The following is a 60948-nucleotide window of genomic DNA, read 5'->3' as shown; positions in this document are numbered from 1 at the left end:
ATTAAGGCAGTTCTGAAGGAAAAAGGGGGTCCAACACCGTATTAGTATGGTGTTCCTAATAATTCTTTAGGTGAGTGTATATGAAGAGAAAATATATATTTTTTTTTTTTGAGTATTCAATTCATACTCGGAGAAGATACATTTATGCCTCATTCACACAGTCAGTGTTCAGTCAGTGATTTCCATCAGTTATTATGAGCCCAAACCAGGAGAGGCTCTAAACAAAGAACAGGTGCAGATCTTTCCCTTATTCCTTATGTCTGTGGAGGCTCCAATCCAGGTTTTGTCTCACAATCACTGATGGAAATCACTGACCGGACACTGACATGTGAATGAGGCTTTAAGGGAAGGAATATATGGGCCGTCATGGTGGATTCCAGGTAACAGAATTACTGGTAAGTCTAATTACGGTTTTCCATTTCATTCACCATGACGACCACAGCTGAGAACTAACAGATTATACATTATGTGGGGCTACTGCTTGCAAAACCTTCTGGCTAAAGGCCAGAGCAGTTGAAGCAGAGACATTAGGAATAATGTTTTATGAATGTATTGATACTGGACCATGTAGTAGCTTTGCATATTTGATCTGAAGATACACCAGCTTTCTCCACCCATGAAGAGGCCATAGCTCTGGTGGAGTGGGCTTCAACTCTGATAGGACCTGAGAGACCCATTGAGGAATAACAACATGAAATAGTGGATCTAATCCAATGCCCAATGAAGGCTCTGGAAAGCTTCTTCCCTTTATTACAACCTGCAAACTGAATCAATAAATTGGCATCTTTCCTAAACGACCTAGTGGCCTCCAAGTACTGAACAATAGTATTTCTCGCATCCAGAAGGTGAAACTGTTCTTCTGTGGGATTTTTGGGATTACAACAAAACAATGGTAAGATAAGGTCTTGGTCCCTATGGAATTTTGATACCACCTTAGGGAGAAAACCCGGGTCCAATTTTAGAACTATTCTGTCGGGAAGGATGGAAAGATAAGGCTCTATACACAAGGTTTTACCTCAAAAGTCTAGCTGATGTTATTGCTATTAGAAAAGCTGTTTTAAAGGAGAGGTGCAAACAAAGGTGCTTTTGTCAACCCATTGAGGACTAAGTTTAAATCCCACTGTGAAACCCTGGGATTTAAGGATGGTCTAAGCCTCGATTACTGCCCTTATAAATCTTTTAACCCACCTATGATCTGCAAGACTCATATTATAGAAGGCACTCAAGGCAGAGATCTGGACTTTAAGAGTATTTGGTCTGAGACCTAAGTCTAGTCATTTCTGAAGGAAGTCAATAATTTTTGGATCACATGAGCGACATTTCTGGAGAATTTTCCCCCAACCAACTACAGTACTTCTTCCAGATTTTTAGGTAAATAGCTGCAGTAACTTTTTTCCTACTTGTTTTTAATGTACATATAACTTTGTCCGAGAGCCCCTTCTTCCTTAAGACCTCGCTCTCAGGATCCAGGCTGATAGGTTGAAAACCCCCGGATTTTGATGAAGTATTGGGCCCTGTGAGAGAATGTCATTTTTAGTTGGGTATTAACCAGAGATCCTTCAGAGCTATTTCTTTCAGAATGGAAAACCAGCTTCTTTTGGGCCAGTAGGGGGGTTATTAATATCATAGTTACTGGGTCTATCAGAATTTTTTGTAAAACTCGAGGGATTAGAGCAAAAGGAGGAAAGGCGTACGATAGATACCATGTTCATTTTATAGAGAATGCATCTACTGCCCATGGTTTGTCTCTGGGATCTAAGGAGCAGAACCTCTGAATTTTTCTTTGAAGTGAAAAGGTCTATTTGTGGTAGGCCCCACCTATTTCCTGAAAGATTTTCGAATTCAGAGACCACTCTCCTGGGTCTAAGGTTTTGCTCCTCAGAAAGTCTGCCTCTAGATTTTCTGATCCTCTGAGATAAACCGCTATTATGGATAGAACATTTTCCTCCGCCCAGCAAAAATGAAGATTACTCTTACTGGTAATTGGATTTTCCTGAACCCACGACAGCACCACGAGAGAGAGGCTCCGCCCCCATAGACAGGAAACCTGAAGAACAAAAAGGCAGTCTCTCCTCCCACTTCAGTGTGTCTTTCCAAGGATGAGAGAAACTCCGCCCACATAAATTAGCATTATATCTTCAATTTTGCCATACCAGTGAAACATGTACCAACACAAACACAACAGGGAAGGGAAAGAATGGTGCTGTCGTGGGTTCAGAAAAATCCAATTACCGGTAAGTGTAATCTTCATTTTCCCCCCTCACCTATGACCAGACCGCTGCCTTACAGATATCCTCAATAGAAACAGCTGCCCTTTCAGCCCAAGAAGTAGAAATAACCCTTGTTGAATGGGCCCTAAGGCCTTCCTGAGGAGACTTCCCTGAAGCAGATACTGCTGACATAATCTATCTGGCCAGAGTATTCTTAGATGCAGTATAGACTTTAGTCTTCCTCTGAAAGACAAACATGGAGGAGGGTTTCATCCAGTCTTGAGTTTTGGACAAATATTGCAGTAAACATCTTCTAACATCCAGGCAATGAAAATGGAGTCCCATAAAAAGTAGGAAGAACAATCTCCTGGGACCTGTGAAACCTAGAAGCTACCTTAGGAAGGAATGCTGGGTCAGGACAATTGATAACCCTATCTTCCAAAATGCTAGTATAGGGAGGATTAATAGAAATACAGTGAAGCTCACTAATCCTTCGGGCTAACGTAAGAGCTACTAGGAGGCATAGTTTGAATGATAAATGCCTAACAGAAATTTCTTCAATGGGTTCAAAGGGTGGCTTCGTTAAAGCTTTCAGAACCAAACTCAGATCCCAAAGAGCTACCCTGTGAGAAAGATGCAGAGAAGATATGGAAATTGATCTAAAAAATCTAGAAACCCATGAAGCAATTGGGGAATGGCATATTTATGGCTGATCTTATAGTCTCCATTCTGAACTTTAAGAGCAAGAATTTATTTAGCCTTTTTAAATTTATTATTGTTCTGAATGAACAATCTGGTTTTTTTTCACCAGAAAGAGAGGAGAGTAAAAACCTTCCCCCTCCTTTCCTTCTGGAACCGGTATCAGAACATTTTTGTTTAACAATTCCAGAACCTCTGGTTCCATAGAGTCGCTTCTTCCTCCAATAGATTTTGTGACCACAAGTCTCCCTGGGGGAGGAGAACGAAACTCTAGTTTTATTCCCGCACCTATTGTATGTAGACTCCAAGAACTGTTTGAAATCTGTTTCCATGCAGGTAGAAAATTTGCTAATCTTCCTCCTACATGGCATCTGGCGTCATGGTTGATCTGGCTTATTTTCTCCCAAGGACTAACTGAAGAAAAAACCTCTTCCGCCCATCTTTTGAGATCTAAACTTACTCTTTTTTTTCTAGTCTTTTTTATCCCCTTCTCTACCTCGAAAGCAACGGTCAGATCTCACCCTAGCAGGAACAAATGATTGAGCAGGACATTTTTTCTGCTTATCAGCAACCTTCTCTAAAAGCTTGTCTAGTGCAGGACCGAAAAGATATTATCCCTCGCATGGAAGAGCACAAAATCGCTACTTAGAAAGCAGATATCCACTCCAGCTCTTTAGCCATGAGGCCCTACGCGCAGAGCTAGACAATGCACAAGATCTAGCTGCCAGCCTGATAGTCTGCAGAAGCATGCGCTAAGAAGTCTGCTGCTTTTTTAATAGTGGGAAGCCCCGCTAAAATCTCCTCCCTAGGACATTTGTTTTTAATCTGATCCTCTAACTCAGAAAGCCAGACGATTAAAGAACGGGCCGTACAGGTGGACGCAATTGAGGGTCTAAAGGAAGAAGTAGAGGCTTCCCAGGCACCCTTCAAAAAAGCTATCAGTTTTTTTGCCTCCGAATAAGGATTCTCAAGGGAAAGAAGATCCTGTTCTGAGTCAGAAGAACATAAACTATCTAACGGTTGAGCCCTTTTAGAACTGTTCTTTTTGCTGCCATGGAAAAAACTAACTTCAGATCTCACCAAGGACTGTAGATTTTTATAGCACACTCCTTATTTTTCCTCTTGGCCAATGCCTTTAGGCTTTCCCTGTATCCAGGCTTCCCTCCAAAGACAGGAAACCACACTGAACTGGGAGGAGAGCCTCCACCTTTTTGTACTTCAGGTTTCCTTTCTATGGGGGCAGAGCCTCTCTCTCATAGTGCTGTCGTGGGTGAGGAGAAAATATATTTTCTGCTAGAGTTTTCAAACCTTGGGATCTTGTGCTGCCTTGATGTTTTAAATAGGCCACCGCTGTGGTATTGTCTGAGAATATTTTTATATGTATTTTCCTTAGAAGATCATGTGCTTTTATTAGTCTCCCAGACCGCTTGTAATTCTCTGTAATTTGAGGATCTGTCCCTTATTTTTCTGACCATCTTCCCTGCCAAGTTGAAGAAGCTTCTTTTGCTCCCCAACCTACTCCGCTTGCGTATGTTATCTGAATCTCCAGATTTTTCTGTCAGACAACCCCCCTTGAGAGATCTGTCTTTTTATTCCACTAGTTTAGGTCAAACTTTACTGAGTGTGGAATGACCATCTTCCTAAGGAAACTTCCTGCTGGATGAGGTGATTAAATGAGACTTTGTTAGTTTTACTAACCAACCCGTCTGACAGTTTTCCCGTAAAATACTCTGCATTTCTGATTGTTACGGTTTTTGTAACAGTTTTCCACGTTGTCTAAGGCCCAGGAATTGGATGCTATGGATCTCCCCCTACTCTGGTGTCATTGTTTTTTGCCCGGCTTATTCTGGGGAATAAGGAGGAATCCTCTACCTTTACCTCCTTTCTGATAGCTCCAGCTCCCCGTTTTTCTTTTACCCCTATAGGGTTTAGGCTGCGAGTTAAATGAACGAAAGGGTCTTTTTACACTCCCTTTCATCTGGAAACCCCTTCTTTTTATCGGCTGCTTTCTCTAGTACAGGGCCGAACACATATTCACCTGAAAAGGCAATGGTGCACAACTTTGCTTTGGAGGGCCTGTCACCCCCCAAGACTTCATCCATATGGCCCCTCTAGCTGAATTAGAAAGAGCCACATCTATGGCTGCTAATCTGATTCAGCGAAGGCAGCTTCTAGGCACGCAGTGGCCGATTTTAGAAGGGGAATGGATTGTAGAATCTCCTCCCTGCGCGTCTTGTTTTTATGTGATTTTCTATCTCATTGAGCATGAAATACATGGCCCTAACCACTAAAGTTGCGGCAATGTTGGTTTTTACACCAAACACGGAGGCTTCCAGACTTTCCTCAGGAGGGCATATGTTTCCGTTCCACTGGATCATGTAATTGCAATGAATCCTCAAACGGCAAAGAAGTTTTTGTTTTTTTCACAACTTTTGCCACCTGGATATACATTTTTGGGATATCATTAAAAAGCTTAGCTTCCAAAGAGTAATCTATTTCTAAATTCCTTGGAAACTCCCAACCTCTTTTCTGATTCTATCCATTCATCACGGATCATGTCTTTGATATTTTCGCTAATGGGGATTTTTATTGCACGTAGTCCCCTAAACATTTCGTCCTGTGGCAATCGTGGTTTCTGGATGTCTGCAATACCCATGGTTGCCCTTACTGTCTTTGGTAGATCCTTCATTTCCTCTGAGGAAAAATTGCATTTATCGTCTTCAACTATTTTGCATAACTGATCTTCATCAATACCGTGTCTTGAGGCAAAAGCCTCTTCATCCATGTCCTCTGCATCAGGGGAGGATGGAGCAGATAATTTTTTTTTTTTTTTTTTTAGAGGGGGCATAGGAGGAACTGGCATAAAAGAGGCCAGGGAAGACCTAATTTCATCCTGAATCATGGACTTTACTTCCATAAGGATAGATGGTTGCTCTTCCTTTAATAATTAATTGATGAAGGTTTTGCATAATTTCTTTTTGTAACTTTCTGGGAGTTTTTTTTGCACAAGTGGCACATTTTGTGCATTTAGATTTTGGTTTAGATTCCTTCACTCCCTATAGACAAAATAAAAAGAGCAGCGACCAGGTATCAGGGACCCCGAATAATTTCTGATGTATGATAAAAGACAAAAGGACTTGTAGACTCCCCACAGGAGAACTCACGGAAGGAGTAGCCGAAGGTGGGTCTGAGCTGTCCATACGGGTTCCCTGGAGCTGACATGCTGTCTGAATCCCTGAGGACAGCATAGTTAGGATCGCCTGCTTCTTTTCACATAGAGCGGCATCTGACATCAGTCGGTGCCACAGGTGCGCACGTCCTGAAGCCCTGCCCCCTCGCTGGGAACTCTAAGAGTTGTATACTGGCTCCGCCCCTCCCGACATGCAGCATCCTGCTCCCTCTATCAGAGGGAAGGGAGACCATGTGGCATGGGGTGCAAACAGGCCCCCGACTTCAGGGACGAGAATCACCCTAATTTCCTCTGCCCAGCTTTAGCTACGGGGGGGGGGGCAGAGGAGAAGATTGGTAAGCCCATCATCTTTATAAAATAAAAGGCTTCTTTGTGTAATTCCCCCTTAGGGACAGAAAACACTGAAGGGACAGAGTGGGTGGGGGCTTTTAAACTGTTTATTCCTGCCCCTACAGAGGTCAAGGGGTCAATCTCAGCAGTGGCCATCATGGTGGACAAAATGGAAAAATCATGATGAATCTTAGTAGAAAAGGTTTGAATCCGACCACAGACATCTTAAAGCAAGTATTCCTGTTTTCTTCTGCACTCCAAAAGAGCTCTCAAAATTGGCTCTGCAGTTTGAAATAAGATGGTCCCTGTCCATTGGGGAGAGGGACAGGTGTGTATGGTGACAACCTTAGTACGGCACTGGAGAATATGTCAGTGCTATGCAAACAACAATTAAGCGGTTAGAAATTTTGAGACTTTAGGCAGGAAGGTCAGGTCAGGATGAAAGAGGACTTTCTTCAAGAGTAATGGTAATGGGAGGATTTATAGAAATAGCGTGAAGCCCGCTAATCCTCCTAGCTGTTGTGTTGTGAGTGCTACCAGTAGAATCATTTTATACGTAAAATGTTTAATCATAACTGACTCAATGGGTTCAAATGAAGGCGGAGTTAAGGAAATAAGGACAAGGTTTAGATCCCATGGGAGAACTCTTGATGATATTGGAGTTATCCTATCCATTGCTTAAAAAAATAAAATAGTACCGACAAAGCCGAGACCTGCACTTCTAAAGTGCTCTTTGCCATCCCCATGGTCAGACCTTTCTGCAGAAATTCTAGAACATAAGAAATAGGGACTGAGGTAATTTTTCAGGGTTAAGTTTACAAAAATTTCATGTTCTGGCATAAATAGAGACTGTTACTGGCTTCTTACTTTTAAGCAGTGTGGAAATAAGCTCTTGAGAAACCCCTTTCCTGTCTAAAAGGCTCCTATCAAATTCCAAGCTTAAGAGTAGACCACTTACTGCTGGATGGAAGATTGGACCCTGGGACAGTAGATCGGGAATCTCCGGAAGGCATCAATGAGGATTACCCTCGCTCTGTCGTTCCTGATCTTCAGAACTAGTGGCAGTAATTGGAAGGTGGGGGGGATTCCCTTGGATTCAGCTAACAAAACAGATCTACCTTCTTGTTTTTGGGTGAGGTGAACAGGTCTGTTACTGGCATGCCCCACAACCTTTAAAAATATTAAAACTGTTCAAGGACCATTCTCCCTGTCTTAGGGGGACATCTTCTTAGGTAGTCTGCCTGCACATTCTCTTTTCCCTTTATATGGAGAGCTGAAACATGACCGACCTGCTTTTCGAACCTTGACAATAATTGGTTCGCTTCCCAGCTCAGGGCTACCGATTTTGTTCTCCCTTGGTGGTTCAAATACGCTACCGTCACCTGATTGATAATATCCTTACATGACCTGAGCCTAGAAAGGAACGGGATGCTTCCAGTGCCAATTTTACTGCCTCCAACTCCTTCCGGTTGGAGGAAAAAAAGTATTTGACTAGGTGACCATTGACCCTGAAAGCTGTGCCCCTGAACATGGGCTCCCATCTGTAGTTAGGACAATTGTATCTGGATATGCCCACGGATAATACCCAATTCAGATTTTCTCTGTCCAACCACCAAGAGACCCCTTAAGGTCATCTGATACCTTTAGCCTGACATCTAGGGCTCCTTTGTGCTTCTTGAATGCTATCAAAATGTCCAACTGCAACTGACAGGAACGCAGCTGTGCCCATTCTACTGCCGGGATATATTATACCAGGGACCCTAGGATAGACATGGCCTTCCAAATCGTCAGAGATGTAGAATAAAAGGGATCCGATTTGGACTGAGATCTTTGAATTTTTTTTCTTCTGGGAGATATAACCTGTGTCACTGAGTCCAGAATTACACCAAGGAATCTCTTCCACCTTACCAGTTTTAGCCTGGATTTTTTTTGTTGTTCACCATCCAGCCCAACTCCTGAAAAGTTTTCATTACTAATTGAACTGCCTCCCTGCAACTGTTGTGGGATTTTGCAATGATTAAGTCATCTAGGTACAGTATTATCAACACATCCTTTAGTCTTATGAACGATATCATTTCCACTTTGGTAAAGATTCTTGGGGCCATAGAGAGACCAAAGGGTAACACCTGAAATTGATCCTGCTGGGGATGACCATCCATAGAGATTGCAACCCTGAGATACCTCTGTAATTCCTGGTGCATGGTTATGTGAAAATAGGCATCTTTTAGATCCATTACCACCATGAAACAGAAGCTGTATCATGTTACTCATCGTTTGTATCTTGAATGTTTTGAACACCAGGAATTTGCTCAAATCCTTCAGATTGATAATAGTTCTGTGAGAACCATCTGGCTTGGGTACCAGAAACAGTGGGGAAAAAGAACCCTTGTACAGCTCTTTGTGGAACAGAAACGAGGACATTTTTCTATCAGATCTTGCACTTTTATTATGGGAAAAGCACCTTTTACAGAAAAGGTTTTTGTAATGACGAACCTTTGAAGCGGAAAGGAGCGAGACTCTGGTTTTAGGCCTGTTTGAGTGATGTCTAAAACCCATGGTCCTGCAATTTTTTCCCAGGCAGGAAGGAAGAATTTTAGTCTTCCTTCCAGTTTAAGCATGGCATCATTGCTGCAACTGTTTCCTATTTGACGAGGAAGAGTTTCCAAACAAGAACCCTTTCCCTGCCAAATTTCTGGACTTTTGTCTTTGATCTGTGCCTAAACAGTCCATTTGATTTACCTCTAGTAACAAAAAGGACTGCCTGTACTTAGAAGAAAAAAAAAATCCAGAAGGGTTAGGAGTAGGAAGCCTTTTCTAACAGCTTCCTTCTCCAACAAATTATCTAAGTTAAAACTAAATAAAAACTCTCCCTGGCAGGGAATACCACATCATTTTTGCTTTGAGGTCACATCCCCTCCACTCCAATTCTTAAGCCAAAGCACCCTACAAGCAGAGTTAGTAAGGGATGCGGACTGAGCACCAAGTTTTACTGCATCAATAGAGTGTCTGTCAAAAAGTCAGCCGCTTTCTGTAATGTGGGCAGAGAAGATAAAATTTGCTCTCTAGGGCAGCTATCCTTTAACCGGACTTCTAACTGTGGCAACCCAAGAGCTAAGGTTCTGGCAGTCACTGTAGCAGCTATGCTAGGACGGAATGAGGAAGTGGACACTTCCCATGCCCCGCTCAGCATTTTTTATCCAGGTTGTCCCCCAAGAACACCAGTATCCTCAAAAGGGAGAGGATTTTTTTTTGAAACCTTTAAAATGGCAACATCTGCAGTGCTTTTCCCCACACAGATTATGCCTCCTCTTCAAAGGGGTTGCAATTAAAGGATCTAGTGATAAAAAACCTTTACATGGCTTTTTCCATTCCCTCTGAATTGAATACTACAGGGTGGGCCATTTATATAGATACACCTTAATAAAATTGGAATGGTTGGTGATATTAACTTCCTATTTGTGGCACATTAGTATATGTGAGGGGGAAACTTGTCAAGATGGGTTGTGACCATGGCAGCCATTTTGAATACAACTTTTGTTTGAGCTGCAGCAAGGGACAACCCTAATACAAAACCCTAGTATAATTACTTACCCAGAAGTAACAAATATTCCTAGTACCGGAGCCACCGTCTTTTCTTTCTCCATTATAGCTGGACCGCAAGGAAGCTTAAAAAACATTTCCATTAATTCCCTTTACAGGGGTTGTCTGGGTTCAGTGTTGAACCTGGACATACCTCCATTTTTCACGATGGCAGCCCCCGACTTCAGCATCAGAGCGGTTCATGCGCTGATGCACTCCTTTGCCCTCTGCCAAATTGTGCACGTACCGGTGCTCTCCATGGGGCTGCCAGAAAGCCCGGTGATGTCACCAGCACTGATGGGCAGGATTTAGCGCTGCCCTAGCCAGTAAAACAGCTAGAGCAGCGCTAAAGCCCACCCATCAGAGCTGGTGACGTCAAACGCACTGCCGGGTGGAAGTTTCTGTGCAGAAGTGTGTTCTGAAAAAAAAAAAAAAAAAAAACAGACCTTGCCTTGCACGATCTAGTGCAGGTCAAGGGAGCACGAGGTGCTTCAATGCTAGCCTCAGGGGGGGCTGCCTGGGTGAAAATAAGGGTATGTCTTGGTTCAGCTCTGAATCCAGACAACCCCTTTAACCAAACAGGGAGGGAGGTGCAGAGCTTTCTTTAAAACTATTTGCGTGAAGAAGCACTTTGTCGGAATCTACTCTATACTGCAGGGAGTCTATGCTTCACCGTCCCTGCCGCTCCAGTCTTAAAATTTTACGGGACTGGAAGCACGATTACCATGTGCTTCCGGAAGTACATCACACTGCGCACCGACCCAGAAATAGCCGAGCTCCGTTCCCATAGAAAGGCTGTGTCAGAGCCTTCATTCAAGGATGACCACGTGCCATCTGCTCCACCAGTGTCCGTCCAGAGTGCAGAGATGGAGCTTCCCCTGAAAAGAACTGCTGCAAGATACAGAGGGCCCCTGGAGCACCTCCACATCCTAGGGTCCTGCCAGCACACCATTGCAGTACAATGGATCCCAGCAGTGTACCGCCAAGCCCTCTAGGACCTCCCTAGGAATACCAGACCGACGGTAATAACCTGCAAAAGAAACTGTAGGTCTCCAACTCCAGGAAACCACTGATGGGGTAGAGACTCCACCTTTTTATTCTGTAGGTTTCCTGTCCCTGGGGGTGGATCCTTTGTGGTGCTGTCGTGGGAGAGGGGAAAATATTCAGTGTATGAAGTAAGAGTATGGCAACACATGGACCCAGGGTATACCAAAAGAACACTTTCCATATATTAGGTGCATATGATCACTAGGTCCCCATTCACCATAGAAAGCTTCCCTAGAGCTCAAGCCAAAAGATAAAGTATGAACAGAGTATCTAAACAAAAATGAGCAACATGTCTAAAGGGTGAAAGCTACAGAGGACAGTACACTTGAAGTTACAAGCAAGGAATTTATTAAGTGCCTAATGTAGTAAATAGCTGTGGTATTAGATCTTGTTGAAAGCTGCAACATCCATGGACTGTACAAAGTCCTCAAATGCTGTGATCTTCTCCTCTAGGACATCTGTTCCAACCTTGTCGTCTTCCACAACACACTGTATTTGCAACTTCTTGATGCCGTACCCAACTGGAACAAGCTTGGCTGGGGGGGTGGCAGAGACGGAAAAAATGAAAATAAGTAATCAACTATGAGACACCATTCCCATAACTACCCTGCAAAAACACTAACATTGCCCAGCTATCGGCAAATACTCTAATTGTTAGAAACAGTGCACCCGAATACTTAACCCCATGTCATGAACTCAACTCAGTGAAATGTTCTGTCCAAGAGTATTGAGATTTTACAGTTTCTCCACTTGACCTTAAAGGGGTATTCTGGCTATGTAGTCATCCTTTATCCACAGGATAGAGGATAACTTGGATTAGTGGGAATCCTACACAGCTTGGACCCCCCCACTGATCCAAAAACAGGACCTCTGAAGCCCCAGGGCTCATGTTCTGATGAATAGTGGGGGTCCTTATGGTTATCCTGTGGATAATAAACTGGAATACTGTTTTTATTTAAAGAGGCTGACCATTCTTCTATAAAAGCTTTGTTATATACTGTAGTTAAGAAACTTTAATGCACATGTAATTCAGTAGTAAAGAACTGAGACAAACTAGCCCAATGGATAGGAGGAAAAGCCCTGACTAGCACGTGAGCAGCTAAATAGTCAAGTCATTAGCAAGTCCAACATTTTAAAGATTAAAGCGGTTGTCTCACTTCAGTAATTGGCATCATGTAGATGAAGTTCATACAAGGCACTTACTGATTTATTGTGATTGTCCATATTGCTTCCTTTGCTGTCTGGATTCATTTTTTATTACATTATCCATTGCTTGTTTCTATGGTTGTAGACCACCCTGTAGTCCATCGGTGGAGGTTGTGCTGGCACAATATAGGAAAACACTAGCCTATGTGCGCTCCCACAGTCCTGGCCACCAGAGAGGCTGATGCTTTTTCCTATAGCGTGTACTGTGCAAGCAAGACTACCACTGATTGCAGGGTAGTCTAACCATGGAAACAAGCAGTGTATGGTAAAGTGACTCCAGCCAGGAAAGGAATCCCTATGGACAGTCACAATACATTAACTTTCTCTACATGATAAATGTAACCTACTAAAGTGAGACATTAACAGGTCTACAATACCCATAGAGTATTGTTAGAGAGGTTCTACTCTGCTCCTACATTAGAGGGGTCGTGCAGTTTTTTTTTTTATATTGATTTATCCTCAGAATAGGTCCTGAATATCAGATCAGCAGGGGTCTGACTCCCAGCATCCCCACTGATCAGTTATTTGAAGAGGTAGCAGTGCCTGTGCGAGCACCGTTTCATTTTCAAAGTTACCTGTGTGAAGGCTCCGTTGCAGCAGCGGTGCAGCGTAATTTTACACTGTCACCTCTATGAAGGAGAGCGCACACAGGTATTCTTAAAGCGGAAGCAGCACTCAAGCACAACTAAACAGCTGATCAGTTGGGGGGGCAGAAGTTGGACCCTCACCAATATGATATGATGACCCATTAAGGATAGAGCATTGATATTAAACCATGACATAAGGCAATATGTGGCATGTCAGAAAATAAAGGCTTCATCATTACTGTCAGCCGAAAGATGGTGATTTATTTCATCATGTATGCCACAAAGTCTGCCCAGAACTTCAGATGTACATGATGGTACTTACATGCTCCCCACAGCAAGCCATCCATCTGGATGCTTCTGACACATTCTTCTAGCTTTGCCATATCAGTTTCATCATCCCAGGGCTTCACGTCAAGCAGGATAGAAGACTTAGCAATGAGTGCTGGTTCTGTAGGAAGAAAAGGCTATATCTGAACATCTTCCCAACTGACAGACATGTCAATGAGCAGAGGCTTGAAGGCTGTACTTCAGGCACCTCTCCAACTGGCCCCAAACTAAAGCCCTCAATCCACATAGTAATTGTTGGTTCCATAGACTGCTCCCTTAACAGAGGCTGAAAGGAAAAGTCCATAAAACACATTTCTGTGCCACAGGAGGAATGCTGGAACTGCCACATTGCCACACAATTCCAGACCAGTATCTGTGGATAATGCATTCACAACACAAAGACCAGTCATCTTGGACACAGGCAGCGGGGGTACGCACATACAGGCCTCAGTAGCTTTTACTTTAGTTTGTTAGCCAAGCACATGCTACTTACTTTTGGATTTCTTGGATTCATACTGTGCCAATCGCTCCTCTTTGAGTTTCTTTGCTGCTTCGCTTTCCTGTAATGAAATAAACAGTTACCAGTAGAACCCAGACTCAGTTTGGATTCCAAAAGCCTAGACTGGTAGCTCAGAAAGAACATGTGCATCACGTATCAGCCGAAAGATGGTGATTAGTTCATTCATCACGTTACCAGTCAGCACTAGAGGAACACAAGCTACACATCTGACATTCTGAACAGTCTAGTTGGATTTTGAACAAACTAATGCTGCTCTTCCAGTTATACAAGGTGCCAAAATGGTTTAAAAAGTCAGTGGTTACCGCTGCTAAACCACCGCATGGACTGCTCAGAACCGTGCAATAGAAGCGCTCTGTCCAGTACTGAAGGATCACACAACGTCCACGGATCAAGACAGAACTATGCCAATAGCAGGAACCACAAGGGATTAGACCTCCACCTACAACTAAAACGAGTGCGCTGCAGGACTCCTGACCAGCATGCCTTCATTTATGTCAGAATTTTCCAACTGCCATCATTAGGACAGTAATATCTGCACAGACATACAGCAGCAGATTGTGCCAATCCACAGTCTGAGGCCCAGGACCCTCCGATATCTGACATGTCAGATCTCTAGGAGAACCTATCCACTCTCCTGACATTCTTATATGCATTCAACGTGAATTACATTATAACTGCACTGTTATTCCTTGAAATGTATGGATACATGCCAAACCAGGTGTTCCATTCCCACTGTCAGAGGGGTGTGCCCCTATATAATTTGCACTGGAGAACCAGTCAGCTTACTTGCTTCCATGAAACATCTTGGAACAGCACAATGCAGAAATACAAGGCAATTCCTGATTTACCAAGACCCCTCAGGAGAGCTGTCAAGTCTAACATGGAAGGTGATACGTGGCTTTTATTAAATATACAAGACTAGGTAATACTTTTACTACACAGGCCATTAAAATACTGAAGAGGGGGAACCAGACAACGAGCACTTACCTCCTCCTCATCTGATCCGAATAAGTCAATGTCGTCATCGTCATCTTCTTTGGCATTCTTCGAGTCAGTTGTGTCTTCAATGTTCACTGGGCCGTATTTTCCTAAGGGCTTCTTCACTCCGGGTAGGCTACAATGAAAGATTCAGCCTTTGAGCTTTATAGTGCAGAAGAAAAAACCCAATGTTAATTTACTATTATGCAACAGAGCAGTTCCCTGGTGTAGATAAAGTATATTCCAGCCTGCCTTCAAATATTTACAGGACCGTCACCATCCAGGGTCCAGAGCTTTCCATCCAGTATAGTATATAAATCCTGCACCCAGGAGGTGGCAGCTAACCAAGGCTGGTCAAGTCAGAAAGAACATGTGCATCACGTATCAGCCGAAAGATGGTGATTTAGTTCATTCATCATATTGCCAGCAGCTCTCCTAAACCTTAGAATGAGTGCACTTCTAGAGGAGCACGCAGTGCCCATACTGTATTAATGGCTAACTGGATTGTCCTTATATTTGCAGACCAAAATCAAGACAAGCACTTACCTGGACTTCTGCTTTTCATAAGATTTGATGTGGTTGTACCAGCGAAGTGCATGAAATAGGTCAGCAGGGGGAGCACCAGACAGGGCTTCAAAGACCGCTATGTCAGCCTGGGAGGGCACATACCTGAGGAGAAGAAGACAGCATTATTACACATCAGTCATTAGACAACCTAGTGCCAGCCTCATGCCCCTGCTAGCCTGGTACACCAATACAAGCAGCCCAAACAGATGGTGACCTACAGATTATACAGCTTCTAATCATCCAAGTACAGATGGCTGGCCACTTCCAGCACTGTGCATCTATATAAATGGACCCCTGTGGCCCATGTGTGAATGACAAGACCTTCGCCCTGACCAGTCGTCCATGAGCAGCTGGTAAACGGCACACTGCTGTAGGCTTGGTTTAACTTGCTGTGTGCCAAGGCTCCAGCCACACAATATCCCCAGCGATTACAGGGGTCGCAGAACCTGGGGCTGGCTACTACTTCTAGACCACTGGTCTTCATGAGAGATGAACACGAGCATCTAATCATCATGGAGTCTCCTCCACTGCCTCATATGAAGGCAGAAATCACAACTGCATAAAAGCTTCTGTTACATCTTACCAGGAGGAGGACATAGCGCAGACCCCGAACAAGTCCTAAGGTGCCCACAAACAAATGGTCCACAGTCCTGCAACCTAATGCATGAGTTGGGAGAGCAATTTTGGGCCATCTACCACTACTGATCAAGCTGGCTGGACTTCACCCCTTTGTTCCTGGGACATAAGCCTCTCAGATTGTGCCCCTGTATTACTGACAAGCATGCATGTCTGGGACTGGTGGGGTGGTAATAGTCTATGGCAATATCTGCCAATCACAGATGCATGCCCATTAGCAGCGCCATTCATTTCCATTGTCTATACAGAATATTGCCAGTGCCATAGATAGAGGTCATCGATCTCCATCAGCCTGGGGGCCGGGAGGATACACTGGGCCTCACACCGGAGCTGCGACACGTGTCAGTGCGGACAATGGCCCTGCTCAGTCACGTACACCGCGCTGTCTGGAGACATTTACTTCGGTCACTGACCCCTCGATGTAGCTCTTGTCGGCCAGAAACTCGTTGAGGACCTTCAGGCCAGCGGCGGACTTGAGATCTCCGAAACCCATTGCTGCTGCTGCCGACAGTGAAGAAGCGTGCGAAAGAGAGACACGGGCCCGGCGCTGAGGCTTTTATAGTCTGACGTCAGTACGCGCTGCACGTCATCCAGGGGGAGGACCTCAGCCGAGCCAGCTGACAGGACCCTAAATCCGCCATTTTTAATAAGGGAGTGCACCCGTGTAATGTAAAACCCGTGCGTGGTAACATGAAATAAAGTAATACAATCCGGTCAGCCGTTCACAGAATGTTTACTTCCGAACCCAACCTGTAAATGTTGTGGCGCTGCTTTATTCCGGAAGTTGTCGTAGCAGGTTCCGGACATCGCCGAACGTCCGCTACGATTTCCGAGCGGTTCCGAAATTGCAGAGTCGGCCATATTGACAGAGGGCAAGTTGGCGCTGCTGTGGTCTGTAAGGCCAAATAGCTGCAGAAGCCGAAGGGAAGCCAGCGGGGTGAGTGAGGCCGGGATGGCGAGGTGGTGGGCGCCGGTGTGTGTGTGGGGCCGGTGCGCGGCTGGAGGAGGGGGTCGCACGCAGGGTGACTCGCGTGCCCTTGACAGCTGACTGCGCTGCTAGTAGCACGGTTATATAGGTGACCCCAGCCAGTGCCATGACGGCTGCTGTCTGACTGCTCTCCTCCTGTATACACACCTGTGACCGAAAGGTAACAACTCCCTGGAGGAGATTTACCAAAAGTGACATGGACTCAGTTTTTTATTTTTTTGCAGCCCCATTGGAGTGAATGGTTCCACGTATGGGCACAGAAAAAAATACGTTTGTGTGCAACACACTCACACCACCGTACGTGTCCGCAAACTGCAGAACGCACACCGCCAGCCCTATTCTTGCCTATTGCGGACACGCTCTATCTCTTTTGTGGGCCTGCGGAATGGAAGTGCGCATGGTGTGGTGTCCATATCTTTTGCAGCCCCTTTGAAATGCATTGGGTCCACATCCGATCGGTAAAATTGCTGAACGCATGCGAACCGATAAATATGGTTGTGTGAATGTGCCCTAGGCTAAGGGCTCATGCACATTGCCGTTGTGTCCGCAACTAGGAAGGTGCGAAACAGAGGTACAGAACCCCCGGAAGCACTAAAGAGTGCTTCCGTGCCGCAAAAAAAATAGAACATGTTCTATTTTTTTGTGGTGCGGACGAATCAGGGGGTCTGGATCTGTCTGTGGAATGCGCACGGATGCTGCCCATGCATTGGGGACCGCAAATTGCCAACTAAATACATTAATACATTTTCCCTTATGTCTTACCTCAACTCCGGTCCTCGGGACCACCTACCGGTCGTGTTTTCAGGATTACCTTAGTATTGAGCAGGTGATATAATTAGTGTCAGTGCATCAGGACTTACCACAGGTATTCATCCTGACCGGTAGGTGAGCCCTGAGGCCTGTCGTTGGGGAACACTGGGGCACATATACTAAAATCTCTGCGCCTGTTTTCATGAGTAAAAAGCCCGTGTCCGGCTGTCTTATTTACCGTATTTTATTTTGAGTTTTAAGACAAATTCAGTTTTCTAACTTGTGTGCCTGATTTCTGCCCTATTTATGTAAGTGTGCCTAATTTTGCACCAGATTTTGTCGAAAAACTGTCTAATTTCTACGCCACCCCAGGGCTGGTGTACTTTCCTGTCTCTGAGGTGTGAGTTGCACCACAATTTGCCTACTTTCATAGAGATATGCGCCAAAGTTCTGCTCACTTGCGCCGCATTTTCATGCGCATACTTTTTAGTGAATCTGAATCTGTCTTACAATAAAATGACCACTAGAGGTCAGGCCAAAAAAGACAAACCTGATTTATCAAAGGATAACAAATGAAGCGTAAGGCTACTTTCACACTAGCGTTCGGGGCTCTGCTTGCGAGTTCCATTTGAAGGCTCTCGCAAGCGGCCCCGAACGGATCCGTCCAGCCTTAATGCATTCTGAGTGGATGCGGATCCGCTCAGAATGCATCAGTCTGGCACCGTTTGGCCTCCGCTCAGCAGGCAGACACCTGAACGCTGCTTGCAGTGTTCGGGTGTCCGCCTGGCCGTGCGGAGGCAGATGGATCCGTCCAGAGTTACAATGGAAGTCAATGGGGGCGGATCTGTTCGAAGGTGACACAATATGGTGCATTTTTCAAACTGATTCGTCCCCCGTTGACTTTCAATGTAAAGTCTGGACGGATCCGTCTGAATACAAATTGTACTTAGACTTTTTTAGTAAAATATAATGCAGACGGTTCCATCTGAACGGATACCATCGTTTGCATTATAGGAGCGGATCCGTCTGTACAAATACCAGACGGATCCGCTCCAAACGCAAGTGTGAAAGTAGCCTTAACTGAAGCCCGACTTTACCAATGCGCCTTTTTTTTCTTACTGCAAAACAAGGCAAGCTTTAGTCAATGTGCCACTGTCTGAGCGGATCTCATCGGAGGAGGATGAGAGCCTGTCACAGGAGAGTAGGAGAACCTAAGTTGTCATCTCTGGTGATGAATACACAGATTTAGGCCCCATTCACGCAACCATATTTTTGATCCACATCTGATCTGCATTTTTTTGTGGAAAGAATGTGGACCCATTCATTTCAATGGGTCCGCAAAAAATGCAGACAGCACACCGTGTGCTGTCCACATCCGTATGTCTGTTCCTTAGTCCCGCAAAAAAAATAGAACATGTCCTATTCTTGTCCGTTTTTTTGCAGAAAAGAATAGGCATTGTTACAATGGATCTGCAAAAAAAATTGGATGCGACACGGACGTCGTCTGTATTTTTTGCAGATCCACGTTTTGTGAGTGACTGTGAATGTGGCAGTGTGACTGCTGTCCTATCGCCTGAAATCCCAAATGCTTCAGTTTCATCTGTCACCTTGTCTTTGTTTCCAGCACCATGCTGCTTTTCCCGGCTGTTCGCAGGGCTCTGACGAGTGCCACTATAAGTAATGGTGAGTACGCGCCTGTGTGGTTTGGCCAGATATTAAGTGACTCCGCCGTGGAGGAGATTTACCTAAACTAGCGCGAGAGAAGAAGTGAGGGCCGTAGCAACCAGTTTCCAGGAAAAGGAAAGCACTAACCTTACGGATTGCTATGGGCGACTCCTCCAATGCAGTAGCCTTTATAAGGACTACACAGTCCTCATTTTACACACTTGACCATGTTTCTGGGTCAATGTTGTTAAGCAGTGGGGGTTTTGGGACCTTTCCTCACCTTTTTGGTTTCATTCACATTTGTGTTCATTTCTGCTGTTCTGCTCAGTCATAGAATGATGGCAGTGCCAGATCCTCCACATGGCGGATGGACCCCATGGACTACTGTAGGGTCCACTGGGCTTCTGTCAGGGTGTCTGTCATTTTGCCAGGCTGCGTGCAGAATTTTTGACAGACTCCGTGTTGGAGCTTTATTATATGCCGTTTTTTTTCCATACAAAATAACATCTAGATTTCGCCAGGAATATTTTGGACACTAATTTATGTAATTATTATTTTTTCTATTATTAATAGTCCGGACATCGAGCACAGCGGCGAGCAATCTGTTGGAGGTCTTTGTGGATGGCAAACCAGTAATGGTTGAGCCTGGCACCACAGTGCTGCAGGTACAGTACAGCGGTTTATTCCTCATCACTCAGGATTGTACATGGTTTGTGTTTCATATCGAACACTTTTTACCATGTTACTCAGTGGTCATCTCTCATTTACCAGAACAGTGTGCAAGGATGTTCACGTTCTTCTGGGTTTCTGTGATGCATATGAAGTAACCTGTCTTGGAGGGGCTGTTACATTTGTGGGACTTTTGTGCTGCCATTTGCCATATATCGTCACCCGCTGGCAGCAGCACATAAGACTTGTTTCATGTGCAAAATATAGTTCCCTTCAAGTCGGTGGGAGGTCAGTCTCCTTTCCTTCTTGGTCTCTGACTGCTGGTTATATTATGGATTCAGCATCTCCATTCCAAAAGAGCCCCAGTTACAGGGGAAATCAGCCTGCTGTGGGGGGCTGAGCAGGGTCTCCTGACCCTGCAGCTCTGCGCGCCGCACACCTATCTAAGGAGAAGGCAGAAGCGCTGATGCACTGCTTCTGCCTTCTCCTCTGCTGTCACTTACAGCCGGGAGCAGGAGCTGTAATGCTTTGTCGTGAGGCGCTCATGGCAGAAACACAGCTGATCACACGATCATCTGTGTTTCTGTCCAGTAGGACGGCGGCTGCAAACCTTGGCTCTGGGGGCCGCAGGTTGTGCACCCCTGCTGTACACGTTACATTGTTGTCCAGTCCCGCCGAGCCTTCAGGTTCGTCCAACATTAGTACATAGAGACCTTAACGTCCTTGATCTTGATCCAAACACACACCTAAGACTGCAGTGGAGACCAAAACCATCTTTAACTTATCCCCTCTTTTATGACACCAATCCTTTTTTGTACGAAGGATATTCCTAATTTTATGAGGCAGTATTGGAATTATTTTTGTCTCTTGTAATTTGTATGAAGTAGAGTATTTGGAATCTAAAGATCTGTCTTGATCTTCCTCCTTTCACAGGCATGTGAGAAAGTGGGCATACAGATACCTCGCTTCTGTTACCATGAACGGCTGTCGGTAGCTGGAAATTGTCGCATGTGTCTTGTGGAAATAGAGAAAGCCCCCAAGGTCTGTGAAACAATATCTACATCATTGATGAGCCCTAGATGGTGATATCTTAGCGTTTTATTGCCTTTTTTTATTTTATTTTTATAATTTTGTGTCTGGAGAGAAGCAGTGAATTTAAAAAAATGTATAGGATTTAATTTATTAATGTATAGAGATAAACAGGCACTCTTTCATCCAAGGAAAATGTCAAAAAAATGAAGGAAAATTTGATTTCTCGCCCAATTTCCTTGGGGGACACAGAAGACCTTGGGTATAGCTCATCTCCCTAGGAGGCGTGACACTAAGTGAAAACTGTTAAGCCCCTCCTCCATCAGCTATACCCCCAGCCTGGAGAGAGAGACTGCCAGTTTTTTGCTTAGTGTCCAAGGAGGCAAGACACTCCCTGCTACTGCAGGGCTGTTTCTCCTTTGTTTAAATTTTGATTTTTACTTTTTTCTTTTCTTTTTGTTCCAGATCATCAGGGACAACAGAGACGCACTAGACCTCTCTGTTTCTCCCGGGGTTGAGCTGCGCCAGTGCCGGTCACCCGCACTGCTGCCTCCCCCACAGAAGACAAGGTGGATCAGGGCAGCCCAGCTCCCCTACATCCCGCCAGCGCAAGGGTCGCCCGCACGCCAAGTCCCTCTCCCAGCGTCCTGCCACTACGGTGCCAGTAGCTGAAGGGGCGACCCTGCTGGAATGGACCGAGGGTGAAGACGACTATGGTGAGAGTGGCTTCTCCAGCCCTACGTCCCCCACCCCCCACCCTGGTCTCCTGCGTGCCTGACCCCCCATACTGGGCCTCTGGACCCTTCGGTCACTGCTGGACCTAGGCTGGCCCCTGGGGTGCTGCGGGGTGACATTCTACTCCTGCTCCCTCTCCTCCCTTCTGGCCCTCATGTGACTTTTTAGCAGCAGAATGCTGCGAATAGGCTGCACATCGCCTCCCTTCACTTATCAGCGTCCCTCCTGGGAACGCTGTGCTCGCATCCCCACGGGCACCCGGTCTCAGGGTCCCCCCATCCCTCACCAATGCGCTGCTCTGGAGCGGGGGCCTTTTTCCTAACGGCAGTGCTGCTGGGGTTTTTACTTCCCGGCCTGCTCGGCCGCACCTCCGGCGCTTCTTCCCGGTCTGCTGGGCCGCACCTCCGAGCTGGCCGCACTCCGGCGCTCCTTCCCGGCCCCCGACTGTTCTGGCCTGCGGGGTGGACTCCCGCGGCCGGCATTTGGCTTGAGCACGATGCTCCATCGATGCCGGCCGTCGGCGACTTCCGGTCGGCCGGGCGCCGCAAATTTTGGCCCAGGCTTCGGGCCTACTGGGCCGCATTCCGGCGCTCCACCCGGGCCCCTGACTTCCGGTCCGCGGGGTGGGCTTCCGCGGCCGGTTTGTCTAGGCAGTCAGCTCCGGTGTCCTGTGCGGCCCCGGTCAGCCGGGTGCCGCAGAAAATTTAGGCCCCGGCTTCACGGCCTGCTAGGCCGCAAACTTCCGGCCTCTGTTGGAGGGGGCGGGAACTTCTCCGGGCGCGAATTCTTCCCGCCTGGAGGTTCACTCTCACTGACTGTGTTTCCCGCCCCCAGGGGATCGCGGCGCCGCCTCCTCCTCCCTTCCAGGTTGGTTGGCTTAACCCTTCGGGTACCGGCGGCTCCCGATGGGCCTATATGGCTGGCGCCCCCCCCCCCCCCCTCTACTTCTATGCTGGGCACCTGTATGGTGGCACTTCTTTCTGCCTCAGTGAGGCTATTTTTTATTTAGAAATGCATAACATGGTTAACCAATGGATTTCTTGTGCGCTGCGCAGGACGCTGCAGCCTTATCTCGGTAGCGCCGCCTGTATGCGTGCTCCTTCCACGAGCGGCATGGTGTCGCACTCCCCGGCTGGTGCATGTTTCCCTTCTAAGTGGTTCTTGCCCTCTCCGGGATACAGCGCTGGCCAAGTGCATGCGCTCTCTTTTTTTCTGTAGGCAGAGTTCGTCACCCTCCAGCTATGGTAACTGCCATGTGCAGACAACCCCTTCCTAGGCGGGATACTGCACTCCTCGGGCTGCAGGCTTGCCTGGTGCATGACCCCCCGCTTAGGTGGAATACTGCACTCTCACCGAATACGGTGTTGGCCATGTGCACGAGAACGCTGCACTCATTGGATTCGCTGCAGGCCATGTGCACAACCCCCTTCCATAGGCGGAATGCTGCACTCATTGGATTCGTTGCCGGTCTTGTGCATGTCCTCCTTCCATAGGTGGAATCTGCACTCTCACCAGATACGGTGTTAGTCTGGTGCACGACCCCCTCCCATAGGGGAACGCTGCACTTTCACTGGATTCACTGCCGGCCATGTGCGTGATTCCTTTCCATAGGCGTTACGCTGCACTCACTGGATTTGATACCGGCCATGTGCATGACCCCCTTCCATAGGCGGAATGCTGCACTCTCTGGATTCGCTGCCGGTTTTGTGCATGACCCCCTTCCATAGGCGGAATGCTGCACTCACTGGATTCGCTGCCGGTCTTGTGCATGACCCCCTTCCATAGGCGGAATGCTGCACTCACTGGATTCGCTGCCGGTCTTGTGCATGGCCCCCTTCCATAGGCGGAATGCTGCACTCACTGGATTCGCTGCCGGTCTTGTGCATGACCCCCTTCCTTTAGGCGGAATACTGCACTTCATTGGTTATGGTGCTGGGCAGCCGGCCATGTGCATAACCCCCTTCCATAGGCGGTATGCTGCATTCTCATTGGATTCGCTGCCGGCCTTGGGCATGCCTTCTTCCCTCAAGCGCCATGCATACACCCTCACTGACTGGGGTCGTTTTCTCGCTGGTAAGTTGCTGGCCGCGTGCATGACCCCCTTCCATGGTGGGATGCTTGCAACTCACTAAATCCACTGCCGGCCATATACATGTTCCCCCTTCCGTGGGCGGTGTACGGCACTTTTACTGGATTCGCTGCCGGCCGTGGGCATGTCTCCTTTCCTCAGGCAACATACACACACTCTCACTGACTGTGTTTGTTCTCTCGCCAGTGTGCTGCTGGCCAGGTGCCTGACCCCCATCCATGGCGGGGTGCTCGCATTCTCCCTGGTTGCAATACTGGCCATGGGCATGGCTCCCCCTTCTGGGCAGCATACTGCACTCTCACCAGATACGTTGCTGACCTCTAAGATGGGTGGAATGCTTGCACTCCCATTGGATACGGTGCTGGCCTTGTGCGTTACCACCCCTCATTCCAGGGTGGACTTTTTGTACGCTCACAGGGCTCACAACTGTCCTTGTATATGCTGTGCTGGACTAATGTACTTGTCCCCATTCATTGGCGGAGTAGTTGTACTCTCACAAAATTCGGTGTTTGGTGGATTATTGCACACTCACTTAATGCTAGGGTTACCCTGTGCATGTCCCCTTTTCACTGGGTGGACGTCCTGCTGGATGCGGTGTGGCCATGTGCATGGCCCTCTTCTGGGCGGAATATGGTATGTCTTACTTCTCTGAAGTAGGTGCTGGTCTTGGGCATCACCCCCTTGTGGGGCGGGCTTTGCACGCTTGCTGCCCGCAATGTTTGCCAAGTGCATTGCCCTCTCTTCTGGGCGGACTGCTTGCGTTCCGTCGCATGCCATACTAGTCTTGTGTATGTCCCCCCTTCCGGTTGCACTTTGCCCTTCCGTGGATTCTGTGGGACTCTGTGGCTGGCCCTCCTTGCTGTATGACTATTTCGCAGTGGGCGGACGCTCTTCTGCACTCTGTGCGTTGTTGGGCCGTGTATGCCTTCTCCTTCCGTAGGTGGGTTGGCTTTCTCACTGCTTATGGGGCTGCTTGTACGTATGCCTCCATTCTTCCTGCGACTTGACGTTTTTCTCTTGGGATACGGTGATTGCCGCCGGCCTGGAACTCTTCTCTGAAGAGATCTTTCTGTTCACCTGGCCTGGACGGGCTCTATTGCTCTCTACTGCAGCGAGCTGGGTGGTATCCATTCTCTGTTCGGAGGGTATATTGGTGTTTCCGTTGTGACGGTATCCACCATATTCGTTGGCCCTTCCGCCTGGGGAGTGTTTGTGGTTCCTAGATGCGTACCCATTAGTTACCCTGTGGCATTGCTTCCCAGCGCAAGCGGTCACATGGTCGAGAGTGCTGTCTCCAGCGTCCCTCGCAGTCTACGTTGGCTCTGGCGGGATTACGGTTCCCTCGCCTGTTGCCATTCCTCCTCTTGGATGCGTTTTGGTTTGAGTCCTTCCTGTTGGCACCCTCCGTGCTTCAGTTTGTTTTGCTACCAGGTTCTAGCCGCTCTTTTCGAGCAGGTCGCCCAACTTCTCTTGGTTGCTCGATTACCCAGGTCTCAGGGACCTCCACTTTCGATTCGTTAGGGTATTCGCCTTCTGCGAATTGGTGAGCCGGACATCTCGGAGTAGCGGAGTTCTGCCTTTGAGCGGTCCTGTGGCTTCCCTGTTGCCCACTCCTCCTCCTTGCGGTTGGGGGGTGTCATCCGTCTTCTCGGCTATTTTTTCTCTCGACGGCTCTGTTTTGGCTTCTCCTGGGTCAGTTTTACTCCGATGTGGCTTCTGCCCCGGCCAGGCTTCAGGGGCTGTTCCTTCACTGCCCTCCCCCCTGGGGAGACTATGGTTGTTCATATGGATGGTCCCGGTGTTCCTTATGACCTCGTACTGTCTCCATTGTTCACACTGGCTGTACTAGCTGTGTGCCTATTACCGGGTTTGCCGCATTCTGTCCTCCCGCTGGGTGCAGATTACTTTTACCATTCTGGGTGATGGTCCTGCTTGGACTTTACCTTCTCGGTAACCTGGCGGGCCTACTTTCTTCTGTCAAGATTGCCCTTCAAGCCCCCACACCGGGACTGTAGAACACCTTCCTGTGGTGGCTGCAACGACAAGGGCTTTAGCCTGACTTGTCCTGGAGTCTGTTGGAAACTGGCCGGGTCCCTTTCGGTTCCTTCCGTTTGTCCATCTGCTCCCCCACTCCGCGTGGATTCGGGACGGCGTTGCTCGGGGGCCGACGGGACCAGTTTTCCCAACCTTTTTGCCCGTGTCACTGATTTGCGCTTACTCGCATTGGATTTCCTCCCGTCTGCCCTGACGAGTCCAGCGAGCACACTAGTGTTCGCTCCCGGCCGTGCTTCGTCCAGGTTCTGTTGTCTGACTTAGGGTCTTCCCTGGGGTTCTTTAGGAAGCTGGGCATTCACCCAATTCTGCCTTTCTCTTCCCGTGATTCGGTCTTCTCCAGTCTGGCCTGGACCTGCGACTGGGACTCTGTTACTTGAAGTGTCTGCAGTTTTTTTGCTTGGACATCTGACTCTTGTCGACGCTCGGTCTCTTGTTTCCAGGAGGTCCGCGCCAAGGTTAACGGCTCCTGGGTGCTTTCCTCCGCTTTAACCAAATGGCTATTACTGTGGTTACTGCTCAAGGGCAGGGTTCTGTTTTTTTGGTGTCACCGTTCATTTCACCAGAGCGGTTGGTGCCTCCGGGGCCAGAGGCATTGGACTTCAGCCATGTCATTGTGCAGGGTGGCCACGGTCTTCCTTGCACTCTCTTACCAGGTTCTCCTGAGTGCGTACTCTGGCTTCGGCGGCGGCTGCTGCCTTGGGCCGCCTGGTTTTTGCAGGTGGCGTTTCCTTGCTGCCTTCGGGTGCTTCGCCTTGGTGCTGTGGTCCCTCCCCTCTTGGACTGCTTTTGAACGTCCCAAGGTCTTCTGTGTCCCCCAAGGAAATTGGGCGAGAAAACGAGATTTTTGTATAACTTACCAGTAAAATCTCTTTCTCGCTCTTTCCTTGGGGGACACAGCACCCACCCATTCATTGGTTTTTTTCTACACGGTTTCCGAGTTTTGTTTACCCGTTGGGTAGTTGGCTTGTTGTTTCCACTTGTTGGACTTTGCCTTTTCTCACTACTTGGACACGCAACTGGCAGTCTCTCTCTCCAGGCTGGGGGTATAGCTGATGGAGGAGGGGCTTAACAGTTTTCACTTAGTGTCACGCCTCCTAGGGAGATGAGCTATACCCAAGGTCTTCTGTGTCCCCCAAGGAAAGAGCGAGAAAGAGATTTTACTGGTAAGTTATACAAAAATCTCGTTTTCATCCAAATATATAGACAAATTGCATGAAATCTTTATTAAACATAAAAAGAATAAAAATTGGGGATCACGGATGTGACGGTGCGCCGTGTAATCTGAGGCAGACGAAGAAGCACACCACCAGCTGCGTGCCACCAATATGTCCCAAAGGATCCTAGCTGAGTACATATAACCTAAAATGCGCCCCTAAAATAAATGAAAACCCCAACTGTGAAGATGGACCGTATAGATTGATATTAATATGGCTAAAAATTAGTTCCTGAATCAGTATAATCGGCATGCATGATTAGGTGGATAATTTGAGCACATGATTGTTGATAAGAATGTTCGAATTCATGAAATAATCTCATTGGTGTCCAATGTATGAATTCAAAGCTAGCTGTAGGATATTTATAGTTACTTACGCATATTGGAATAAGGGACCATTCACACATCCAGGGTGTTTTGTGGATCCACAATACATCCGGCCGACACCCCCCCCATAGAACTGCCTATTCTTTTCCTCAATTGCGGACAAGAATATGACATGTTCTAATTTGTTTGGGGCCACGCTCCGGAAATGTGGATGTTGAGAGCACATAGTGTGCTCTCCGCGTCTCTTCCGGCCCCATAGAGAATGAATAGGTTCGGATGCAGACTCATTTGCAGACGTGTGAATGGACCCTAAAAGCAATGTAGCCTAAACCTATCCTTATAGAGTTCTCTGTTACAAAGTAAATCGTTACCGTGAATAAAAATAAATAAATAATATAGCTTTATAGTTGGCCTAATACAGTAATCATTAGGGAAACTAGTCTTTTGCTTTCCCTTTTGAATATTGACATGTTTGGTATATAGAGAACCTATTTATCAACTTTGTAGAATATATAAAATGGTGGAGGTTTTCCGGATTTTAAAGGATGATGCAGCTTTCCCCTTCTTCTCAGCCTGTAGCTGCTTGTGCTATGCCCGTCATGAAAGGTTGGAACATACTGACAAATTCCGAAAAAAGCAGGAAAGCAAGGTATGTAAAATAGACTCTACAGTCCTGTATATCGGCTGTTATAGCAGCTAATGTATTTAGTCAGGAGAAAATACATTGAAGGAAAAGCTAAAACTGTGAACTGCAAGCCCGTCCGTGTATGGATCACGACCTCCCCATTTCTACTTCAATTAGGGAGGGAGTAATGGAGTTCTTGCTGGCAAACCACCCACTGGACTGTCCCATCTGTGATCAAGGAGGTGAATGTGATTTGCAGGTAAAGTTGCTTAGCGTAAGTTATATTTTTTCCAGTCCTGGACCTCTTGTGGTCTGTGCTACCTTCTGATACTGCAGGAATGGCGCAGACGTGCATGTACGCAGTTACTGCACAGCTCTTATGTGTTTATGCTGTTTCTAATGGAAGTAAAGCTGGGGAGGGTTAGTGATGCAGTTTAACGTTTATCATTTCGCTGTTGCAGGATCAGTCAATGATGTTTGGTAATGACAGAAGCAGGTTTACAGAGGGGAAACGTGCGGTGGAGGACAAGAACATTGGACCCTTAGTTAAGACCATCATGACACGCTGCATTCAGTGTACCAGATGTATTCGGTAATTGATTTTGCACGGTTATTGCAGCTGTACAGTAAGATTTTTTTAAAAAAATTTTTTTTAATGCCTCTGGTAACCATATTTCTTAACATTTCTAGACGTTTTCTGATAAAACACTCCTGTCCATGTGTCCTTTTGGGGCATATGGGTGTTACAGAGATCACGTGCACCAAGGAAACCAGTTACTGGCCTCAACAGTGACACGTCCCCAAGTGGCACATGATCTAGCAGTGACATGCCACTTGGGGAAAAGTCACCGCTGAGGACCATGATTGGCCTTGTCTTGAAGTTTATAGGCCGGGACCAGAAGGAGCTGTATCGGACCCCTTGCTCTGGCTTGGAACAGCAGAACTCAGGTTGAGCTATTAGTAATTTTTTCCTTTAAGATCAGCTCTCTAATGGCCAAATTGAAAGCTGCCATAAAAGTTGTAATATCACAGTAAGGCTACATGCACACGACCGTATGTGTTTTGCGGTCCGCAAATTGTGAATCCGCCCAAAAAACAGATGCCATTTGTTTGATTTTTGTTTTTTTGCAGATCCATTGTAACAATGCCTACTCTTCTCCGCAAAACGGACAAGAATAGGACATGTTGTGTTGTGGTTTTTTTTTTTTTTTTTTTTTTTTTTTTTTTTTTTTTGCGGGTCTATGGAACGGACATGCTGAAATGAATGGGTCCGCATCCTATCTGCAAAAAAAAGGAACGGACACAGAACGTGTCACATTCACACAGCGCAGCACACGTCCTGAACTTCCAGCACTGCCGGGGTTGCATAGCATTATTTTGATTTATGATGCTATTTAACCCTTATAGTTTTGGTATGTATTATGTCAGTTATTCAATACATTCCAGACCTCTAAGAGTTGCATAGTATAATAAATCAGTATAATGCTATGCGACCCATGCAGTGCTGGAAGATCAGGACGGGTGCTGCGCTGCGAATCAAGAGCGTGACACTCGCTCGTGTGAAACCAGCCTAAGGCCTCTTGCACATGACTGTATGTATTTAGTGGTCCGCAAAAAACAGCTCTACAAAAAATACGGATGACCTCCATGTGCATTCCTTATTTTGCGGAACGGATCAGCTGGCCCCTAATGGAACAGTACTATCCTTGTCCATAATGCAGACAAGAATAGGACATGTTCTATATTTTTTTTTGCAGAATGGAAATACGGAAACGGAATTTACATGGAGTACTTTCCGTGTTTTTGTGGACCCGTTAAACTGAATGGTTCCGTATACAGTCCGCAAAAAAAATGGAACGGACTGAGAATGAAAATACGGTCGTGTGCAAGAGGCCTAAGGCTGCTGAATGTCAGGGACCTTGTAGAAAATTCAGAAGCAGTTTGCATAGAATGGAGGCGGCTGCTACTGGGTGTAACTAAACTCAGCACAGCCCTAGCAGCGACAACTGTAACTAGAGCCAGTACAGCCCTAGCAGTGACAACTGTAAGGACTCTTTCACACGGGCGTTGCAGGAAAATGCACAATTTTTCCCCGTGAGTGCAAAGCGTTTTAATGCGTTTTACACGCGCGTGAGAAAAATCAGCCTGTTTGGTACCCAGATCCGAACCTGGACTTCTTCACAGAAGTTTGGGTTGGGTGTTGTCGCTTTTATTATTTTCCATTATAACATGGTTATAAGGGGAAATAGCATTCTTAATACAGAATGCTTATTAAAATGTCCATTGAGGGTTTAAAAATAATAAACAAATTTAACTCACTCCATCCACTTGATCGTGTAGCGGATCTCCTCTTCCTACTTTCTTCAGGACCTGGCTAAAGGACCTTTGATGTCACTGCGCTCATCACATGGTCCTTCACCATGTGATGGACCATGTGATGAGCACAGTGACATCACCACAGGTCCCTTTTCATCAAAAAAAGAAAGAAGACATGCCAGGCTGAGTGTTCAAGTGGAATAAGGCGAGTTTATTAATTGTTTTGTACTTTTTAACCCCCCATCACTATTTTACTATGCATTCTGTATTAAGAATGCTGCTATTTTCCCTTATAACCATGTTATAAGGGAAAATAATAAAGATCGGGTCCCCATCCTGACTTGCTTGCGATTTTCACACAGCCCTATTCACTTCTATGTGGCCTGTGTTGCGTGAAAAACACACAATATAGAGCTTGCTGCGATTTTCACGCAACACATCAGTGATGCGTGAAAATCACCGCTCATGTACAAGCCCCATTGAAGGGAATGGGTCCAGATTCAGTGCGGGTGGAATGCGTTCACCTCACGCATTGCACCCACACAGAATTCTCGTCCGCGTGAAAGGGGCCTAACTGAGTGAATGTAAAGGAAAAAATATAATAGTTCACCAGTGGTCTTTGCTAACCTTTGTTGGATAGAGTATAAAAATAATTAAAACATTTCCCACTCCAAATTGTTCTTGTACATGCTATATATCTAAATTTGCAATAGACAATGATGAACACAAATATATAGGTCTATTTTAGGGTAATATATCCTAATCAGTAAAAAAAAAAAAAAAAAAAGTCTAGTAGTGACCACTGAAATTCACTTGGTCCTCAACTGCAGAACGCAAGTATATTTTTTAATGGGCTTTCCTTTCATTTCAGATTTGCCAGTGAGGTCGCCGGAGTTGATGACCTTGGAACTACAGGTAGAGGAAATGAACTGCAAGTTGGCACCTACATAGAGAAGATGTTTATGTCAGAGTTGTCTGGAAACATCATAGACTTGTGCCCTGTTGGAGCATTAACTTCCAAACCTTATGCCTTCACTGCTCGACCCTGGGAAACTAGGTACATGAAACTTTCAATGAGTATTTTATGGTTGATATGCCCACTGTTTTATCACTGTTCAGTGCTGTATACACTTGCATTTCTAGTTAGATTTAAAGTCAGTACAATATTATCCATCTATATTATATCAATGTGACATAAATATCTACTGGGCAAACCTCAGTAAGGACATAAACTAAATGGGCCTGTGTTTTGTTACCAGGAAAACTGAATCCATTGATGTCCTAGATGCTCTGGGTAGTAACATTGTGGTCAGCACAAGAGGTGGGGAGGTCATGAGAATTTTGCCTAGAATGCACGAGGATATCAATGAAGAATGGATTTCTGATAAAACCAGGTATGTGTTTATTTTTTTCTTCTTCCCCATGTGCATATACTGAATTCAGTAACGTTTCTTTCCTGTTTTAAGCATATAATGTCATGAATAATTTCTCTGGCAATAGATTTGCTTATGATGGTTTGAAGCGTCAAAGACTGACTCAACCCATGGTCAAGGATGACAATGGTTATCTAGTCCAGACGTCCTGGGAAGATGGACTGACTAAGGCGGCCGGAGTGGTAAGCATTATGGATGTATAAAATGGCACACATATTAAATATAGTATAGAAAATGTAAGTAACTGATTCTTAAAGAGAGTTTGTCAATGGAGAGTTCAGTGTTAACCCCGGCACAATGCCTTGTAGGACTAGCTGAGCTAAATGTAATGAGGCCTTTCTCTGACAGCCCCCATCTCCTCCTTAATTGACTGACAGGGGCAGGTGAAATGACTATGCAGAAATCTAGCCCTGTCAATCAAGAAGGAGGGTTTGTCAGAGGAAGCTGGAGTGCGTGAAGCAAATCCACAGCATTGTACAGTGCCAACAAAATGGATTTTCGGAAATCTTATCCACACACTACATAAAAAATTTCTGCAGTGTAAATAACCAGTGATATAGATTTGCAATCGAGAGGGTGAACTTCACAGCCGTGTCCAAGGCAACAGCATACAATAAAAACCTACATGTGGTTTTTGCCACGGATTCACAGCTGACTTTTCTGCTATATTTAAGTCATATGTGGCTGTACTCCTAAGGATTTTGTTATTACAAAATATACAATAAAATGAACATGTTTTTTTAGAATAATAAGGACCGTAAAAGTTATGACTTTTGAAAGCATTGAGGCAAATACTAAAAAATGTGCGCTCGTGCAGATGGCCGTAGCCGTCTTTGTGTTTCGTAAGTTGCGGATTCATAAAACACTGATACCGGACTTGTGCTTTCCGCATTTTGCAGAATGGAACGTCCGGCCCCTAATAGAACAGTCCTGTCCTTGTCCGTAATGCAGACAAGAATGGGACATGTTCTGTATTTTTGCAGGCGCCACAGAATGGACACATAGATGCGAATAGCACACGGCATGCTGTCTGCACATCTTGTGGACCTATTAAAGCATTTGATTAGAAAGTTCTCCAGGTGCGACAAAGCCTTTTATCCAGATGTTAGAATTTGTCACTTCAGTAGCACATAGCATGTTCTACACCAATTGTATATCTCATGTTCTAGTTGCAAAGTGTCCAGGGCAAAGATATCGCAGCTATTGCTGGAGGTTTGGTGGATGCTGAGGCTCTAGTTGCTCTAAAAGATTTGCTGAACCGGCTGAATTCAGATGCCTTGTGTACTGAAGAAATTTTCCCTAATTCTGGAGCTGGGTAAGACTTTACATTACTTGTCTAATTGCAAGAGTGCTTGATACAATTCAACTGAAGTATATAGAAGGTATTTGGTAAACAAGATAGGTGATAAATGTATGATTGAGTATGCAGTTACTGGGACCCGCGCCCGTCGCAAGAACAGGTCCCCAAGTTCCCCTTTTGAATGGACTAGTGGGCGCACATGCACTACTGCTCCATTCATACTCAATAAGACTGATGAAGATAGCTGACTATTGCACTCGACTGTCTCAGTGAGTCCCATTGTAGATAGCAGTAGTGCATGTGTGAGACCAACGATATGTTGAAAAGGAGCCTGGTCCTCGTGATTGGTTGGACCCCAAGTGATCATACATTGACTACCTATCCTGTTGATAAGCTGATAAATGTTCTTAATACGTTAAGGACCTTGGACGAGAATGCTTGTCCTAACTGGCCGGTACTTCAGACACTAAGACAAGCATTCTCGTCCGTCCTAGGGTTAACCGGCTGCCGCGATCAGCATCAGGCTGTCGGTATCGGGATCCCTGCTGTATCCGCCAGCATCTGTGAAAACACTGATGCCGGCAGATTAACCCCCTGTATGCCACGGTCACGCTGACCGCGGCATACAGGGGGTTTGGGCAGCTTGTATATCCCCATCGGGTCCCCGTGCTGCAGTGACGGGGACCCGATGGTTGCTATGGCAGCCCGATGCCTTGAACAGGCATCGGGACGGCCAGCTACGGAGGCCCTGAGATCCAGCCCCAGGGCCGGGTCTCCTAGGCAACTGTTGGCGTCTTACAGTGTAAGACACTGACAGTTCAATACAGCACAATACAAATGTATTATGCTGTATTGAAACAGTGATCAGACCCTAAAATGTTGAAGTCCCATAGTGAGACAAAAAAATAAAGTATATTTTTAAAAATGGGGAGAAATTTTTTTAGAAAGGTGACATATTAGGTATCGCCGCTTCCGTAACGACCTGCTCTATAAAAATATCACACAAAAAAAGTAAAAAAAAGCGATTTTTATTATTTATTTTTGTCACCTTACATCACAAAAAGTGTAATACCAAGCGATCAAAAAGTCATAAGCATCACAAAATCGTACCAATCAAACCTTCATCTCATCCCGCAAAAAAATTAGTCATATTTGGTATTGTTGCGTCCGTAACAACCTGCTCTATAAAAAAAAAAAACACATTATCTAAGGGTACTTTCACACTTGCGTTAAACTTTTCCGGTATTGAGTTCCGTCCCAGGGGCTCAATACCGGAAAAAAACTGATCAGTTTTATCCTAATGCATTCTGAATGTAGAGCAATCCGTTCAGTATGCATCAGGATATCTTCAGCTCAGTCACTGTACGGTTTTTGGATGGAGAAAATACTGCCGCATGCTGCAGTATTTTCTCTGTCCAACATTGAGGAACACTTGCCGGAATGCTGGATCCGGCATTATTTTCCATTGAAATGCATTAATGACACATCCGGCTCCAGAAAAACGGATCCGGTTTTGCGGTCTGCGCACTCGCAGACCTTTTTTAAAAGTGTGAAAAAGATAAATACCAGATCCTTTTTTCCGGATGACAACCGGAGAGACAGATCCGGTATTGCAATGCATTTGTGAGACGGATCCGTCTACAAATGGTATCTGTTTGCATACAGATTGCGACCGAACTGCCTGCCGGATCCGTCAAAACACATGCAAACTGATGGCATTTGTCAGACTGTTCAGGATCCTGATCCGTATGACAAATGCATTGAAATGGCAAATCCATCTCTCCGGTGTCATCCAGAAAAACGGATCCGGCATTTATTTCATTTTTTCAAATTTTTTGCGGTCTGAGCATGCGCAGACAGCAATGCCAGATCCGTTTTGCCGGAACACTCAGGGCCGGATCTGGCATTAATGCATTTCAATGGGAAAAAAATGTCGGATGTGTTCCGGAATTTTGGACAGACATAAAACCACAGCATGCTGTGGTGTTATCTCCGTCCTGAAAAGACAAAAAGACTGAACTGAAGACATCCTAAACGGATTGCTCTCTATTCAGAATGCATTAGGATAAAACTGTTATTTTCCGGTATTGAGACCCTAGGACGGAACTCAATGCCAGAAAAGAAAAACACTGGTGTGAAAGTACCCTTAGTAATGTGATGTCTGAGTTGATGTTCGTTAGTACAGTGTTTTGATTTTTGTTCCCCTAATGTATAGCACTGACCTGCGGTCAAATTACCTACTGAATTCAAGGATTGCTGGTGTGGAAGAGGCTGATGTTTTACTGCTTATTGGTACCAATCCACGATACGAAGCTCCACTATTTAATGCAAGAATTCGCAAGAGGTTTGTCTCTTTCTGCAGATTTGTGTCAATTACATCCAACTTGCTGCAGCCACAAATAACTTAAAGTAATCCTATCCTCTAGGAGATGCGTGCACTTTGATTAGTGGGGATCTGACCAACCCCCTCCCTCACTCCCCACTATTGTTGAAAATGAAGATACCACAGTGCTAATTCTGTTCTGTGGCCTCTTCACGTTCTTTCCTTGGCCATTCGCTGTTCAACTGAAGTTCTGTACAGGTCTGTTCACGTGAATGGGACCAGTTGCAGTTCTCTGCACAGCTGGGTGTGCTGATGAATCACAGCATTAGTGAATGGCCTAGAAGGCAGACCCGCATCAATCATTAAGTGATGGCATATCCTTTATAAAATGGAAACTTCACAATGTACATGTTTCATCCATGTGATACTTTTCTGAAAATGAATTAATCTCATGTATTTTCCATTAAGCTGGCTTCGCAATGACCTCAACGTAGCTGTAATAGGAAGCCCTGTCGATCTGACCTACACTTACGATCATTTGGGAGACTCCCCTCAGATAATCAAGGATATTGCAACAGGAAAACATGCATTTAGTAAGGTGCGTATTTAGTGGTGTTCATTGTCTATACAGGTAAGAGAGAAACGCTGGAATTGTGTTTTGTCTCAGAAAAATGTATGTGCCTTGTCCTCAGTTTACAGTACAGTGTAAATATTTTGGAGCTCATGATTTCCTGCTATACCATTTTTGGGTACATATCCGTTGTGCCCAGCCAGTTGTTTTTTTATCTGAGCCAGACAGAACTGATGACCAGAAAAAAAATACAGAGAAAACCATGAAATCTGTTGTGGCGTGAGTTTCCCTCCAGCATTTCAACATGCCAGAGAGGAAAAAACGCAGTTGGCGGGGAACAAGCCCTTCCGAACATAGTGGTATAGCTGAAATATGGATTATCTCTGCCTCACGCTGACGCTGTAAATGATAGTCACGTATAATTGACTGAATCTCTTTTCTGGATGTGACCTTTTTATATAGGATCTTGAATCCTGCAAGATTAACAACTGCCTATATAGAAGGCTTACAAGTGATGGCACAATTTTCTATGAACTGGAGAAGCAAAACGGCTCTCTCTCAGATAAATCCTCATATGCTGAAAACACAAGTGTCCTTTTTTTTCTCTTAAAGTCTAGAGCATTTGGTGTTCCCAGGCGGTCTCCCATCCAAGTACTAACCAGACCTGATGAGCTTAGTTGCCCAGATCAGGTGTGGTACAGGTGGTGTGGCCGTAGGCAAGGAAAGGCTCATGCAATAAGATTATTGCTGTAACCTGTGTTTCCATTACGCCCCATGACAGCACCTGTGAGAGATCCTCCCCCTTCCGGACAGGAAACAGGAACTTCCCAGATCATTAAATAGGGTTCACCACACTCCAACCTCAGTTTCTTCCTGTTTGCTGTCCTTAGGACAGAGGTAAGGGATCTTTCCTGGATCGTTTAGGAGGCTGAAGGGCTTCTAGGGTTTATATGCCTTACCTATTAGAAGTTCCTGACTGCGTAAGTCTCCACTAGGAGCCGCTGTAAAAGTTTGGTATATTGCGGTCCTCCTTTTTTTTTTTTTTTTTTTTTTTTTTTTTTTTATATGCCATGGGGGGATGCCTGGTGGCCACCTCGTTACCTTCATACCTGCGGCCGGGTGAAGTTCCAGAGGCAGGAGGGAGGCGTCCTCTCCCTGGCTCGTCGGTTAAGCGTGCTCCTGCAGGTCCTGTGCATTCCACACGTAACAGGGAAGAGGACGGGCTAAAAACGTGGCGGGCGGTGCGCGGCCCATGAAAAGAGGACGCCGGCCAGCCAAGTTTAAAGGAAAGGTGGATACAGCCTGGGCAAGTTCAGCGGACAGCAAGACATTCCTTCGAGTCCCCCTCCAGTGTATCAGCATCATGCAGGAGGAACGGGATGCTCAGCAGCGCATGAAGAAACAGGAGCAGCACACAGAAACTGGCATGGTACTCCTGAGAGGAGTAAGAGGGGTTGTACCCCACAGTCTCCCTTTGGGGGGGGGGGGGGTGTTATCTCTTTATAAAATTCTCCAGTAATTTGTAACGGCTATGTGTTGTTACAGGTTAAAGAGGCCCCCAGGAAGGCTACACACAATTCAAAAGGGAGAGAATGTGGGATTTGTAAAAAGAAGTTGAGCTAGTCTTAACCAAAAGCGTGCTGTCAACCCTGCCTGGACAAATTGGTAGCAAAAGAATACCCGTCTTTGTTCCAGAATATACAGAATCTGGTCAGGATGGAAGTCTATTCCTCTGGAACAATTAAAAAAATCTCTTCCGGGTTCTTTCAAGCAGAGGAAGGCTCAAGAAAGAGAATTGGACTTTTCAGAGTCAGAGGGAGTGGTAGAAAGCTTAGATTCCTCTTCTGAGGACCTTACGGGAAGGCCCCTGTTTAAAGTGGGATCGGTTAAAAGGAAGTACCCCTTTAATGATTAGAATGTCACAGGAGGTACCGAGAGTAGATGCTCCAGTGGCAAAAGTTAATAAGAGATCAGCGCTCCCATTTGAAGATCTGGGCTCCCTTAAGGATCCAATGGATAAAAGGGTGGACACTTATCTTAGAAAAATTGGGAAGCATCTACATCTTCCTTTAAACCAAATATTGCTATGACTTCACTCGCTAGGTCACTCAAAATCTGGTTTGGGGAGTTAGGCTGGTTTCACACGGGCGTTGCGGGTGCGTTATGGGAACATGCAGGATTTTTCCCCGCAAGTGCAAAGCGTTTTAATGCGTTTTGCATGCGTGTGAGAAAAATCTGCATGTTTGGTATCCTGACTCAAACGGGAATTCTTCACAGAAGTTCGGGTTTGGGTTCAGTATTCAGTAAATTTTATTATTTTCCCTTATAAGGGAAAATAATAGCATTCTTTAATACAGAATGCTTAGTAGGTCAATTGAGGGTAAAAAAAACAAAAAAACAAAAAAAAAAAATTTACTTGCCTCCTCCAATTGATCGCGTAGCTGCTGGTCTTCTGTTCTTTCTTCAGGACCTGTCAAAGGACCTGTGGTGACGTCACTGAGCTCATCACATGGTCCATCCCCATGGTGATGTATTATGTGATGTATCAGATGATGAGCACAGTGATGTCACTACAGGTCCTGAAGAAAGAACAGGAGACCGGCAGCTACAAGATGAATTGGAGGAGGTGAGTTAATATTATTTTTTTTTAACCCTCAATTGACCTTCTACTAAGCATTCTGTATTAAGAATGCTATTATTTTCCCTTATAACCATGTTATAAGGGAAAATAATACAGTGGATAGACTTTTATCCTAGCAACCATGCGTGAAAATCGCACCGCATCTGTACTTGCTTGCGGATGTTTGCGATTTTCACGCAGCCCTATTCACTTCTATGGAGCCTGCGTTGCGTGAAAAATGCACAATATAGAGCATGTTGCGATTTTCACGCAACGCACAAGTGATGCGTGAAAATCGCCGCTCATGTGCACAGCCCCATAGAAATAAATGGGTCCGGATTCAGTGCGGGTGCAATGCGTTCACCTCACGCATTGCACACGCGCTGAAAACTCGCCCGTGTGAAAGGGGCCTGAGTCACACATTGCTAACAGAACCCTGAGGGAACAACTACTAGAAGCAATCCTTACTATGACAAAAGTGGTTGATTTTTATTTTGGATGCTCTAAAGTTATCTGCCAGAGCAGCCGCATTATCAAATTCTGCCAGAAGATCTCTTTGGCTTCAGGGTTGGAAAAGAGATGTTGCTTCCAAGTCAAAGTTGTGTGCCATTCCTTGCCAAATGAAATGTTTTATTTGGCCCAGTACTGGACGAGGTATTAGATAAAGCATTAGATAGGAAAATGGCATTTCCATTAACTAGTTTTCCATGACAGAGAAGACCATTTGGTTTCAGAAGAAAGGCAGTGATTGGAGGAGGGATAAATCAAAAGGCCTTTTCTTCAAGTCCAAGCCCCAGTCCTCCAACGCTCCTCAACAATGACTCCAGGGCTCAGGTCGGGGGTTGTCTGTCTTCTTATTTTTAAGCCTGGCAAAGTATAACATCAAGTACATGGGTAAAGGATATTATAAAAGAAGGCTACCGGCTGGAATTCAAGACTCCCACCAAAAAGACAAACAATTACGACATTAAATCAGAACTTTCAAAAACAAACGGCATTATTGGGCAAAATAAGAAGCCTCATAGAGGAGAGGTATTTTGACACTCTTTTTAGTCCCCAAACCGAATGGGTCCTTTTGGACTATAATAAATGTAAAGGAACTGAATTTATATCTAACATACCAAAAATTCTGCATGGAATCAATATCGTCAACAATTCTACATCTGTTTCCCAATTGCGTCAGGCATCCTTGATATCTACTGATGCCATATTACCATGTGCCTGTTCACCCCTCGTCTCAGAAATATCTCAGGGTGGCAGTACATGTGACGGAATCAGTCGTCCATCTTCAGTTCAGGGCCCTCACCTTGGGATATCAAAGGCACCTATTGAAATTAATGGAAAGGCTTGGGTGTAATTACACCTGCTCACCACTGCAGATGCAACGGCTAGAAGGTAAACAGTGAAGAGGAGGCAGCGCTGACACCCTGCGAGCCTCCTCTTCAAACAGCTGATCGGAGGGGGTGTCGGACCCCCTCCGATCTGATATTGATGACCTATCCTGGGGATAGGTCATCAATAAATATAACTTGGACAACCCCTTTAATGGATTATAAATTGGGAAAAATCGTGTCTGACGCAGAGTTTCCAATGCATCTTCCTGGGAATTCAACTAGATTCCTTATCCCAAAAGTCATATCTCCCTATGGTGAAGCTTCTGTCATTACAACAAAGGATAAGGGAATTCAGCAGGCCCAGAATGACCACTCTAAGGGAGGCCATGTAAATCCTAGGTTCAATGACATCCTGTATACCGGCAGTAAAATGGGCACAGTTCAGTTCCAGAATTCTTCAGATGCATAGTCTTTCTCTCTGGGACAAGGACCTAGTTTCTCTAGATCTTAGTAGTACACTTAAAGTTCAGGTCTCTGCCCTTAGTGTATTGTTTGACTGTACTTTGGCATCTCATCGCATCAGATTTATAAAGGCGTCAATTAGATTAAATCCTTTCCCTAAATCCAGATCATCTCCCTGGGATCTAAATATTGTCCTTTCCATGCTCACGCAAAGTCCTTTTGAACCATTGGATTTAATCTCTCTGAAGATGCTGCCATACGGCCTTTCTTGTAGCTATTACATCAGCCAGGCGAGTGGGGGAGATTTCGGCCTTATCTGCCTCTCCACCTTAGAGTACTTTCACAATTGCGGCAGGACGGATCCGGCAGGCTGTTCACCCTGTCGGATCCGTCCTTCCGCTGTTTCGCCGGACCGCCGCTCCGTCTCCATTGACTATAATGGGGACGGGGGCGGCGCTCCGGCGCAGTACAGAAGTGCATGGCGAAAGGCCACCGGACTAAAAGTCCTGCATGTCCGGCAGCCTCTGACCGCGAATTGCCGTACTGTGCCGGAGCGCCACCCCGTCCCCATTATCGTCAATAGGGATGGAGCGGCGGCACGGCGAAACAGCGGAAGGACGGCTTCGACAGGGTGATCAGCCTGCCGGAAACCGTCCTGCCGCAAGTGTGAAAGTAGCCTTATACCTTAATTTTGAAAGACCAAATTGTGTTGAGACCGGACCCGGCCTTTCTCCCTAAGGTTGTTTCCGATTTCCACCAGTCACAAGAAATCAATTTGCCTTCATTCTGCCAGAATCCCAAAAATGATGGGGAGAAAAAATTCCATACGCTAGATGTTAGAGATGCATGTGTAAATACCTAGACACTACAAAAGAGTGGAGAAAAGCTTCTCAATTCTTTGAGACACTTATACTAAAACAATGCTAATGTTGCACTGCTTTCTTAGAGGGGTGTCAGGCAAAACAGATAGCTCTTGGTATATTTGTTCATGCTGCTAATTGTTGAAAGGGTCGCTTTCATAACAATGTTTAGGCGGGTTGCTCGGCCTAGGTTCTATCCCTACATAAACTAGTCGTAGCGAGTTGGGAGAACCCTAACGGGCTGTATTCCGGGCACCCGCCCTTAAAAGGGCGACCCACAGCCGCCGGAACATCGGATCTATTGTTGCTGAGACCCTGACAATAATCCTTCCTCTGAACTGTCTGACGCATTTCACCACTAGGAGCAGTGGTTCTTCAGGGACACAAAAAGAAACGCCGGGGCGCCTGGTGCAGTGGCAGCGCTCCCGCACGTGTATAAAGGCAGTGGCAACTGATGAATACAAAAGTGTCTCTTCTTATAGCGTCACAGCCCCGCTTATTTATTTAATTAACCTATGGGTCTTTGCTGAGCGCTTTGTTTGGAACCGCCCCCACTAGTATGTCATAACATCCAAGGCATGGGCGCACACTGATTGGGCTGTTACCTTCTATCTTACCCAGTCAGCGACGCTCTGCCCGAAACCGGAAAGTGACGTCGGTGGGTGGTGGCTGAGTTGCTATGGGGATCTAACACCGTGTCCCGGCAGGTCCTGGCAGCTTACATGTGAATGAGACTAGGTTCATACGTCTATAGAAACTAGTGTAAGCATAGACAATCGATTACTATGAATATGTGTAGTCTGTAAGGCGTAATTACAGCACTCGATAGCAGATCTCACATATGAACAGATAGATCACAGATTTTTGGGGAGCCTTTGACCATGCAGGATTTAAGGTCCTTGCAGGTCACAAGTACATCTCTTTTATGTATATGGGCTATTTGTTGCCAAACTACACAATATATTTGGAAAATGACATATATTCTCAAAAGAGCGCTCTAATATTATCCCTTACACTGGGTTCAGACCTGAGCGTTCTGGATGTCTGACATACGCGGCTCCGGAACAAGCGAACGCCTATTGTCGCGCGTTCCTGCTAAGTCTATATACGGGAACGCGCGACAAGACGCCCCAAAGAAGCTCATGTACTTCTTGGAGCGTCGGGCGTTTTACAGCGCGTAGGAACGCGCTGTAAAACGCTCAGGTCTGAACCCAGCGTAAGACAGGGAATACGCATTATGGACTATTATGAGACCAAATTAGATCAATATTGTATCCTCAAAGGATCCCAAGCAAGCAAAAAGGGATGCCTTGCAACTCTGGCATATGATCCATCACGTTTTTTAGGATTATGGCAATTAATTACAAGAAAGGTTCATATGAAATAAATTCATTCAGGCCTTTAGGTGTCACAGAGTTTAACTTGTATGTCCATTTTGTTTCAGCCCGTAGGATCATCTTGTCCCAATCACCACCTCTCTTGGGTTTAGGGACATGTTGTAATCCCATGAATTTCAGGCAGTTGGTGTTGCCTCCATGATACTGTACAACGTGGCGAGCTACTGATGTCTTTTTCATTTAGTATATCATTCACATGGTCCCTTATTCGTCTCCTAAACTCACGTTTTGTCTTGCCCACATAATCTAGTGGGCGAGTACATTGGGCCAGATACACTACCCCGGTGGTGAGACAATTTATAAAGTCTTTAGTATAGAATTCTTTATTATTAGAGGAGCATGTGAATGTTTTCGCTTTTTTAATTTGACTACATGCTGTGCAGCTGCCACATTTAAAAGTACCCATGGGCTTTCTGGGAAGCCAATTGCCTGTTCTTTCTGGCGGTTGAAAATGGCTATTGACTAATCTGTCTCTCAAACTACGCCCCTTTCTAGAGGTGATTTGTGGGTATGATCCCAGTACCTTATCCAGATCTGGGTACACGTGCGGGAGCGCTGCCACTGCACCAGGCGCCCGGCGTTTCTTTTTGTGTCCCTGAAGAACCACTGCTCCTAGTGGTGAAATGCGTCGGACAGTTCAGAGGAAGGATTATTGTCAGGGTCTCAGCAGCAATAGATCCGAGGTTTCAGCGGCTGTGGGTCGCCCTTTTAAGGGCGGGTGCCCGGAATACAGCCTGTTAGGGTTCTCCGAACTCGCCACGACTAGTTTATGTAGGGATAGAACCTAGGCCGAGCAACCCGCCTAAACATTGTTATGAAAGCGACCCTTTCAACAATTAGCTCTTGGTATATTTGTTCATGCAGCAATCTGTTTTGCCTGACACCCCTCTAAGAAAGCAGTGCAACATTAGCATTGTTTTAGTATAAGTGTCACAATATTCTAAATATCAACAAAATAAGTTATGTTTTAAAATAACTACAATAAGGTACACTCAGCTCAATATTTATATTTAAAGACACCTCTGAGTCATAATACACTGGGCCACGACTACCGACTTCCTGACCCTGAGTATTCTTTATTCTTCTTCTCAATTCTTTGTTCAATTCCAGGGCCCCAACAAAGGTCACTAACCGTACAATTTCTAGATGGATAATGACAACTATAAGTCTAGCATACTCTTCTGCAAATCTTCAGGTGCCCTCCGGGTTCTCGGCCCACTCTACAAGGCTATAGCAGCTTCCTGGGCAGAAAAAGGCAGGGCCACAATTGACCAAATTTGTGGAACGGCTACCTGGAGCTCTCTAAGCACGTTTTATAGACTTGATAGGTTAGATCTATCTTTTGCTCAGGACTTGGCCTTTGTGAGAAAAGTGTTGCAGTAATCCCGCCCTAAAGTTATCTAGTGTATTCTCACAGGTGCTGTCATGTGGCGTAATGGAAATAAATGTATTTCTCTTACCGGTAATCGGTTTTCCATGAGCCCATGACAGCACCTACTTTATCCCTGTGTGTGTGTGTGTGTGTGTGTGTAAAAAATTAATATATATATATATATATATATATATATATATATATATATATATATATATAAGCATTTAAAGTAGTCTTAAAGAAAAATTATGCGGTCAGTCATATATTTAAAGAGGACCTTTCACTACTGTATAAACTAAAAACTAACTAGATCAGTGGGCAGAGCGGCGCCCAGGGGTCCCCCTGCACTTACTAATATGCCTGGGCGCCGCTCCGTTCGCCCGGTATAGGCTCCGGTGTCTGCGCTCCCTCTGACTGATTTTTTTGTAGGAGGCGTGTCCCTTGCTGCAGTGCCTGGCTATGAGCTGTGCGCTGCGATTGGCCAGCACTGCAGCAAGGGACACGCCTCCTACAAAAAATCAGTCAGAGGGAGCGCAGACACCGGAGCCTATACCGGGCGAACGGAGCGGCGCCCAGGCATACTAGTAAGTGCAGGGGGACCCCTGGGCGCCGCTCTGCCCACTGATCTAGTTAGTTTTTAGTTTATACAGTAGTGAAAGGTCCTCTTTAAGATGCTTTCTTTATGTATACTATGTTAGTTTTTTATTCAGAAATTAAGGCTAGGTCTGCACGACATTTGTCGCACAACAATTTTTATAATGGTAGTCTATGGTGTTTCACTGCGACACGACAGTCGCAAAAAAAAAATTCAAAATGGATTTTTCTGCGACTATCGCGTCGCCGAGCGACACCATAGACTACCATTATAAAAATTGTTGCGCGACATATGTTGCAATGTAGTTGTGCCCTAGACCTAGCCTAAAGGTCCTAGGAATCTTGTCACAAACTGAGGATGGGGTGTGGTGAACCCTATTTAAAGATCTGGGAAGTTCCTGTCCGGAAGGGGGAGGATCTCTCACAGGTGCTGTCATGGGCTCATGGAAAACAGATTACCGGTAAGAGTAATAAATGTATTTCTGTAACCAATATGAGATCGGCGGAGGACTGACTGCTGTCACCCCAGCCAATCAGCGCTGTGTACGAGTGCTATGGTCTCTTAATGGTTTACCTTCTCACTGTCACAATTGCATCGGCAAGCAGCCGATCCGTTATATATGGACTAAGCCCTCATTCTGATATGATAATATCTGAGACACTTAGCCAATATATTTTGATCAAAATACATCTGAGCCAGTCTACCAAGCGCCAGGGTGGTCTCAGGTCAGGCAGGTCCTACGCTAAACCTACCTAAGCCATTGGGTTTCTATGTTCAGGAGCGCAGACGCCGCACATATGGTGTGCCGCTCCTAGTCACCTCCATGTGCATCATGCAACCAATGGGAGGAGGAGTTCCCTTAGTGATCTTAGTTTTTTCTGTGTTTGACCTCCGTAAAGTGGTAATTGTATTTTCGCTTTATTTGTAGGTACTTACCCAGGCCAAAAAGCCCATGATAGTGATCGGCAGCAGCGCCTTGCAACGCAAAGATGGGGCAGCCATTCATGCTGCTGTTTCTACAATCGCACAGAATGCCAGGAGCAGTAGTGGGGTCCCTGAGAATTGGAAAGTGCTGAATATTCTGCACAGGTAAGCTTTCAGTATATCAGAAGCCGCTAAAATGAAGACTTGATATTATGAGTACGGTTTGCTTTTTGCGGGAATGGCAGTTATTAGGTATGTGCAACAACTTGACACAAAGGCGCCCCCGGTTTCTCTGTAACATTGCCGCATTGCTATGACTTGTTCATGACGTCTGTGTTTTCCTATAGGAAGGAAAATTTCAAGCAACTTTGTAAAAATTATTTTTGTCTGAAAATATAATGGTGCTGGTTATGACTGGTAGGCTATAAGGCTATTGAGCCCTTTCCATATTCTGTATGCGTGAGTTATTAGTAAAACACTAGAACCATTTTACCTTTTGTAGTTTCCTATGATCATGGTTAATTAAAAGGGTTGTTCAGAGACCTAAAGAGCAATTTGGTTGTTGCCAACATGAAACGTAACATTATTTAAAGGGAATGTCTCACTTCGGCAAATGGCATTTATGATGTAGAATTAATACAAGGCACTTACTAATGTATTGTGATTGTCCATATTGCTTTCTTGGCTGGATTCATTTCTCTATCACATTATATGCTGCTCGTTTCCATGGATACGGCCACCCTGTAATCCATTATTTGTGGTTGTGCTTGTACAATATAGGAAAAAGCGCAGGCCTCTCTGGTGGCTGGGACCATGGGAGTGCGCATAGTCCAGCACTTTTTCCTATAATGTGCAAGCACAACCACTGCTGATGGATTACAGGGGGGTCATAATCATGGAAACGGGAAGTATATAATGTGATGGGAAAATGAATGAAGGAAGCAATATGGAGATTCACGATAAATTAGTAAGTGGCTTGTATTAACTTTGTCTACAGGATAAATGCTATTTGCTTGAAGTGAGACAAAAAATAAAGGGGTTATATAAACTCCTATAATGACCCCCCCCCCCCAATGCCCAGGCCCCTCCTATAATTATATTTGCCTGCTCCCCGGCACCCACGTCGCTCAGGATACCTGCACGGCAACTGGGGGAGCAGCCGATAGCAGGCCGCTCCAGGGACAAGCCTCCTTAGTAGTGTTGAGCGAACTTGTGTTTTAAGTTCGGCGTCGGGTTATCGAAGAATCGCGTTGTGGATTCTAAATTCTGTTTATGGTCCGTGGTAGCGGAATCCATAATGCGATTCTTCGATAACCCGAACTTAAAACACAAGTTCGCTCAACACTACTCCTTAGTATCGCGGATGATGCTAGGGAGTCTCCCCACCAATGTCACCAGATGTGTTGATCTGAGCAATAGAGAGATGCAGCAGCGGCCGTGCAGGGATCCAAAGTGACGCGGGTGCCGGGTAGCAGGTTAGTATAATGTATAGGAGGGGCCTGTGCATTGGGGGAAGGTTAATATAGGGGTTGGATAACACCTTTAATATATTCGTTCTGAATGCTGTCCTAATGTTTGGACCCTTGTACAATCACAGATCTCCACTGGTTTGTTTCACCACAGCTGAGAGCTTCCTCTGTATTAAACACATCAACAATCTCTAGCACTCCAATTGCTCTGAAACTACAACTCCCAGAATCCTCCTTTCACATCTATGGGAGATACAAGAACAGCCAAGCAAGTGTGCGTGCTGGGAGTTGTACGGAGTGCTGTAGGTTGCTGATCCCTGCCCTCTATATAGGTGATGTGTTGTGGCTCAGGTGATTACCTAAGCTAATTTGGGTGCATTGTCTGAAGACTTCTGCATTATCTGTGTACTTTTCTTTATCGGTTATCCTTCTTCCAATGTCTCAATAGAGTTGCCAGTCAAGTTGCTGCCCTAGATCTGGGCTATAAACCAGGGGTGGAGGCCATACGCAAAAATCCTCCAAAAGTTCTCTTCCTTCTGGGTGCAGATGCCGGATGCATCACCCGTCAGGACTTGCCAAAAGGCTGCTTCATTATCTACCAAGGTCAGTCCCTGTACTATGTTGCAGGCATCCAATATGCGCTCTGACAAAAATAATAATAATGCACCTAGATAGAAATGTCAGACATTCTGTCGAGCTGACAGACTTGGGAATGGGCACATCATTGAACTAAGAGAAGCAGGATGGTCATTTCGACAAATTGCCTGCCATCTAGGCCATTCTGACCTAACTGTAAGGGTCCATTCACACGTCTGCAATTTCTTTTTCCCGATTTTGCGGACCCATTCATTTTCAATGGGGTCGGAATGGATGGTATGTGCTGTCCGCATCCGCATTTCTGGATCCGCAATTCCGTTCCCGAAAAAAAAATAGAACATGTCCTATTCTTGTCCAAAACTGCCGGCGATGTGCGGTCCGCGAAATGCGCCGGTGTCCATGTTTTGCCGATCCAGGACGAGTGAATGGACCCTTAGGAGGTGTTGGGAGCAGTGGTTACATGAGGAACCAGCAGCACAGAGGATTATTTGAACTGCTGACGAGCACAAGTAGCTCCCAACTGTCTTGTTGTCCACCATCCAGACACTCCTGTGTCTGCTCGGACCGTTTCCGGGCACACAGCAGAAGGAGAATTGGAGTCACGGCATTACATGGCCAGCCAGCCAGCGTAGTCTTACTTTACAGTGGTGTCGTGAATGATAAAGCCTGACTGCTTAGTGACTAATCCTGGTTCTGTTTGGGATCAGACATTAGTTTGGTTTGAATATGGAGGCCTGGTTATGAGTGCTTCAATCCTGCATTTGCTGTGGAGTGAAACACTGTCCCAATTGCTGGTGTGATGATCTGGAAAGCCATTGTATACGACAGTGATATGATGGGCCCTAACAGCTCAGTGATATGTGCAGGACATCCTGCAGCCACATGTGTTACCTCTCATGGCTTCTAACTGGCATTTCTCAACAGGATAATGCTTGCCCACACGCAGCAGGGTTTTCCCAGAAATGTCTCTGCCAGATGGCAACACTTCCTTGGCCTGCCCGGTCACCAGACCTACTAGTGTGCAGGAGCTACATGCACAGCTGCAACATCCATGGGCAAATGCGCCCATATAGAGCCTGTAAACTTCCATGCCCAGCCAGATGTTATCTTATATCCAGACTAGAGGCGGCAAAACAGGGTCCTAGAGCCTAAATTCAGTTGTACAGTTTTCCCCAATGAACTTCTCCTTTCTATTGTAATCACTTACATGTATCATCGTTACATTCACAAACAGAAAGTTTCCATTCCAACAACTTCTTCTTGGTGCATTATTTTGCTGTGAACACAATTCTATAATTCTAAGCGATGACAAACCGGCTGCGTCTCCCTGAGGTCTTCCCACTCACACCATGCATTTTAACGTGCTGGGTCCGAGACTGCCGCTGCTCTCTTTCTGTGGAGACTTGGGAGGTTCTCAGACATGTATAGAAAGCCTCCAAGCAAGGACAGGTGACTGCAGGCTGCTGGGAGATTAGTAAGATTCCACTTTGCTAGTTCTAATGGGATGTATCACAAAGTAGGCATCTAGGGGTTAAAGGATAACTGTCACACTTAGACCCTAATTTCAATTTTCATATATGTAGTTACTAATAACATGATATTCCAGAATCAGTTACTATTAGACGGACTTACCCCATATTTAATCAGCTTCAGCCCTTAGCAACCAGTCTGCATAAAACTGCAATTTCACTATTCAGTTAAGATGGCCGCCACTGCCCTCACCCTGAGGCAAATCCCGCCTGCCCTCACTAGCCAGTAACAATAGCCCCCCAAAAGTGTCAGTAACCAGAGCCCTCCCCCCCCTAAAGGGTTAATCTCCTGCAGCACAAAGGGGTCCTCTTACCACATGTTGCTTTCATTTATGCACTGAGCAGATGGCAGATCTCCCTTCCCTGGTCTGCGCTGCTTCAACTCTTCATTGTCCCAGTCTGCTGAGTGAGGGAGCGTCTGCCAAGCGCAGGGACAGGGAGAAGTGCACACAGCCCAGGCACTGTTATAAGCTGCTGGGGAGGACCTGGCTTTAATCATTTACTTACAGTCCCTGGCTGTCAGTAATCTGACCTTGCACACAGCCTGCTTCTGCGTCCTCCGTCCTTCAACACATAGACGGACCATGCCTAGCAACCTTATTTTAAGCACAGGTAAAAATAGGCAGTACAGGGAACAAAACTGTGGAATTAAGGGGTAATTGAATACACAGTGAAAAGTTGAAATAGGGCCACCAAGGAGATATTAATCACCACAATCCAATACTCCAAGAAAATAAAATATGACCGTTATACTTTAAAGAAACCGCAGCACTCTTTTGTCTCTTTGTATCCTTTATTCCATTAAATTCATGCAACGTTTCGATCAGAGTGGCCTTTTTCAAGCACTGCTTGAAGACCGCTCTGGTCGAAACGTTGCATGAATTTGATGGAATAAGGCTAGGTCTACACGACGACATTTGTCGCGCAACATTTTGTTGCACTAATGTCACGCGACAATTTTTATAATGGCAGTCTATGGTGTTGCACTGCAACATGCGACATACTGCGACGCGACAGTCGCAGAAAATCCATTCGAGATGGATTTTTCTGCGACTGTCGCGTCGCAGTCGCAACATGTCGCATGTTGCAGTGCGACACCATAGACTGCCATTATAACAATTGTCGCGCGACATTAGTGCAACAAAATGTCGCGCGACAAATGTCGTGCCCTATCTGTCGCGCAACTTTTTGTCGCGCAACAAATGTCGTCGTGTAGACCTAGCCTAAAGGATACAAAGAGACAAAAGAGTGCTGCGGTTTCTTTAACCCCTAGATGCCTGCTTGGAGGGACGCTGCGGACTGGCGTCAAACACCGCGTGCATCACCACATATAAGGCCAGTATACCCCTATGTGCTGCTACTCTACCGTTATGTATCACCAAGTGTCATAAATTGACTTGTACTTCTGATTATGCAGATTGGAATTCGTACTCATTAATGGGGAAGTTCTGTTTCTTAATATAGTTAATATTCCATTATTACATATAACCGGTTATGTACTGATTTTAGTTTTTAGTTAATTTCTGCTTTATTGCAATTAACCAGGTCATCATGGAGATGAAGGAGCTCCTATGGCAGACCTGATATTTCCAGGAGCTGCTTATACAGAAAAGTCAGCTACCTATGTCAACACAGAAGGCAGAACGCAGCAAACACTTGTTGCAGTCAGTCCACCGGGAATGGCAAGAGAAGACTGGAAAATCATACGAGCCCTGTCAGAGGTACTATAATGAAATCAAAGCTCTAATTACAAGCAAAATTTACATACACGGGCAGATTTCGGTTAGGGCATACCATATTTTCTCTTTACTTTACACTTGTTGCCAAAAGTGGCAAGAAAAAGGGAGGTGGGCCAGCTGTGGCCCGACAGATTTACTATAATTTACACCAGAAACTGGAATAAGTTATATCTCAGATCTACGCTAGCTTATAGCTGGCTTAGACTTCTTTTTCTGGTGCATGGATTGCCAGAAGATACACCAAATTTATTAAGAGTCAAGCATCTCCAGTCTTAGTAAATCTGCACTATTGAGTGTAAAAAACGCTTTTCCAATGTCCATGTTTTCTTTCCCTTTTAAAGAGGTTGTCTGGGTTCAGAGCTGAACCTGGACATACCCTTATTTTCACCCAGGCAGCCCCCCTGAGGCTAGCATCGGAGCATCTCATGCTCCGATGTGCTCCATTGCCCTGCGCTAGATTGCACAGGGCACGGGCTTTTTTTGTTTTCAATAACACACTGCTGGGCGGAAACTTCCGCCCGGCAGTGTGTTTGGTGACGTCACCAGCTCTGATGGGCGGGCTTTAGCGCTGCCCTAGCCGTTTTACTGGCTAGGGCTGCTCTACATACCGCCCATCTGTGCCGGTGACGTCACCAGGCTTCCTTGGCAGCCCCATGGAGAGCCCCGGTACGTTACCAGATCTAAAAAAAATGCCTTTGCCCTGCGCAATTTAGCGCAGGGCAAAGTAGAGCATCGGAGCATGAACTGCTCCAATGCTCAAGTCAGGGGGGCTGCCGGGGTGAAAATTGAGGTATGTCCGGGTTCAGCTCTGAACCTGGACAACCCCTTTTAAGATAAGTCTAGGAAAGCCTGCCTGTGCCCATGCTCTTAAAGGGGTTTTCCAGGCTCCTGATATTGATGAGCCATCCTCAGGATAGGTCATTAATATCCAATCAGTGATTACTGTAACAGGAAGCAGTTCCGTTCAAAGTGTAGTGGCTGTGCCAGGTTACTGCAGCCCAGCTCCCATGCACTTCATTGGGAACTTTTCTGCAGTAACCCAGCCCACACACTACACTTTGAATGGAGCTGTGCTGTCGGACCCTCACAGAGAGCATATTAACCCCTTCCCGACCGCTCATTGGCTATATACTTCTAGGCGGTTGGCATCAATTTCTGCACGGACGTTTTAAAACATCCATGCTGAGATGGCAGGTGCCTGTTAATCCTGAGGAGAGGTCAACAAGTACCCATTGGCTTTTCTGACATGTCCGTTTTGGTAAATACTTGCATTATTCATGAAATCTGGAGCAGGAGCATCTTTTTTGTAGAACTCCACATTGTGCCTTTCCTCTATTATTGCTACAAGAAATGTATGAATAAATTTGACATTTAATCATCACCAATTCGAGGGGGGTCCTACACTAACAATCAGTGCAGACAGTATCAGATGGTGCAGGAACAATCTTAACTAAGAGAATGCTAACTCCTAGTTGTTTGCTTATATACAGGTCCTTCTAAAAAAATTAGCATATTGTGATAAAGTTCATTATTTTCTGTAATGTACTGATAAACATTAGACTTTCATATATTTTAGATTCATTACACACCAACTGAAGTAGTTCAAGCCTTTTATTGTTTTAATATTGATGATTTTGGCATACAGCTCATGAAAACCCAAAATTCCTATCTCAAAAAATTTGCATATCATGAAAAGGTTCTCTAAACGAGCTATTAACCTAATCATCTGAATCAACTAATTAACTCTAAACACCTGCAAAAGATTCCTGAGGCTTTTAAAAACTCCCAGCCTGGTTCATTACTCAAAACCGCAATCGTGGGTAAGACTGCCGACCTGACTGCTGTCCAGAAGGCCATCATTGACACCCTCAAGCAAGAGGGTAAGACACAGAAAGAAATTTCTGAACGAATAGGCTGTTCCCAGAGTGCTGTATCAAGGCACCTCAGTGGGAAGTCTGTGGGAAGGAAAAAGTGTGGCAGAAAACGCTGCACAACGAGAAGAGGTGACCGGACCCTGAGGAAGATTGTGGAGAAGGACCGATTCCAGACCTTGGGGGACCTGCAGAAGCAGTGGACTGAGTCTGGAGTAGAAACATCCAGAGCCATCGTGTACAGGCGTGTGCAGGAAATGGGCTACAGGTGCCACATTCCCCAGGTCAAGCCACTTTTGAACCAGAAACAGCGGCAGAAGCGCCTGACCTGGGCTACAGAGAAGCAGCACTGGACTGTTGCATGTCATTCGGAAATCAAGGTGCCAGAATCTGGAGGCAGACTGGGGAGAGGGCAATGCCAAAATGCCTGAAGTCCAGTGTCAAGTACCCACAGTCAGTGATGGTCTGGGGTGACATGTCAGCTGCTGGTGTTGGTCCACTGTGTTTTATCAAGGGCAGGGTCAATGCAGCTAGTTATCAGGAGATTTTGGAGCACTTCATGCTTCCATCTGCTGAAAAGCTTTATGGAGATGAAGATTTCATTTTTCAGCACGACCTGGCACCTGCTCACAGTGCCAAAACCTCTGGTAAATGGTTTACTGACCATGGTATTACTGTGCTCAATTGGCCTGCCAACTCTCCTGACCTGAACCCCATACAGAATCTGTGGGATATTGGGAAGAGAAAGTTGAGAGACGCAAGACCCAACACTCTGGATGAGCTTAAGGCCGCTATCGAAGCATCCTGGGCCTCCATAACACCTCAGCAGTGCCACAGGCTGATTGCCTCCATGCCACGCCGCATTGAAGCAGTGATTTCTGCAAAAGGATTCCCGACCAAGTATTGAGTGCATAACTGAACACAATTATTTGAAGGTTGACTTTTTTTGTATTAAAAACACTTTTCTTTTATTGGTCGGATGAAATATGCTAATTTTTTGAGATAGGAAATTTGGGTTTTCATGAGCTGTATGCCAAAATCATCAATATTAAAACAATAAAAAGCTTGAACTACTTCAGTTGGTGTGTAATGAATCTAAAATATATGAAAGTCTAATGTTTATCAGTACATTACAGAAAATAATGAACTCTATCACAATATGCTAATTTTTTGAGAAGGACCTGTACATATATTCAGAAGAAATAGCGGCACAATGTACCAAAAAGGGTATGATGACAGGTCCTCTGTGCATTTTCTGTAAAGCTTTGTTTTACACATACATTGTTGCTGCCTTTAGTTTGACTTTTATTTTTATTTTTTTTGCTCAACTTTTGATAAGCCACAAGTTTTTGTTGTCTAAAGGGTATGTTCACGTGGTGGATATGTTGTCGATTTTCCATTGCTGAATTGGGAAAATTGAGTTGTTGATTTGTACATTTGACCTTATAGAATAATTGTACTGCCTGTGGCACAAATATTCATCCAATGTTTTACCTTTTTCATAGCAAAGGGTTATTTGTTTGTGTACAACAAACATGGGAGTATACGGAGGAGATGCCTTTGCTTTAATTGTCATACATTTGTTAATTTTCCCTCGTCTAACAGTTAGCCGGTGTCACACTCCCATATGACAACCTTGATGCTGTAAGGCATAGACTACATGAAGTGTCTCCAAACTTGGTGCGATATGATGATGTGGAAGAAGCCAACTATTTCAAACAGGCAGCGGAGCTCTCGCAGGTACTCTCACGGTGGTACACTGGCTATGAAGACTTCCAGGAACGCTCCCGATCATTTCTCTAGTCATCTTATCTTTATTCTTATTTCAGCTTGCTAACCAACAGCTTCTTGCTGACCCACTGGTTGCTCCTCAGCTGTCAATTAAAGATTTCTATATGACAGGTAAGAAATAGCTTAAATTGGTTCTCGAGGAATAGTAAGACTGCTGCTTTCTTCCAAAAACAGCCCCACACCTGTCAGCAAGTTGTGTGGTATTACAGCTCGGCACCAATACCAGATACAACCCATGGACAGGTGTGGGGTGTGTTTGGAAGAAAGCAGTTATGTCTTTCTATTCTTGAAAATATTTCATGTTTTATTTCACTTTCAAACTGTCTTGTCTGTGGGGAGCAAATATAAGTCTAAATACATAAGCTTGTGTAACCGATAAGTAGATGTTCAGTTGACAGCTGCAGTGAATACTAGTGACCGGGAAAGTGCTGGGGTATTGTCTAACTAGACCCAGCACAGTCCAAATACTGTGAGTGGAACAGAGCAGATCTCCCTTGGTTATAGTGGAAAAGTATAGTTTAAAACAGCTGTTTTCTGATCTTCTGGAGGTTACCCCAATAATTAAAAAAAAATATTGGATAAAAATGCAAATATAAACGTGCCACGACAAAAATTGCTCCCAACAATCATTGGTAATCCTGATTATATCACATCTGATATATCAAATAACTGATTATAGTGAACTGAAAGATAAAGGGGAAATGTATTATATGCTAAATTTTTTGGGACGTGTGAAAAAAAGTTTGCACGTTGCATTTAATCTTTTTACCTTTACGCCACTTTTTCTAATATTATGCAAAGATTGCAGGATGGGCTGGCCTTATGGGGCTTAACAGCTTTACAATAATTTACTCCTTGTGAATTATAGCACAAATCTACAGTAGACATCTACATACCTGGCACAGGTTTGATTTTCAAACTGACAAACTGATTTGCCAAATTTATTAGGCTAGAAATTAAGACTAGAAATTGAACCAGAGCAAGAAACTGTCTAAAATTAAGGAAAATCCTGACTTACCTTATGTATGTCCCACCACTCCATTGCCGCTCTCTGGTCCCCACATCAATGACGTCATGTCTACATGACTGCTGCCAATCATTGGCATCAGTAGTTACCTGTTCATGAAAAGGACTTGACCACTGAAGCCACCTGTCAGACAATGGGGGCATATCCTTATCCTAGCTATGGGAATACCCTTTTAAGTGAATGGGAACAGCGCTGCAGTAACCAGCTGTGCCCACTGCACAACAAATGTGGTGTTCTGGTGCCAGAGCTAATGCAGAACAGCTGATCGGTGTGGGGTGCGGGTGTCAGATGACCATCACTTATAAAGGAGTGGACAACCCCTTTAAAGAAAGCTCCATGAAAAAAGATGCAGACATCATGTCACTAGTCCAATAAAATAGCCAATACTAGAGTAGCTGAACAGTTGCTATTAGAATACAATGTACTGGGTAAAATTATTTGGATAAGAGTGTCTGACGTTTTATGTAATCCCTGTTGTTTTCTATTAATCTCGTTCTGCAGATCCAATAACCCGTGCATCACAGACTATGGCCAAGTGTGTAAAAGCTGTGACTGAAGGAGCACAAGCCGTAGAGGAACCGTCCATCTGCTAAACTCTTCTTCTACAACATGCTAAGATCTGTGTTCCGCTCGCTACTGATTTATTGTGGGAAATGAAGCTTTCAATTCACTGCTTTTTGTAGGACCAGCGTCTGAGCAGTTTACGATTTTTGGCTTTTCATCTGTGCTTGTTTTGAAGCAACCTATATCGTGAGGCACACCACACATTCAAAATCGTGTGTACAAACTACTTGTAATCTTATTAAATGGTTTAATACGGATGCTGCTGGTGTGTGACTTTTGTGCTCTGGCTATTTGTATTGCTGAAGGCCCCATATTTTCCCATGTAGTCTAGTATTCAGGCCATTGCAATGCACAATTCTAATTTATGCACACGGTTCCCATGCCCCTCAGTATCGGACTTTAAAAGTGTTTCCTGGGCAGATCATTTAAAAAAAAAATACCCCAAATAGCAGTGGAACAGAATCAGTAGAGGTCAGTAATGCTTACTATAGTCTCTCTATCCCCTCCAGCCCCCCCAGAATTATCAGGGGGAGTAAGTCAAGTAGCTATGGTTAATTGTGCTGTTTGGAGGAGTCAGAAGAAACCCTTCAGTCGACAACTATTTAGTTGTTTTTTCCCCCCCAAGTTCTATTATAGAGAATGCGAATATTGCCATTAAAATTTATCCATAATCTGAGCACTGTTTTGAAAAAATGCCACTGACCCAAACAATGCATTAAAAGCCCAGTAAAACATAAGCAAAAAAGTTTGTATTTTTTTTCCCCCACTTTTAGCAAACATCTGGCTACATCATTTTTGAGCAGAAAAAGGCCACAAAAACTGACGTTCTCCCCAAAAAGACTGTGTGACAACACCCTGATGTTGGTATCATGCATGAAGTTTGTGATGCTGTTTTTTGAGCCAAAGCAGAAGTAAATTGAAAGGGAATGGTAATCTAAAGGAAGGGCTTGTACTTCTCCTTCCAGCTAAAGCCACTTCTAGTTTAGCACTAAACAGTTCTGGCAGAACTAAATTAGCAAGTACATGTATCTCTACAAGCCCCATTCAGATGAATGGGACAGTCACAGAAATATTGCATCACATGTGTTGGTAAAATGTCCCTATGCTTCTCCTGAGACTCTGAGGTCACCATACACAATACATGATTGGCGCTGCAGAAACTGGGTTCAACCCATATACATATAATGTAGTGATGTCCACTTCTGTCTTGCCCCAGATCAGGACTTTGAGAACCATTCATATGCCATCGCCTTATGATCAGTAACAGTCTGACCTTTGGGACCCCCAATGATCCTGAGAACAAAGGGTTTACAGCACTAATGTAGAAATGTGGCTGTGCAGAGACATTGTGATCCCTTTAAGAAAATGCATCCCCTTCATTCTGTGGATTGGTAGGGTCCCAGGGGTCAGACATCCAGTAATTGTAAAGTGATGGCACGTCCTACCACTGTGCCATCTTAACTTTTTAAAATGGGCATACCCCTTTTAATAAATGTTAATGTCTCGCTTTTAGGGCTCGTACACATGGTGGTGTATCAGCTGCATCTCTCGGACTGACAGCAGCTCATCTGTCCTGAGCCCATTGCATCATATTGATTTATGATGGTTACTATATGAGTGGGGGTTTATTGTACTGTACTGACATGATGTCAGTACAGTACAAAAGACCCGCGGTCAGATTGGAACTCTCTGCATCATAAATCACTGATCTTGCCCGCTGATCTGATGTACAATGTGAATACAGTACAATACACCTGCTGTTGGATAGGCATTGACTATATCCTAAATCTCTATGATGCAGTGAGTTCAGGTTAGAGAAGCTGCCATTAGTCCGGGAGATGGGCTGAACACACAGACCATGTTTCCCGCGCTGTGCATGGTTGTGTGCAAATCGGACATGAAAAACAGATACATATGTCATTTTGGTGAGGTCCAGACATCATGATGTTCTGACTGGTGAGACTGCAACATCTCTACAGGGGAATTATCAAGACTGGAGTTTTGATCTAGTTTGGGCTGGAGTGAGATGCACCTAATGCAGGTCTTTGGAAAAAAAGAAAATTGCTGCTTCGTGTGGCAGAACATCAAATCTACACCCGATATGAGCTGGATTAGATTTGACCTATAATTTACAGCAGTTTCTACCATAAATTTTTTAGTAAATCTGTCAGGATGCAGAATGCAAACCCGTCCACTTTTCAGGAAAGCGGAGCATATGGAATAAGACTCCAAAAGTCAATTTTATAAATTTTTATTTTTTTGCACAAATTTAGCCTGCAAATGGTAACTAAAGGGTTTTCTGGGACTACAGAATTGATAACCTAGGACAGAATAGGAAAGTCTGTCAATATCAGAGTATCGGGAGTCTCAATACTTCCACTAATCAGCTGACTGAAGTAATCCCTTCTTTGCTTAGGCACAGCTCTGGACATTTTGTAGTGGCAGCACCTAGATTTGTAGCTCAGCCGTTTGTTTATCGGGCACAGCTCTGGACTTTTTGTAGTGGCAACACCTAGATTTGTAGCTCAGCTGTGTTCAAATAGTATAGTTTTAGGGCTCATGCCCACCACCAGCATAAGGGGCCCATGCAGCAAAAACGCAAATTGCGGTCCGCAACTCACGGGCACTGGCTGTGTGAACTCTGTGTATGCGGACTCACTGATTTGAATGGGTCCGCGATCTGTAACATACGGCCAAAGAGAGAACATGTTTTATTTTTTTGCATTGCGGAGGCACAGATCAGAAGCCCACCGTAGTGCTTCCAATTTGTGCCTCCTCTCCGCAAAAGATAGGTGAGGTCGTAGGGTAGTATGTTGTGGATTGCCGACCCATTGAAGTCAACGGGTCCGCATCCACTCCATGGAGTGCACACGGGCAGTTCTCGTATATTGCACTGAGCGCTTAAGCTTGTGTGCATGAGCTCTGAAAGGGGTTGTGTCATCAGAACATGACCTATTGATTTAATCAAATTTTTGCTAAACTTTTTTTACAATTTTTATTTCCCCATGTGCTAATCGATATTTAAAAAAAGGCATCCACCGCCGGTCTAAATCAGCTGGTGTAGATACAGAACATTTTCTATGCCTAAAACAGGTGTTAAAAATGACAGGCCTCATGGTCCGCCCATGCCATGTACCCTTTTTAAACCTGGCGTCAGCCAGGAAAAGTCACAGACTACGACATAAATAACTGTGGCATATATCAGTAATTTCCCACCTGTGAGAGCCATAGACACAGTGGTCAGTAGGGGATCTCGTTGACCTCTATGGGACAGTTTTCTAGGCATGCTCTGTGACCTGTGCAGAGGTCGGGAGGAAGTAGATAAGTTGTGCAAGTTGTTACAGATGCAACGATACCAAATATGTGGAGGAGATTTTATTTTTTTTCCACTGAAAAGCTTTTCTTTTCAATGGAAAAAGGTGTTTTATTAAATTTATATAAAAAAAGTTTGAAAACTTTTTTTAAACCATTTTCTAGTCTCATTAATGATTGCCACAAAAACACGTATTGGTGGTCATTTGTTTCATTAGCAAGACTTCTTCACCTGTGCGGTACACGTATGCGGACCAAATGCTCCCATTTAAGTTTATAGGTCCATGAAAATCGCAAACACACTGCAGATGACCTCTGTGTTTGGTCAGGTTTTTCACTGATAGGAAATGCTTTTGAAATTAATTTTCAGCTGAGCAGTGCCCCTGTAATACTGAGGGTAAAATACAGAGGCACGGACCCTTCACAGATGAAATATGGATGTTTTTTTTCACGGACGTCAAATAGACATGGAAATGAGAACGAGGGGTAAAGTGACCATACAAAGACTAAAGTTGATCAAAATGGATGATTTAAACCAAAACGAACATGTGAGCACTGCCACCTCGTTAACTGAAGTACAAGACCAGGTCCATAATTGGTCTTTATTTTGCAAAGACTGCATGAGATTTCCTGAGAGATCACCCCACATGGACAGAACCATCATGGTTTGAAATGTTCATTAACCTTCTGCACCCTCCAAGACAAGTAGTGTTGCTGCTCTATTAGAACATTCAGCACCTAGCAACCCTCACTATGTATTAGCATAGGAAAAGATATGGGGGTAACTCATTCCCCAGAAGATGTCCGACAAGTCTCCAGATGTATCAGAATTCATTTAAGCTTCTTACATGATGGTATCACTCTCCAGACATTGTAGCTTCTATGTATCCTGACTACCTGAATGCTTGTTGGAGATGTGGATGATCACCAGGTTTCCTGTTTCACATATTGTGGGAATGCCCTGTGACTTCCCAATACTGGAAAGAGATTGAAAAGTAGGTTAATCCAATTTCTTCTGCAGCCATCTTTCTCACCCCCCTCCCCAATAGGTTGTACCCGCTCTGAACATAACATAGGGCGGCCATACACATTCACCAGGTGTGGGCCAAACGATCGTTCAGCTGACTGCCATCTCTACTGGCTTCCCTGTACACATTCAGCTGAACATGTATGTGCATTCTATGGGGAGAGTGGAGGAAGCTACTTCCAGACTACTGGCGGCTGCTTGTCCCCCAGGAGAAGGCAAGTATCCGGTGGAAATATTAATTTTGCCCAATCCTTGTCTCTCCAAACATGTTCACACACACTGCCATTCTCTGGGGGGTTCAGCTAACGAGACTAATGTGTAAGGCCAACTTTACAGTCTAAATTATGGACAACAGCTAAACTACTAATTCCTTTAAACTGGTTGAAGAAAGAGCCACGAACTGTACCCAAATGGATGGAAAAAGTGAAACAAATCTTTAGGCTAGAAGAGCCTAGCTGGGAATCTTGGGGTCATGATAAGTTTGAAAACTTACA

At 45.2% G+C, this 60948-nt stretch overlaps 2 protein-coding genes and 2 non-coding genes across 4 annotated transcripts; 1 reads left to right on the top strand and 3 right to left on the bottom strand.

The window, feature by feature from the left end:
• Positions 1 to 11386: 11386 nt before the first annotated feature.
• EEF1B2 (eukaryotic translation elongation factor 1 beta 2) lies at positions 11387 to 16438 on the bottom strand. The gene is made up of 6 exons (XM_044302573.1): positions 16290 to 16438; positions 15220 to 15342; positions 14683 to 14809; positions 13669 to 13735; positions 13171 to 13296; positions 11387 to 11591 (listed from the first exon to the last, which is right to left on the bottom strand). Exons 1-6 carry the CDS (start codon positions 16367 to 16369, stop codon positions 11437 to 11439), a joined length of 678 nt encoding a protein of 225 aa, XP_044158508.1. The 5' UTR covers positions 16370 to 16438; the 3' UTR covers positions 11387 to 11436.
• LOC122945904 lies at positions 13798 to 13872 on the bottom strand. Its single transcript, XR_006391174.1, has one exon. It is a non-coding gene; the product is annotated as a small nucleolar RNA SNORD51 (small nucleolar RNA).
• LOC122945903 lies at positions 15024 to 15100 on the bottom strand. Its single transcript, XR_006391173.1, has one exon. It is a non-coding gene; the product is annotated as a small nucleolar RNA SNORD51 (small nucleolar RNA).
• Positions 16439 to 16593: 155 nt separating the features above from the next.
• On the top strand, positions 16594 to 56372 carry NDUFS1 (NADH:ubiquinone oxidoreductase core subunit S1). Its single transcript, XM_044302572.1, has 19 exons — positions 16594 to 16813; positions 19239 to 19297; positions 19853 to 19944; positions 20882 to 20989; positions 27969 to 28045; positions 28199 to 28280; positions 28483 to 28613; positions 31209 to 31394; positions 31597 to 31731; positions 31838 to 31952; positions 32940 to 33085; positions 35286 to 35414; positions 35862 to 35991; positions 45533 to 45693; positions 47446 to 47600; positions 50669 to 50844; positions 54339 to 54473; positions 54563 to 54635; positions 56053 to 56372. Exons 2-19 carry the CDS (start codon positions 19243 to 19245, stop codon positions 56142 to 56144), a joined length of 2178 nt encoding a protein of 725 aa, XP_044158507.1. The 5' UTR covers positions 16594 to 16813; positions 19239 to 19242; the 3' UTR covers positions 56145 to 56372.
• The last annotated feature ends 4576 nt before the right edge of the window (positions 56373 to 60948 follow it).

This window comes from Bufo gargarizans, chromosome 8 (genome assembly GCF_014858855.1).
Source record: "Bufo gargarizans isolate SCDJY-AF-19 chromosome 8, ASM1485885v1, whole genome shotgun sequence".
Lineage (NCBI taxonomy): Eukaryota > Metazoa > Chordata > Amphibia > Anura > Bufonidae > Bufo > Bufo gargarizans.
Note: the sequence above shows the minus strand (reverse complement) of the source record. Positions and strands in the feature narration are given on the sequence as shown.

Excerpts from the sequence above, each read along its gene's own strand:
- EEF1B2 (XM_044302573.1), bottom strand. The coding sequence starts at position 16,369 with ATGGGTTTCGGAGATCTCAAGTCCGCCGCTGGCCTGAAGGTCCTCAAC. Across the intron at positions 15,343-16,289 it reads GACAAGAGCTACATCGAGGG|GTATGTGCCCTCCCAGGCTG; the intron begins GTCAGTGACCGA and ends TCTTCTCCTCAG. Across the intron at positions 13,297-13,668 it reads TGAATCCAAGAAATCCAAAA|AACCAGCACTCATTGCTAAG; the intron begins GTAAGTAGCATG and ends TTCTTCCTACAG.
- NDUFS1 (XM_044302572.1), top strand. The coding sequence starts at position 19,243 with ATGCTGCTTTTCCCGGCTGTTCGCAGGGCTCTGACGAGTGCCACTATA. Across the intron at positions 45,694-47,445 it reads GTGCTGAATATTCTGCACAG|AGTTGCCAGTCAAGTTGCTG; the intron begins GTAAGCTTTCAG and ends ATGTCTCAATAG. Across the intron at positions 54,474-54,562 it reads AGGCAGCGGAGCTCTCGCAG|CTTGCTAACCAACAGCTTCT; the intron begins GTACTCTCACGG and ends TTCTTATTTCAG.